This window comes from Clinocottus analis, unplaced genomic scaffold (genome assembly GCF_023055335.1).
Source record: "Clinocottus analis isolate CAN_PGR_092001 unplaced genomic scaffold, fCliAna1.0.p SCAF_2, whole genome shotgun sequence".
NCBI classification, from domain to species: Eukaryota; Metazoa; Chordata; class Actinopteri; order Perciformes; family Cottidae; genus Clinocottus; species Clinocottus analis.
The window spans coordinates 3,205,107-3,276,483 of record NW_027175931.1 but is presented as its reverse complement, the minus strand read 5'-3'; the positions used below and the strand labels follow the sequence as shown (position 1 = coordinate 3,276,483).

At 44.2% G+C, this 71,377-nt stretch overlaps 4 protein-coding genes across 5 annotated transcripts; 2 read left to right on the top strand and 2 right to left on the bottom strand.

The window, feature by feature from the left end:
- Positions 1–14,497: 14,497 nt before the first annotated feature.
- Positions 14,498–17,714, bottom strand: LOC137790750 (histone H3.3A). The gene is made up of 4 exons (XM_068585243.1): positions 17,596–17,714; positions 16,533–16,676; positions 16,129–16,282; positions 14,498–16,033 (listed from the first exon to the last, which is right to left on the bottom strand). Exons 2-4 carry the CDS (start codon positions 16,658–16,660, stop codon positions 15,905–15,907), a joined length of 411 nt encoding a protein of 136 aa, XP_068441344.1. The 5' UTR covers positions 16,661–16,676; positions 17,596–17,714; the 3' UTR covers positions 14,498–15,904.
- Positions 17,715–18,428: 714 nt separating this feature from the next.
- On the bottom strand, positions 18,429–21,556 carry LOC137791001 (histone H3.3A). Its single transcript, XM_068585674.1, has 4 exons — positions 21,411–21,556; positions 20,330–20,473; positions 19,685–19,838; positions 18,429–19,328 (listed from the first exon to the last, which is right to left on the bottom strand). Exons 2-4 carry the CDS (start codon positions 20,455–20,457, stop codon positions 19,200–19,202), a joined length of 411 nt encoding a protein of 136 aa, XP_068441775.1. The 5' UTR covers positions 20,458–20,473; positions 21,411–21,556; the 3' UTR covers positions 18,429–19,199.
- Positions 21,557–22,101: 545 nt separating this feature from the next.
- nop53 (NOP53 ribosome biogenesis factor) lies at positions 22,102–29,465 on the top strand. Of its 2 annotated transcripts, none has more exons than XM_068585832.1 (12): positions 22,102–22,328; positions 22,763–22,839; positions 22,995–23,100; positions 23,536–23,738; positions 24,188–24,243; positions 24,370–24,465; positions 24,595–24,696; positions 24,800–24,958; positions 25,304–25,479; positions 26,507–26,573; positions 26,971–27,047; positions 27,167–28,665. In XM_068585832.1, exons 1-12 carry the CDS (start codon positions 22,123–22,125, stop codon positions 27,225–27,227), a joined length of 1,386 nt encoding a protein of 461 aa, XP_068441933.1. In that variant the 5' UTR covers positions 22,102–22,122; the 3' UTR covers positions 27,228–28,665. The 2 variants fall into 2 exon arrangements, with proteins under 2 accessions (XP_068441933.1, XP_068441932.1); XM_068585831.1 differs by having other exon boundaries at positions 22,118–22,328; positions 22,998–23,100; positions 27,167–29,465.
- A 920-nt stretch (positions 29,466–30,385) lies between these two features.
- LOC137790576 (gap junction delta-2 protein) lies at positions 30,386–59,050 on the top strand. Its single transcript, XM_068584950.1, has 2 exons — positions 30,386–31,491; positions 51,882–59,050. Exons 1-2 carry the CDS (start codon positions 31,421–31,423, stop codon positions 52,732–52,734), a joined length of 924 nt encoding a protein of 307 aa, XP_068441051.1. The 5' UTR covers positions 30,386–31,420; the 3' UTR covers positions 52,735–59,050.
- The last annotated feature ends 12,327 nt before the right edge of the window (positions 59,051–71,377 follow it).

Genomic DNA, 71,377 nt, shown 5'->3' with positions numbered 1-71,377 from the left:
GGAGTGACTGCAGTACAAACCCGTTGCCTTTGAGCATGGTTGAAATCATTAGAATGGCTCGTGCATTGTTAGTTTTTAATAGGATCACTTCCAGACAATTTGTGCAACAATGGTGGCATTGTGGCTGTCGAGTAACCCCCCCCCTCTCTCTCTCACACACACACACACACACACACACACACACACACACACACACACACACACACCACTCCATCTCACAGTGTTTGCATGAGGAGACCGCCCCACAGAAGGAGAAGGGACTTTTCCTTTGCACAGAGAGTTTTTTTCGGGTGCCTCTCTCGACCCCCCCGACCTGTAAAAGATGTGATGGGTACCGCTTTATGTGTTTGATGTATCGTTTGATTTTTTTTTTTTTGTATTAGACTTAAACAATATGTTTCTTTAAAAAAAAAAAAAAAAAAAGTATAATTGTGAATTCGTAAACAGTAAAAATTGTGGTAATTTGTTTTTGAAGTTGATATTATTATCAGTATTATTGCTATCATCATTAATATTATGTCTTCAGCCGACATGGGCGTTGCTAATATACATTTCCCGTTGTTCTTTTGTAAATATTAAAACTTGAAAATGCAATCATGTCGCCCAACAGAATCTCTCTTCTTCTTAATTTCTAGAAAACTGCCAACTTTTTCATTTGTTTTCTGTTTATATTTGTTCTGGTTTCTTCTTTTTCTTCTTCTTCTTCTTTTTCAAACTCAGGGGTTCATCCAATAAAAGTAGCAGTATTAGGACACAATGCTGTTTATGCTTCTTAATCACTTACTGTTTTCATTTTTTTCTTTTTCTTTTGCATTACTATAATTTTCTCTGCTTATTTTTTCTGACACAAATTATTTTGTACATTTCATTTGTCTCCTGTGTTTCGACCGGTCTCACGACTACCAATGCTAGATGATGTTTCTGAGACATTAAAAACGACTTCATTAAAACTCTTCTGTGAGTCGCTGGATCCGATGCTTTAATCACTGAATCGTGTGTGTGTGTGCGCGTGTGTGTGTGTGTGTGTGTGTGTGTGTGTGTGTGTGTGTGTGTGTGTGTGAGAGCGTTGAACCAAGGTAGAGACACACACACACAATGCGTGTCATCCTTCTCTCCGGGGGGTAAACGTCTGACGTCCAGGGAGGGAAGATTGGGACTCGGTTTTCTGAGAGCGACCCGCTAATCCAGACAAGAGGTTGAGTGGGCGCGAGGCGGAGAGGACAGGAAACAGATTAGAACTAACAATAATACTATCCTCCCAAAAACTGAAGTACCAGATTATTTTGGATTTAATGTTACTGTGCGTTCCTGCCGCCGGCGGGCCAGAGGGTCATCACCCCGGGAGGCTGTGAGGAGTGCACTGGATGAAAGGTTTCAGGGGTTTATAGTCGCGGGAACGCACAATATCTTGAACACAATACACCTCGGAGAAGACAATGTGTGTTGATCATGATGAATGGTCCGACCCGCCACACAATACACTTGATTTCTCTCACTTGGTCATGTTGCAGTGTCATGGCCGGTACAGGTAATATGTCACAAAATGCCATCTGTTGGTTTTGTGTACAAACGGAGGGCCACCAATCGTCTGTGTGTTTGTTTTCCTGTCGCTCAGGATGAGAATATATCTGCTCATGAAAGTCAATTCAGATCTTTTTTTTTCGTGGTGGACACACAAAAATGAAATGCGTCAACGTCAGAGGAAGTGATGTAGTTTTTAATATTCAAAAAGATGACTTTTGGTGTGTAAAGGGAGAACAAACAGGACTTTTATCCAATGAGGAAACACCATTTGGGTTTATGGTCGTGGTTTTGTTGCTGAAACCAAAGTTCAGTTGTTTTAAACACAACGTGATGTTTTTATAAAACATATCAAAGTGGTTTTGTTGCCTTGAACTTTTCCTCGAAATAGATAGATGGATGGATGGATGGATAGAAAGATAGATAGATAGATAGATAGATAGATAGATAGATAGATAGATGAATAGATGGATGTATGATAGATGGATGGATAGATGGATGGATGGATGATAGATGGATGGATAGATGGATGGATGGATGGATGGATGGATGGATGGATGGACCCCTCCTGTTCTGCAGACGGTGTGCTCCTGTAATCCCGGCAGCAGCATATGGACTCTGAAGCAGAGACACAGATACACTCAGGACTTAGAAATATGATTCATTTCTTTCCTCTCTCTCTAATCCCCACAAACAAGCTGGTGTCCAGGCTGCTGGAGGAGTAATCATGCTGCAGGCTGCTGCAGGGCCCACCGCCTCCCTCCCTCTCTCCCTCCTTTCCTCCCTCCCTCCGTCCCTTCCTCCCTCCTTTCCTCCCTTCCTGCCTTCCTCCCTTCCTCCCTTCCTCCTCCCTCCTGCCTGCAGTCCAGTTGCCTCTTAATCGATTCCTAATCCCAACGCCGCCGAGCATGCACGCGCCGACCACACGCCCAAACACACACACACACACCCGCACACGCACACAAATATGAACGGATACGTTCACAATCATCAGACGCACAATGCAAACTGACCCACACATGCTAACAGTCTCCAGCAAAAGAAAACAAAGATTGTTTTTTTTTAATGTTTAAATGAAATGAAAAAAATAAATAAATCCACGATGAAACAAAGTTCAGATTATTTCAGAGTGAGGAACATTGTGTGCTGTTGTATGAGCAGTTTTTAAATGTTTGTGTAATTCCATTGGGCTCACTAATTTATTTAAACTTACTTGTTTTACTAAACATATTTTACTATAATTACAGTTCTATTTAACGCCTGTGTCAGTATTACTTTTTATACACTTAATATGTTTATTTATTGTCTTTTCTTCTTCTGTCGTAATCTTTGCTCAATCTGTGGAACAAGAATATCCTTCGGGATTAATAAAGATCAATTTTTTATCTTCTTCACGACTTTATCAGAATCAGAATTGTACATTGAACATACGAGGAATGTGACTTGGTGAAAGGTGCATAACAATGAAAAATAGACATATAAATATAATAAAAACAATAAACATATGCAATAATAGAGATGCATAGTAAATAACAAACATCACATGACATTAACAACACAAAAAATAGTGTGAGTTCTAGAGGAAAGCGTGAGTTTTATTCAAGTTCATTGTCACCCCTTAAAGCGGCGTGTTAAAAATTGCCTCGTGTAATGTCACTTGAGTCGGTGTCGGTCGGGGCTGAAGTCCACACCTTTGGGAGGCGAGGCGTTGGCGACCTCACCGACACCCGAGGCCCGCTTCTCCTTCCAGCGTCGAGACTGGAAGCTAGGCCTTTAGCCGCTAAACTAGCGTAGCATGCTGGAAAATGTGAGCAGAACTGTTGAGTTGCATTGTGGGAAACGTGTGGGGTGAAAAAAAGACGATATCTCTCGTTTCTGCCGCATCAAATTTTGATACAAAATAAAGAATGATATCGTTATCGGAGTGCAACGCTAAACAAATGGAGTTTCATCTTTTAACACATTAATAATGTGAAGATATTCCACATAATCACATAAATTCAGAGCCCAAATTTTGTGGGAATGAAACAGAATACACAGTGTGTGATACCGAGTGTGAAACTATATAATTACACATAAAGGTTGACGTCTGTGACCTGCTATAATAATAATAATGGAGATATCAGTCATTCCACAGTAAAATAATCCAGCAATGAATTAAATAAAAGGTTGTTTCAGAACAAGTCTCATTAGCTTCCGCTACCTTTCATCCCAACACTATTCACATTTAAAGTTGTCCTTATAAATTTGTTGCATTCGCCAAATGACATGCAAATTGCTCATACATTTGAAAAAGGAAAAGATGTAATCATTTGCACAAGTCATTAAAACAGATTTGCGATGGCGCAGTAATGCTGCTAAATCACAGAGTAAGTAGGTGTGAGTGATCTGCAGCTCGTAGTGTAACAGGATCAGTGTTACAGTATGAATGGATCAACCAGCCACTGTCAACCTCAGCATACACTTCTGCTGAGGGGTTTACCGCAGATTACAACTTAACGCCTAGTTAACGTCACTAATAGTAAGAGTCGGAGTTTCAGACCCGCAGATTAATGATATGCTGGGACTAAAAACAGTCATCCGGATTACGGGAGGGGAGTTTGGCGACGGAATATTAAACACAAACGTGGCGGCGATACGAGCATCGAGAAGCTGCACTCGTCACCTTTGAGCTGCCCGAGGGGGCGTTGAATGCCTTGCTCGAGGGCTCCGAGATGCTGGAGGAAGAGCGAGGTGGTGTGTGTCCTCTGCACATTTTCACGCCATTATCTGGCTTGTGCTTCCTTCTTGCCACCTTCCCTTGTCGGCCCTCGTGCCACCTTCCCTCCTCCGCCCCATTCCTTCATGCCACCTTCCCTCCTTGGCCCTCGTGCCTCTTTCCCACCTCGGCCCCATTCCTTCATGCCACCTTCCCTCCTTGGCCCTCGTGCCACCTTCCCGCCTCCGCCCCATTCCTTCATGCCACCTTCTCTCCTCAGCCCCATTCCTTCATGCCACCTTCCCTCCTCGACCCCATTCCTTCATGCCACCTTCTCTCCTCGGCCTCATCCTTCATGCCACCTTCTCTCCTCTGCCCCATTCCTTCATGCCACCTTCTCTCCTCGGCCTCATCCTTCATGCCACCTTCTCTCCTCAGCCCCATTCCTTCATGCCACCTTCTCTCCTCGGCCCCATTCCTTCATGCCACCTTCCCTCCTCAGCCCTCGTGTCAACTTCCCTCCTCGGCCCCCTTCCTTCGTGCCACCTCTCCTACTGTGCCCCCTTTCCTCCCTCTGCTCCACCTCTCCTTGCAGTTTGTTATTCTTGCTGATCTAATTTAGAGAATGTCCCAAATCCTCTTAGCGTCCCGCTCCCTCAGCGCAACACTAAGTGAATTAGACAGGATTACAGTGTCCCTCTTCCTCCTTCTCGTCCTCCTCCTCCTCCTCTTCTTCTTCTCCGTGCCGCTCCGTCCTCATCATCCCTGCTTCCCCTATCTCTCCGCTCGCATGTCCATCTTTCTCTGGACATTTCTCTTTTCATCGGCAGGATTAAAAGCCTTCTCCCTCTCCAGATGACAAATTGGTTCCAATGTTCCCCCGGTGACAGATGCTCTCGCAGGCCCAGTGCATCATGGGACATAAAGTATCATTAATTAAACTCTGACCCCACGTAAATATAAATAGAAGAAGAAGAAGAAAAAACCCTGTCCTGACGCAGATGAAGTCCACCAAACATCAGTTACAGCTCGTACAGCGAGAGGAAAGTAAAAGAGAAACTGTCGTTCTACTTCCTCCTCTCACAATAAATAATAATAATGTACTAAATAATGATATTAGCTTCTCCACTGACGAGAGCCACGTCTCCTTGTTGTGTCTCAGGGGCCCCACTCACAAGGGTCACACTCCCTCACTCACTCATCATGCGCAATATATGATGTATTTTGTGCAATAGGTGATATATTTTGTGCATTATGTGATATATTTGGTGCATTATATGATGTATTTGGTGCATTATATGATGTATTTGGTGCATTATGTGATATATTTTGTGCATTATGTGATATATTTAGTGTAATATGTAATATATTTGGTGCGATATATGATATATTTTGTGCACGGTGTGATATATTTTGTGCAAAATGTGCTATATATTTGTATGGGCATATACCTAGCCCATGTATTACTGTTATTTAACCATTTTTAAATATAACTTGTTTAACTTTTTGTACATATACCGTCTATATATGTATAGTGTGTTTTCATATTTTATATTTTGTTCCCTTTCTTATTTCACGGTGTGGTTATATTTCCTCGTACATAAATTGGGTCTGGACTGTTGGTACAAACGGCTCCAACGGCAAAATAAAACCCTTGAACCTCGAACCTTGATCTCCAGACCCGCCTGTTCACCGGGTCAGAGACGCGGCGGCGTGATCCAACTCTTCTTTTAACCTTTTCCACCCCGTCGGACCGCCGGGTTTCACCGTCTGTGATTCACACACACACACACACACACACACACACACACACACACACACACACACACACACACGCACACACACACACACACACACACAGAAGATGCAATGGAAGGGTTTGGAGGTAGAGATGTGATGGAAAGATGCAGAAGACCTGAGAATAATCCTGAAGGGCTGCAGAGCCAGAACAAAACATCCATAATCCTTTTTTTCCATTTTGGAAACGACTGACTGGATAATTGAGCTCTTCAGGCCTAAAAACAGACGGTTACCCAACCAAATTGAAACAAATTCATCGAGCACTCTGGTTATTCTAACATAGTTGTTTCACGGGAAATTAGAAGAACTATCTGGACAAAATGGAAGTAAAATAGATGAAGAGATGGGAACGTTTGTCTGTTTTCTAATTTAAACCCAACAGAGAAAAACATAAACACATTTCTCTCACATTTAGTGTGTAAAAGACTTTATTCTAAAACTTTTTCAATGTCGCAACTCTTACCTTTATCGTACTTCACATGTCGTACTGACTCTTCTGCTTGTAGGCAACGCCTGCGTTTAACAAAGTCACATTTATTTTGAACAACAGCAACAATTCGTGGAGGATGAGAAATAGTCCTCATTTCATTCAAAGTACATGCATGAGGGCCAGCAGGTGCTTTTCTATATTTGTTATCGTAATGTCATGTTAATTCTGCGTGGCACAGTAAAGCCTCCATGCGATTGTGTGCAACAACATGAAAAAAACAAAGCGTTGCTCTTTACATTTACACGTATAAGTACATAAACTCAACAGAGGACCGGACCACAGAGCTGCTGAACTCTGACCTCCACATTAATGCCCAAGTTCATCTTCTGCTCAATGATTTCACCGATGTTTTACTCTCACATTGCTGCACTTTGTCCAACACACTTCACTGCGTTCAGACCTTTGCATTATTCAATCCCCCTCTTAGTGTATAAACCTGCATATCTTCATCAACCCTCTTCTCTGCCTCCGTGCTCCTCTTCTTCCTTTGTCCCAATCTCTCCCATCCCTCTTTTCTTTTTTCTCATCCTCTCTTCATAAGGGCCATCTGAACCCCCAACGCTCCCCACCTCCTCCTCCTCCTCTTCTTCCTCCTCCTCCTCCCGCATCCACTCCCTCACTTTCAGTAATTCCAGCGTTGCCTCTCTCGCTCGCCCTAATCCAGCTCTGACCTCAATCCCGTGATGTAACGGATCATGTGATGTGGAGAGAGAGAGAGAGAGAGAGAGAGAGAGAGAGAGAGAGAGAGAGAGAGAGAGAGAGAGAGAGAGAGAGAGAACAGGGGACGTAAAGTGGGGAAACATGGTCTAATCCCCGATGCTGGAGCCAGCGACCAATCACAAACTGATGGGGCAGGAGGTCAGGGGGGCCTCCATTAACTTACAAAATATTAGTCAGACACACACTGGTGCACTCACACACAGACACACACAGACACACATACCAGCACACAGTTCTGGAAACAACAAGTCAACATGTTTGTTTCATCTCTGTGTATTTACATGCCAGTTTGTCTGCGCGCTGCCAACAACAAACGCACAAACCGGCCTGTTTGTGACGGACGGGCAGCTTCACGCATAAATACTTACTGTGAGTCAATATATACATCAATGTCTATGCCTTTTGTTGTAGGAAATCACTTCATATATGTATATATTTGTACCTAAAGCAAAGGCATTACAGCTGAAGTCTGCTGCACGTCTCGCATAATTTGTAAATCTTACTATAGATTTACATAAAAGGGCCGTTAAAACACAGAGGCCATATGGCTGATAGTCTAAATATCATATATAAATACATATATAGACCTACAGTATGTACTGTATATTCTAAAACCTGAGTAACTCTGATATGAAAGCAAATTTCACTGTTTTTTCCATCATTTTGTAATAAATGAGCTTCGGTAAAATAAAAGAATAAATCAACAAGAAATAGATTATGAATTAATGTGAAATATGTTCCTGGTTTTCCTCATGTAGCAGGATATTCCTTCCATTCTTTAATCAGTCTTGTATTTTGACTTTTGTGACTTTTTTTTAACCGAGAATAAGAAAAAAAATGTCATTCTCATATTTTAGGTTTTTATTTTGCCTTGTTTTTTGCCTTCTCCACCAACATTCAATCCAACACATGTTGGAAGGTGTTTGTGTAGCATTCAGTTGTGTTTTTGCTTGAACTCTGAGTGTTTTATGTGACAACACAACTGGTCACAGCAGAGATGGAGATGAAGCTCACAGGGACTCACACGTTCTCCTCGATCCCTCCTCTTGTTTCTGGAAGCAGTGTGACTGGAGAAGCACACACACACACACACACACACACACACACACACACACACTGTGATTTGCGTTCACATTCCCCGGTGAAGGGAGAAAGTTCTGGGACATTAAATCTGGTCCAGTACGATTACACAAGATTTGAAACCTGCAGCTCACATACAGAAAAAAGGACTTCATTGTGAAGTCGGAGGCATTTAAACCTCTGAAAAAAACTGAATGAATTCATCAATAAGGGAAAAGACGAAGAGGTTATCATGGGAATTATTTATTTATTATTTATTCACTCGGATATCAAAGAAAATCAAATACATTTTAGACAAATTCTTTTTATACGTCTTGAATCAGAATCAGCTTTATTGGCCATGCATACAAATAATTAAACAGATGAAGAGAAATAAACGAAAAACAAAGAGAACTGAGTAGAACAAAGGAAATAAAACATGCTATAATACTATGTACACATACACATATAAATATGTATACAAAAGTATATATATATATATATATATATATATTTATATATATATATATATATATATATATATATATATGTATATATATATATATATATATATATATATATATATATATATATATATATATATATATATATATGAACATAAAACACAACAACAATGTCAATGAAATGGAGATAAAAGTGCAATGCTGCTTGAATAAATGTGGAAGGATTGTCACAGGATACTTTGGTTTTCCAGTTTATTCAAAGGTTTTTGTAAAATAATCATTATGAAGAATAAGATGAGATCAGATAAGATGAGATAGAACTTTCATAATCCTGAAGGAAATGATTGTGCTAGAGTTTCACTAAAGATTAAAACAGAAGAGAAGAAATCAAATAGAATATAAATGTAAAATATTAACAATAAAATAGAAATTATTGAGTGAAAATGAATAACACGGACCATTAATAAAATAGAATAGCAACATGAGAACGGTAAATAAAAAAAATCTATTCAAAATTTCAACTAAAATAGAAAAAGTAAAATACAACTAAAAACGTTTATACAAAGTGTGTAAGAAGTGATGCTTAACACAAGTGTCTGAAGTAGGAAAGAGAGAGATATTGTCAAAACACAAAACTCCATGTTTGTCACTGTCGAACGTAACTTGATGTCATCTTTGTGAAATGTTGAAGCTTTTTTGTGTTGAGACTTTTGTTTTCACAGCTGGGTTTTATGTTCAGATAAATGATAGAGTCTGAGCTGAGACTCCACTGAAGCCGGTTTAGCAACTCATTTACCCTGAGTTACGTTGTTGAGCTGAGCTGAGTTGTTGAGTTGAGTTGAGTTGTTGAGTTGAGATAAGTTGTTGAGTTGACACAAGTTGTTGAGTTGAGTTGATTAGAGTGGAGTGACAGCGAGCAGTATCTCTACATTTCTGTGCTGACATTTATTTCCTGGTTTCATAACGTTCAGTCTGAAAGTCCTCGTCTCTTGTGTCTCGTCTTACTTCCTGCCTCTTGGTTGTGATCGTCTGCCTCGCCCTCATGACTTTCAGCCGTTGCTCGTCACACAGCAATCACCTGTTTTTCATCCCTGAGTTCTATTTGTCTTTTGTCATCTATTATCATCTATTATCTATTAAGATCAATTATTTATCGGCCACCAGTCGGCTTGTTTCCGGACCTCATCTCGTTCCAACACCCCGAACTAAAAACATAAACTTGAATCATTTTCTTTTTGTAATGAACGCATCATAATGTGCGAGTCGCGTGTGCTAGCCACGCGCGTAGCTTGGCGCGTTTTAGCAACTTTGAGCTCGTTGTTTTTGTGTTTTTACCCACTGCACGTAACCGAGCCGCTGGCGTGTCACGGCTCTCGGCGTTACCGATGACACGTACGCGGGTCACACACAGTCGGTGCCGTCTCCTTTTCTGCAGTGCGGCTGTCTGAACCCGGCCGTGTTGCTAGGTGACTAGCAGGTTGCGCTCACGGCTAAACATGTTTAATCCCTGGGAGCGATGCCCAGCGAGTCGCTCCACCCTTTTACCCCCCCCCCCCCCCCTTCCCCACCCTCCTCGACATGTCTCTTTGTGCACCACTGGTACACTACATTAATCTCATCTAGTCTGAACCCCTTGACCCTCCCAACATACCCACAACCCCCCACACCCACCGGGGCCGTCCTGTTTACAGCCAGACGTCCCACCTGCTGGTCCTGCTGGTGATTGGCCAGGTGTGTGTCCTTTTTTTAAAATCAGTCACACGACTTTGTCCTGTTCTTTGAATTCCTGCAAGGAGGGACTTTCGAAAAGCTCCTTGTGTGTGTTGTTTCTGTGGAGGAACACGTGTTTTTGAGCCGCGATGTATGTTTGAAGGCTAACCCGGAAGTTAGCGTCACACTGGTTTCCTCGGCGTGAAGCCAATGGGATTTTTCCGCTGGCTTTTTGGATTATTGCAGAAAATAAGCTCCGTGGTAAACACAAGTTTTATAATTCGGAGGTGTTTGGTTCAGCAAGATCATTTTCGCAATATCAACATCCCTTTTTATGATTTAATTTTTAAACGTGAATGCAAATCGCCAAATAATAATAAAAAGAAGCTAATGTTCGGCTGTAAAGGAATAACATGACGGCTCCACGAGCGCGAGACTGTAAATCGTCTCTTTTGTAGAATATTGTGTCTCTCTCCTTCAGTACTGATGGAGAGCAGGCATCAATAGACAGAGAGATACGGCTTATTATCGTCTTGCTTTTCGTCGTTGTTAATATAACTTCACTACCCTATTTCCCTACTTGTAGCAGAAGTGAAGGGAGAGAGACGCACGCCACAAACAGCTGCTACAGCAACGAAAGCAGATGTTTCTACGTGCTTTCCCCCCAGATGATTTTGGAGAATCATTCTATTTTTTCTAAATAATTAAAGTGTATTCTTGATTTTAAATTAATCATGTAATGGACTTTTATTTTATTGCCACGTTTACCCGTCACTGTGATGGTTCCCAGTCCAATCAGGCTCCTTAGATCCATCCTATAGAACAGCCGCCACTAGTCCAGTGGACTCTGGTGTGAGAGCTCATCCTCAATATGAGAGACTACTTCCTGTGAAGGGTCAAAGATTCCACTGTGATGTCACACAGGTACAATGTGTCATATAGATTCTAGAACCCCACTGTGATGTCACACGGATACAATGTGTCATATAGATTCTAGAACCCCGCTGTGATGTCACACAGGTACAATGTGTCATATAGATTCTAGAACCCCGCTGTGATGTCACACACACACAAACACACATTCTATTCCATTTTATTCTAAACAAACCTTTTACAAATCCTGAGACACAGACCGGCCTCAGCTCTCATAAACAAGATTGGTACTAATGGCGTGGCAAATTGTAATGACCTTTGACCCTGCTGTAGTTTAATCTAAACTCATTTGGAAGTATTTGGATGACACTAGTGCGTCTTAATGATATTCCCCTTTTGAGACAACAAAAAGTGACAACAAAACGCCTTTTGACGAAAAAATGTGCGCAACGCATTCACATTTACATGATTCAGCCTGCGACCCGTTTCCACTCTCAGGCTGTTCGGGAGGTGGAGGACACACCGAGGCCTTTATGCGCCTCAGGAAATATCATGTAGATTTACAGAGCAGTGTGAAAAAATGGCCTCTAGCTCTAAAGTGTCTCCATCTATCTCCGCTTCACTGCTCCAACTTCACTCGTGTACGTTTTTGTGAAAGCTACCTCAGCGACTCCCCCTTCCAGCGGGTTGTGTGTTAACGATGACCCCCCCCCCACACCACACCACACACACACCCTCCCGTAAAGGCCTACTGTACATCTGTCCCTTGTCCTTCTTCCCCTTCTGTCCCTCTCTATTCTATGTCTATAAGCCCCCTCCCTTCCTAAAGACACACACACACACACACACACACACACACACACACACACACACACACACACACACACACACACTGTGCCAGTTGTGTACTAATCAGGGGTTGACCTCTCAACCTGCCCCCCCTCACCTTCCCCCAACACACACACACACACACACACACACACACACACGCGCACACACACCTCTCTCCTCCTCAACATACATACATCCAACCCCCCCCCCCCTCCTCACCCATGGCCCCCCCTCCCCCACTTGTACCAATCCCAGCACTGTGTTAATCTGGTGCTGGTCTGACGGTCAGCACTTTGAGCGGCAGACAGACAGATTGGCTTTAATCCCCTGAGTGCCACAGATGGAGCGCCACTACGCAGACCTTGGGGAAGGCGAACGCACACAGTTGTGGACACACACACACACACACACACACATACTGGAACACACGGACAAACAATTAAGGAAGAAATAACTATGCACCTCCTTTCTTTCGATGTAAGGACGTGTGCACGGTCCGTCGCACGCTCAGCAGTTTGGATATCGTGCTGCTGATGATTCACGTCAACATATTTTCACATGATGCTCCTCAGATGTGAAAACACACTGCGCTGCATGTGTGTCATGAACAAAGCTGCGATGTACAAACATGAAAAAATAGGAAATAAAAATGTTTAGACCTACGCTGGTGATGATGACAGAACCACAGGTCCGTTGTTCCCCTCTCTTGCTCATTTAGAGATCCAACTCCTAATAATTCTATCATCATAATTCAATATTATGAAGTCTTTTAGGAGCAGTAGAAGTCTGGTCACATGGGGCTGTGTACAAATCCAGAAAGAAATTGGGTGTTTGACAGATTTTGTTTTGTAATATCTGAATAAAACGTATGATCATGTAGTTAACTATTTGACTTTTTGATTGATTATTTGATGTAATATTTGGAAAAAGTGTGTTTCTGAATACAAATATAATGAGATTTGATTGAATGAATTCTTACATGGTTGGCGTGTTGTTGGTTTACAACATAAACATTCTCAGATTACATGCAATAAATTAAACATCTTTGAAATTATAACAGCTAGAATACCTGAACTTGGACTTCATGCTGAGCTGGAAAATGAAATGGACGACGTGAAGCTGATGTTTAGTCTTTTAACCGCCACAGGAACCGATAAACTGACTGATTCAATTTGTGGCTCATTAAAATCATTCGACCTGTCAATCAAAGCGACACAAGACTGAACTGTGATTCCTGAAACATTAAACGAGGGAGCAACGCCGCTGCCCCTCAACCTGATGTAGTGTTACACACTGTGTGTGTGTGTGTTTGTGTGTGTGTGTGTTTGTGTGTTCACAACACTGGTGCCCGTGGTGTCCATTCAAAACAACAGGATTAAAGGCTGTTTGATTAGATGTTTGTGTGTTTCATTGTAATGAGTATAGTCAAGGCCACAGTGACAAGGGTGTGTGTGTGTGTGTGTGTGTGTGTGTGTGTGTGTGTGTGTGTGTGTGTGTGTGTTTCATTGTAATGAATATGGTGGAGGGCATGGCTTCATCCTTTTTAATCAAGGAAGTAGAAGGATGAAATGAAACACTGATGAGGGGAATGATGTGCAGCCAGAAAGGGATATTAATTGTAATGCTGCAGTCTCACGTCTGTGTGTGTTCTTGTTCGTGTGTGTGTGTGTGTGTGTGTGTGTGTGTGTGTGTGTGTGTGAGGGAGAAAATGAGCACATACAAATGTTCCAGATAAAACAGAAAAAAGTCGCTTCTGACTGGAATTGTATGATCAGACAAAATGTGTAAAAGCTGTACTTCCGGTTAGTGTTTTAGTTAAATGATATGAATCATAATAGATAACAAAGATGTGGAAAATACAATACTTTTGTTTAAGTTTAAGAAGAAAGGTGACAGCACTTGGCATGAACGTTTTAATAATAATAATAATAATAATAATAATAATAATAATAATAATGTCCTAATTCCCTCCAAGATAAAGTCCAAATGTAATATGAGCAGGAGCTCCATGGATTCCTGAGCATGAAGGCGTTACCAACACACACACACTCACTCACACACACACACACACACACACACACACGGTGTTTTACTGCCATCTAGTGGTGGGAGTGTGCCAGGACTCGCAGTATTAATGAGTAACTTATTGATCCAGGATCATAGTGCCTATGTAATGGTAACCAGAAGGCAATAATATCATTTTTTTTCATCTAGGAAAGGTGGTGTAGTTTTGGAGTATTTTGTTTTTAACCTAAACATATTCAATAGTGCTTCCACCATAAAAAAAAAAATATATATATATTATGATAAAATAAGTGATACAAGTAGAAGTGTGTGTAACATCCATTTATTACCACCTTATATGACAAATCTGGAAATTACAAACATTGTTTAATTGAAACATCATCCTCAACATTTCAAAAAGAAAATCAAATTGAGCAAAAAAAATATTTAAAATTAAGTTACACGGGTGACAAGACGACCTGAGAAACGGTGAACAGACGATCGACTGATTCCGGAGGAAAAATAAAAAGAAGCAAAAGGGGGGACGTGAACAGAAAACACCAGTATTATTTGTCATGTAACACTGTACAATTTCACATTTTAGTCAGTTAGTTTAACAGGTAATAGTAATTTTCACGCCGTTTGAGAGCTTTTGGTTTTGAAGAACATTACAAACCAAGATGAACCTTCGTTATAAAAAGGTTATTTATATTTATTTTAAAAAAGGAAAATGAGCCACTGCTACAAACATATCTGACACTAAACCTGAGTTCTCAAGTTTAGCCTTCAGATAATTAGATAAAACCAATTTGAACACCACAAAAACAGGTGAAGTTAAACTCTTCTGTCGGTTAAAAAAAGAGCAACTACAAGCAGATCAAACTTTGGTGCCAAAACAAGTCAGTAGCGTTACAGGAAATGTTCAAATCTGTTTTTTTGTTTGTTTTCAAACTCTGTCAGTGTTATAATCTGGTTTATCCCCCCGTCTCCACATCATCTACAAATAGTTTGAAGTCAAGAAAAGACAAAAAAACATGAAAGACAGCAATGATCAATATGGTAATCATAAATCAAGTTGTCAAAAGATGCTGATGGATTGTGTACAATATGCTTGTGGTGATCAGAACCAAACACTCATGCAGACCCATACAGGGACAGAAATATACAGCCTCGTCCGTCTTGAAACGAGACCAACACCGTCGTCTCTGCACATTTCTGAGCGATGCTGGCGGAGGATCGAGAGCCGGAGGAGACGACCTGGTAAGTTCTTCTAGCACCCTGCTGCAGAAAAAAAAGGAGACAAAAGTCCCCCAGCAGACACATACCCATCCTCTCCTCCTGGCTGTCCCCTACTAAATCTGCATTGTTCTAGTCCATGTTTTTTTCCTTATTCTATCCCAGAAGTCATCCTCTCCTTCACAGAGTCAGATTAGAGATAGTGCAAACCGGGAGACGTGTGCTTGAGGAGATCTCATCACCAAAAAGTCGGTACATGCACAAAAAGAGAGTACCCTAGAAGTCTGCTGCAGAGAGCACTAAGAAAAACACGACTATACACTTATTCATAATATAATCAGTTTTCATCTACACACTAATAACACAGGGAGGAAAGGGGGGAGGTAAGAGGCCGAGGAACGGAGAGACAGACTGGTGAAGGAAGGGCAGGAAGAGGTGAAAAGGAGAAAAGACAGGAGGAGGAGGAGGAGGAGGAGGAGGAAGAGAAGGAGAGAGCCTTTAAGCGCGCTCCCCGCGGATACGACGCGCCAGCTGGATGTCTTTGGGCATGATGGTGACACGCTTGGCGTGGATGGCGCACAAGTTGGTGTCCTCAAACAGACCCACCAGGTAGGCCTCGCTGGCCTCCTGCGGAGGGAAAAACACATCAATTTTATATAAGTACAGAATCATTCGCGAACATTGTGCGCATAGTGGAGAGTTGTTAAAGTTGTAATGCTGACCTGCAGAGCCCCAATAGCAGCGCTCTGGAAACGCAGGTCGGTCTTGAAGTCCTGGGCGATTTCTCTCACCAGGCGCTGGAAGGGCAGCTTGCGGATCAGCAGCTCGGTGGACTTCTGATAACGACGGATCTCACGCAGAGCCACGGTACCGGGCCTTCACGAGAGAACAAAACATTTCAATCATGTGGGAAACAAAAGTTGATTGTAGAATATATTTGTCATACAAACCACACTTAGGTCTAAATAACTACTACTATCTCGCGGGACTGATAAAGAATTGTCTTATCTTAACTATACAAATACAGACGATTTAGTGAGCTTACAATTCAGGATTTGAGATGTTTTCTGTACTTGTGTCGTGTTTTATATATTTTTGTCCCCACAATTGTAAGGTATCGTCTCACCTGTAGCGATGGGGCTTCTTGACGCCACCAGTGGATGGGGCGCTCTTGCGAGCAGCCTTCGTGGCCAGCTGCTTACGTGGGGCTTTGCCTCCAGTGGACTTACGGGCGGTCTGCTTGGTACGGGCCATGACTGCTAAGGATCACCTGGAGAAGATGTATAATTTAGACATTGGTTTATTGTGCACATTCCATCACAGAGAGTTCTCTTTTCCATCTATTTCAGATTAATTGTGCGTGCTTTACCCTATATACATGAGAAATGCAAATATGTGTTCATTACTTAATTTTGTTGGTTTGATACTCCTCTATTTGAGGTGGCACACATTTCCTAAAAGAGTTATTGTCAGCCCTTTCAAATACGCACATATCAATTCAAGCATTATGCTATACAGTTTTAAAACAGGAAACTTGAATTAAGTTAACTTTTTCGGGAAGTAAACACACAGGATAATCCCCATCGCGCTCGGACCGACAAACGTCACTCAAAGACGAACGACAGCGCTATTGGCTGGGAGACCAACGCGTATCGAAAGAAATACAACGCTCGAGCCAATCAGAGTCGAGAGCCGTCAATGTGGGCGGGATCTACAGCCGCTTTCCACTGTTGCTAGGTCCGCCCACCCAGCTCTGATGATGGCGGCGGTTTGATGCGCAAACGGGATAAAGACCCGGGGTAGAAGAGCGCGGGAGTAGCGCACAAACAACTTCAATTTGACAAAAACCGGCAGTTCCAGTGTTTCGGGAAATAAGAGAACGACACACAAGACACTTCAAGGAACTCATAGAGTCCCAAAGGAAAGCCGAGCGGTCCCGAACGGCTACGTAGGATCGAGCTGAACCGGCGCATAATTTGAAACAGAACTCCCCCCTCCGCTCAACGGCTGCAGAGAAGACTGCGTTTCACCGTCGTTTCGACAACCCGTGTTTGTTTTTTTTTCTCCCTACACACACACGACAAAATAATACTTTTTTTCACAGTTAAACGCGTCTATAAATAAAAAAAACACAACTTAAATTTTCAAAGTCCGTTCCCAAACGCAGTGACGTATTTCGGTTGGCTTACCTTGAGGGGGAAAGTGAGTAGAAGTCGTGAGGAAATGTTTCGCTTGTCTCTATTTTCTTCTTCGTATCCACAATGGGAAGCAGCGTCCAGCGGGAAAATGGCCGCCGCGTCAATCATCTGTCCCATAATGCAACAGCGTTCACAACAATAATATCTGCGGTCACTTTTAGCAGTTTTTGATAGATGCTCGTGGTAATTTCTTTTTATTAATAATAATAAGCGAACAAGTCGATGTTGTATTCATTTATTTAAAACAGACGTGCTCCGGCTATTCTTTTTTGTGGTGAGTTTGAGCATTCAAGTTCAAACCGAAAGTTTGACATTTGACATTAAAGTTATTCTTAAACATTTACAGTTTGTTCAAAGTCTTTCCAAAGCTTTGCAATGCTTCACATTCAAAGCCCGATTAGAAGCGAATGTATTTTATCTTCTTAAAGAAATAAAGAAAACACACAGATGCAAAGTTTTTAAAGATTTGTAATCATGTGACCGGTCATTTTTTCCTATAACTTTTAGATTTGCTTTTTTGTTATTTATTTTGTCTACAGAAAAAGTTGAGTTGTTAGATCTAATTTACAATAAAACAGGGGTTTTATTAAAAGTATGCCCTGAATTAGAAACATTGTATATTGTGCATTTCTATATTTAATATTGCTTTACTTGAAATGCTGCTGTAGTGAAACCATTTATTTCCCCTTGCGAGATTAATAAAGTATCTATATAAAATATCTTTGTTGTTGAAAAGGCACTATATGTTATTGGAAGGATACATAATAATTAAACTATTATTTTGGATAACCTGCTTGCTTGAACAAAAATAGTCATTCAACTCATTCACTCATACGGTTTATTTAACCACAAGAATCCATTTATTATGTTTGTGAATTTCGAGTACAAATATTTTGCTTTTAAAAATGAGTTGAAAACAAATCCAAAACACAGTAGAAAAAGAAAAAAAATAGGTTATCATATAAACCTGAGAGAGGAACAAAAAGTCAAAACATTACCTGGACATAGTAAGTGGCTGAAAATCAAAATATGATCACCATAGGTCTGCTACATATACGCCGCTGATTCTGCCAAAAATGCAGTGTCATCATAGCCCAATGACGTTTTTAATTGACAACCAGAATCAAACTTTTGTATTTTCATACATTTAACACTAACAGTAGAAATACACCATTATTGTAAAAAGAAAAATCACTACTTTTACAACAAATTTCTATTTAAAATAAAACTCAAAAGACCCAGTATATCAATGTAAATGTCCATCTTAAGATGAAAATGTCTGAACCGTTTTGAAATTTCCTATGTTCATCTCAAATCACACACTATTCTTGGCTTGCAAAAACACCTTATGCATGGAGACAACAAGTATACCTGTGAGCTAGAAGTGAGGAGTGTAACTGATTTAAAAGGTCAAACATACATGAAGATATCTCTAAGGAAACCCTGCTACTAGTAGCACCAAAGGAGACATGATCACACATTTTACGGTTATTACAATCATACGATATATATATAGGACCTCAAACCAAACTACTAAGTATAGAGGGAGGACAGGGGTGTAAAGAGTGGCGACGGGACGATGAAGGAAAAACAGTTTAAGCGCGCTCCCCGCGGATACGACGCGCCAGCTGGATGTCTTTGGGCATGATGGTGACACGTTTGGCGTGGATGGCGCACAAGTTGGTGTCCTCAAACAGACCCACCAGGTAGGCCTCGCTGGCCTCCTGCACAGGGAAAAACAGAATGCACACGATGTCAGCAGAGTAGAAATGATCGATTGGTCACTTTTGGCTTTTGGAAACTTTATCATATTTAGTTTTAACATTTTTGGGAAGACCTGGCCATCAATTCCTGCAGAATTGTATGAAAACAATATGCATTGTTTGTATGTACTGAGTATATATGTACAGTAAAGTGTTCAATTGAACTGCTAATATGAATATAGGCATTTTCCCTCTTCTGATTTGTCTGTGTGTCAATGTACTCTTATCTTAGAAACGTTACAATATTATATTTGAGTACAGAATCATTCGCCAACATTGTGCGCATAGTGGAGAGTTGTTAAAGTTGTAATGCTGACCTGCAGAGCCCCGATGGCGGCGCTCTGGAAACGCAGGTCGGTCTTGAAGTCCTGGGCGATTTCTCTCACCAGGCGCTGGAAGGGCAGCTTGCGGATCAGCAGCTCGGTGGACTTCTGATAACGACGGATCTCACGCAGAGCCACGGTACCGGGCCTGAGGAGGGAAGAGGGTACATATGTAACGTTTTGAGACAGGAGCATCTCAATCGACCTACTTTTGCACACGTCTTCGTTCTTGGATTTCAACACAACACATTACTCTGAATTGTATGCACTATTTTCATCTTCACCTTCCACCACTGCATACTGTTGGTGAGGCAATTGAATGAATGATCAGTCTTTTTCTACATATAGGAGTCTGAGAGAAACCACAGGAGGATAGACTATCAGCTCCACTCAGATGTTTTTACCAGTGTTTTCTACATAACAGTCCAAAAACACAATAAACATAGCCTGCGGTGTTTTGTGATCAAGTTTGTGATGTAAAAGGCCATGAAGTAAAAGTATGAGCTTTAGTGCGTCCCGCTGGACTTCTTTGGGGCTGCAGCGAAACCACTGAGTCCATCTGTCAGTCAGGTGAGTTTGACAAAGTGGAATAAAGGTGTAGCATCCTTTGTGTTGTTAATCTGTCCGTCACAAACTCACCTGTAACGATGGGGCTTCTTGACGCCACCAGTTGACGGGGCGCTCTTGCGAGCAGCCTTCGTGGCCAGCTGCTTACGTGGGGCTTTGCCTCCAGTGGACTTACGGGCGGTCTGCTTGGTACGGGCCATGGCTGATGAGGATCACCTGGGGGGACAAAGTGAAAAGGGGACAATGATGCAGCTTTAGGGGGCACGTGTGAATCCGAACAGCTTAAGGGTTCAAGGTGATGAGAATCAAAATGTACTTTTCAAGTTGTATTTTCATTCATATAAAACTTTACGTCAACATGGCAAACTTTCGTCTTCAGTTAGAGTGGGCTACGAAAAACATAAATCAGGAGCCTCATTTCTTTTTTTATTATTATAGCTTATGTAATGACTGTCGTAGAAAGGACAGTGAAGACGTCGAATCAGAGCGGAGCTCTTTATCCTGTAAACCAATCACACTCTGTAAACAAGCACGAGAGGCGGGATGTGGCAAACCGTTCGACCAATCGCGGCACGAGAATGGCCCAATAGACCCCGCCCCTTGCGCAACGAACGAGGGTTTGCTCGTTTCTTCACGGCGGGCTCCCCGGTGGGGCGCGAGTCTTGATTTTTTATTCAGAATGAGCTATTTCGAAGGAAAAGCAGGCGACCCCGCCCGCGCCGGCTGCCCGCCGTCACGAAACGAGCGCGTCCGAAAGATGATGGCTGGCTGCTGGCGAGAAGAATGCAAACGGGAAGGGAAAAAAAATCGTTGTAGCAAACGAAGAGGGTGATGATAAAAACGACGGAAGAGTATAAAAACCACGGCTTGAAAGTGGAATATACTTTTTGAAGACGACACTAGACATGTCAGGGGATCCATTGATAAACAATATTTTGTCAGATGACCCCTCACTTTAGGCGCATTTCCGAGTCAAATTTGACCAGATCACAAGTGCTTTTTAGGTCCCCGACTCCCCGAGCAGGCACATAACAGCTCGCGCTGCTCTGCGATTTTTCTTTTTCGCCAAAAATAAACGAGAAAACACGTCCATCCGATAACCAACGCGACATTAAATGATAGATCGGAGTTTTATTGAAATGGTGATACTTACCTTTGGAAACTTAGTGACAGATTGCGCCTCAAAAAAGGGAACGTGTTCTTGAGTCTCTAAAGCGTTGTTCTCGCTATAAAACGAAGGGACGAAAAAAAGGAAAAAGAACATAGGAGAGCAACAGGAGACACGTTTCCCATGATGCACTTGGGACAAACATATTACATACATGCAGCAACATGACAAACAATTGCATGGGTACACTAACAATGTCATGTTTTTTTTTCTTCCAAGTCCTAATAATTTACATTTTTGTTCATTTAGGTAATTAATATATATATATTTTATTTTGTATTACATTTTTTTCAGGAAAGAAAAAAGTAACGAGAGCACAATTAGCGTCCGACGAAGAATAACAAGTGAGTGATATTTGGTGTTTCAGACTTTTAATACTATATTGACAATTTGTATTATATAATTTAAATAAGGAATATACACAATTATAATTTCAAACCAATACGCTTCGTTCTGAGTATCACGCAGTACGTGATTAATACCCTCACTTTGTTGTAAATTAAATTACGATCATAGCCTTATAAAATATGACACAGTGGAGAAAAAAAACAAACAAGTTTTACTAAAACTTTTATTTACATGGGCAGTTTATGCAGCAGTGGCGCTGTCCGTCCTGCAGGCGGCGCTGTCTGCGTCCCTCGAGCGCGTTCAGCACAAGAGAAGAAGAAACGTGTTTCTCTTCCACTGGTCTTCCAACATGGCGCCGTCCAGGAAGCTGAGACGCGTGGTGAACTCACAGCCGGGTTTTCTGAAATTAAAGTCCACTTCGGGCGACGCCGGTTTGCCCAGTAACCGGAGAAAACGTCTGAACAAGAATAAAAAGAAGAGCTGGAACAAACACAGTGACATAAATGACGTAGACGAGTATTTACAGGACATCAGACACCAGGAGAGGACCACGGGGTGAGTTGTTGGCTAACCTAGATATATTGTGAGGAACGACGAACTGTGTGGTACCTTAACACTTTACGTGAAACTACAACTTTTAAAATAAATGTCCACTTTTCAAATTATCTCATGTGACGGACATTTAGTGGATGTTTTCTGTCATTGGCTCGTTATACGTCGTCGTCTCTCCAACATACGGGTCTCTACCTCCACGTTGCCTGTAGTTAAACAACGGTTGTTTTTTTGTCCCAAAAAGTGTAGTTATTGTCGCAAAGTTTATTGAACTAGAGCTAAACCTGTGAACAAGTGCCATATGCACATGTTTTACATGATTTCCTCAATTGGTGAAATTCATTTTGAGTAAAAAATAATTTAAAGGAAAAATATTTGCTGACTTTATTGTCAACATCCATAATGTGACGTGATTTTTAAAAAAAAATGTATTTCAGGGGTCTGCTGTCTGAGAAGTCGGATGAGAGTTTGTTCTTTTTGGATGCTGGACCACCAAAGAAAGTTCCACAGTTAGGTAATTATACATTTACACTAAAGAGAATAAATGTCCATGGGCCTGACATTGGGTCATGCGTTACCCAGAGTTGAAGCTGACCAGTCTGACACTTTTTTGTTGTTGTTGTGGTGTGTGTGTTTTTACATGTGTTCAATTTGTATTTCCCTGTGAAGTAGCGCAACCCGTCGAAGAGGAGAAGACAGGGAGAAGGAAGGCGTCGCGTCCTCTGAGGATAGACCTGATCCTGCAGCATGACTCCCTCGTTCCACCACCTAAAGAGTAAATATCTATCACAGCTTTCTGCATTTTAGTCATGTATTATATACACAAACTGACTTGGGGTAAGAAGTCTGTTAGTAAAGGATCATGTTGGAGCAACTTCATATCTTTTGAATGCAGATTTCTTTCTTTTCTTAAAAAAGGTGAAATAAAAAAATCAGCCTTGCATTTGTTTATTTTAATGTTTGAGGGCTGTATGTGTCCTGTGATGATCTCATCCTTGCGCTCCCAGTATTTCCTTCATGGGAATGTGAAGTCAACACAAAGGAGCTCAGGAAACTGTTGTGTAAATAGTGTCCTGGGATCTGAGGATATAAAATAATGAAGCACATCTTCAAATACGCGACATCGAGTCACACAGGCTTGGTTTCACGTGGATTCTCCATCATGTTACCCGTGTCACCATCTCTCATGTCTCCTGCCTCCCTCTTCCAGCGTACTGGCCTACCAGCGACCTAATGCCAAGAAACTCCGTCGCATCGCTCAGAAAGGCGAAAAGCTGGCGGCCAGAGGCGTCGTGACGAAGAGGCAGAAACGGATGCTGTACACACCGCAAGTCAAGGGGACGGCCAAGAAGGCAGAGACGGAGGCCAACAACAACCCGAAAAGAGAATTCTACGACATATGGGAACACGATGGTGAGTTATGTGTGTGAGTTGTGTGTGTGTGCATGCATCCAGTGATGATCACATCCTTGCGCTCCCAGTATTTCCTTCATGGGAATGTGAAGACCAACATAGAGCTCTGGTGGCTGTTGTGTGAACGGTCATCTGGGATCTGAGGATGCTCACAAAGAAGTAAAGAGTTTCAGATTCAAATGTGAAAAGGGGATGAATAGAATCTTACTCATATACAATTATTGTATTAATAAGAACATGTTAAAGTGTGCAAAGCTATGTGCATCTATTACAAGTGAGTTTTAAATGCCAAATCTTTCTGGTGGTAGTATTAACCGAACAATGGATCATAGATTTGCAGCCACGTCAATTGAGGGTGTGGACTTCTGCAGCTGTTTTATCTGTCAAGACCTGATAATCTGTCAATTAAATGATCATATTTCAAACCAATTTCTCTTTTTTAATTTTAGCCAAAAATGCATCTGACTCCTGGTATCTTCAACAGACGGGAAAGAGCCGTGTGAAGGTGAGAACTAACGTTTGTTTTTGTGACTTAAAAAGGTGCAACGTCTGTAAACGGCAAGCTGATATTTCATATTGAATGCATGTTTTATTAAATGACTAATGTGGCTGCATCCTTGTTTTGCCAAAGCGTCCAGAGCGGTTGAATGAGAAGCCGTCAGTGGTTCCTGCGGTGGAGGTGATCGCTGCAGGAGGATCCTACAACCCAGATTTCTTCTCCCATCAGGTAAGTCTGAACTCTACAGCGTGCAGACTTACACAAGCAGTTAATGTATGCACGTTATTAAAGTGACCAAAAGCTTGTTGGTGTGTTTTTATCTTGTTGTAATGACCCTCCTCCCTCGCTCCAACTCAGGCCTTGCTGCAGGTTGCCCACGATGTGGAGGTCAAGAAAAAAAAGGAGGAAGACAAAATAGTGAAACGGCTGGCTGTCAACAAAGAACACTACCCAACAGAGGTACAGAGGACGGCTCCAGCTCAACCATCGTCAGTTTATGAACTTTATTTAGACGTTTAGATGTTCTGATTTGATCTAACGTGCGCGTGTTTGTTTGCGGCAGGAGACCATCTTCCAAGAGGAAGTGGAAGGCCTTGTGGAAGAGGAGAATGAAGACGACGACGATGCAAATGAGGAAGAGGGTGGGGCAGTCGGAAACATCGTGGTGGCAGCGAAGAAGACGGAGAAACAGAGGAGGAAAGAGAGGGTGGAAAAAATAAAGGTGCTGCAAACAATTTAAACTTACTTCACGAATGTCTGAGATCAGAAGTTTTTACGACACAAGTAATGACACTATTTTATTGGTCTCATTTTGCAGTAAGCCGGCATGCTTTTCTGACCCACAATTCTCTGCGCAATAATTATTTATAAGCAAAGGGGCTAAAGTTCAAGATGGGTAGTTAAAATAAAGAACTTGGTCCCAATTGACTGCATGCAACAGTTTGTACTGTTTAAGGGGCTGCACTATGTATTAAAAGCATGCAATTTAGAAAGCAGTCAGTAGCCATATTGTCATTGCGCCTTCTGACAATCCACCTTATCGTTTCTCTTCCCTTCTCCGTCCCAGGAGCAACGGCGATTCGCCAACAGAGAGAAGACTGACAAGCAGCAGCAGCTCTTCCAGCTGCGCTCCATAAAGTCCTCCATCAAGCAGCTGGAGCAGGACGCCGAGGCCAATCACGAAAAACGCAAGGCAGACCAGGAGGCCCAGAAAGCTCTACCCAGACGTCTCGGCAAACTCAAGTACACAACTCTTGTGCTCTTATTTCATGTGTTAAAGGGCCACTCTGGGATTTTAAGGGTTGCAGTTTCATGAAGTCGAGGAACTCACAAGACGGATTATTTAAAAGAAATGGTCAAACTCGATTGCGCAGAGTCTAAGCGATCCTAGCTTTTATAATGCAACTCTCTTGCACACTTTAAGACATTCACTGCGTCATAAACGCACACTTTTGTACAGACGCCAAATGGTTGCTGTTTAAAAATATTGAGCCTGCAGGTGTGAACTCCTCCATAAGCGCCACTAGAGGTCATCGTACTACGACCCATGGAGACTGGAGTGATTTCTGTGTGTAGTTTGTGTGTGCATGCGTCCAGTGATGATCACATCCTTGCGCTCCCAGTATTTCCTTCATGGGAATGTGAAGACCAACATGGAGCTCTGGTGGCCGTTGTGTGAACGGTCATCTGGGATCTGAGGATGCTCACAAAGAAGTAAAGAGTTTAAGATTCAAATGTGAAAAGGGGATGAATAGATTACTTGTTGTATCAATAAGATACATGATGTACCGGTGTGAAACATACATTTTTTTTATTGTCATAATACAACATAATGCATACTTTAAGACCTTCCCTGCCTCTAAAATGGCCACTTTTTTCAGATGCCAAAAACTTCCAGTTTAAAAATGTTCAGTCTCAAGATCAAATTTAAGAAAACCCTCGGTCCACAAGAACCCAACTCCAGGTGTGAACTCGCCACTAGAGGTCGTCACATGACAGGCTGAACTTACTGTAGACGTGGTTCAAGTAATCTGATCAGAGCCCAAAACTAATTGAAGTTTCTTGTTCCTCTGGTTTTAAATGTCAAAATGATGCAACTTTGTGAGGAAAAAGTTGCATCATGAGTTTGCATATCAGTTTTTATTTAAAGTGTTTTATCAGCAAACTAAATATATTCTGGTATCAATGCTGAATGACAAGAGACCTCTGATGATCCCTCTGAAACCGGTTGTCACCATGCGGGTCCTTTTTTTTAAATTTATTTTTGCAGATTCGAGGCTCAGGACATGGAGGTCCAGCTCAGCGACGAGCTCGCCGGCTCCCTGCGACAGCTCAAGGTACGTCACCCGTTTGTTTGCTCGTCCACTGTGACCTCCGCCAGCGAGGACGCGCCGCTCTTTATCTGTAATGAGTTTTTGGTTCATTTTTAGCGGCTCGCCGTTATCTTCAGCACCCTGTATTGTCTTATTTTAAGCCTTATCCTAGTCTTTAATACTGCGACGACCCACTTTTCCCCCCACAGCGGTCATTACAGTTTCATGTGGAAAATTCCTCTTTTATCTCCCGTCATTACGTCTGCGAATAATACTTTTTTTTTTTTTTAAATCGGCCTTTTGCGGCATGAATGGGATTTTATAATTTGGTTGGGAATTGGGGCGCCGAGTCAGAAGTGTCACATTTTTGTCTCACGTGGATTTTGTGTCGTCCCTCCTCTGCAACGCCGGCGCGCTGCAGCCAGAGGGCAGCGTCCTCAAGGACCGCTTCAAGAGTCTGCAGAAGAGGAACCTGATCGAACCAAGAGACCGAGCCAAGTAAGGAGACCGCCGCCTCGCTCTTACGTAAACGCCTCCTCCAAGGCCGGATTCATACAGATGTGTATTGGTTGTAATACCGTGCCTTTCCCCCCCTCCGCGTCTCCCCCGCCTCTTAGGTTCAAGAGGAGACTGAAGGTGAAGTACCAGGAGAAGAGGGCTTTCAGAGAGATCACTTAAGGCCGACCCCAGAAGGAGCCAAACGCCAGAAGCCGGGGAGCATTTTAAGGACACAAAGCGCATCGTAATGGAAACCGTGTACATACAACTGAATGACAAAAACAACGAGACTGAAATGAAAACGGATGTTTCCTGTTCTGGTGCAAGTTTGATATTTCATATTTGTCTGTGTGTTATGTAATATAAACTCTTATCGGGAAAAGTTTTTTTTCGGAGGGTTTTATAGTTTTGGGCTGAGGCCGAGTGTCACTGTGTCAATGCGCCGCTCGTACGCGAGTAGAGACTTAATGTCAGAGGTCAGCAGGGATGTCGGGTCAGGTTTTAGGATTAACGCAACTCAGTTATATTGATTTGTCTCGAAAAATATCAGAAAGCCCCATAAATTTGGCTCAGAGGGTTTAACAGTCTGCAAAGATTACGACGTCCTCTGTCCTTGAACCCTCGCGTCAGAAAGAGGAAAAACACTTTTATGGGGGTATAAAACACATGTCATGTGTACAAGTACTCCATAGGCGACACATGAACGGATACATATGAGTAATGGATCTCGTAGCACCAATAATTGCAGTATTGTGGACTAATAACCCACAAAGGTGTTCAGATTTAAATATAGACAGTTTTTGGTGCATCAAAACTTACATCTTACGGTATTTGCTCTAGTTTCTGTGCATCTTCTTTAGTTTCCCAGTAATTATAAAGTGAAAAGACGACAAATTTCTAAAACAAATGCTCATTTTGAAACTATAATTAGATTACTTCATTAAGTGGAGTTTAATGGAAGTAGATTAATGATTTTTTTTCCTTCATTATCTTCGATGTAGAACCGGACAGATTGGCTTGAGGAAGTTGGCATGTGATAATTGATTCTACCCCGCTGGCTTAAAACCATAATTGCCTTTAGTGTCCTGCTGGTGTGAACACACACACACACACACACACTTGCACACACACTTACGGGGTGTCTGGAGCTAAGCCAAAGCTTCTTATCCGTTAATCAGTGTGAAATTGTAATCTTTTACCTGAAGCCCCCTCACACACTTGGCCGCCTCCCTCTGTCGGTTCCCCTCCTTCAACCGTTTCCATAAGACCAAACGCAGCGACCCCTCGACCGCCTCCCTTTCAGCGGCTTATCAATGTTGCCATGCCAACGTCCCGCGGACGAATCAACCTGCGGTCTCGTGAAGCCGCGGTTCGTCCCGAAGGAGCCGCCGCCATTACCTTTCTACTTCGAGGATTTAGCGCGGGGCGGCGAGCAGATGACTCCTCTACACACACTGAAATATTAAACTATTGTGTTGAATCTCCTGGACTCATAGTCACTGAAAGACCCGGCTTTAATGAGGAGGCCTTGAATAAAATGTTTATTTTGTTGTCAGTTTTAACATCAATGCGCCTTCTTATGTCTCGACTGACATGAAGACGACTTCTCTGGATCGACATCGATTCCTCGTCTTCATCTTTAGCTTTATGAGTAAATCTGTGGGACAAAAGATGAAGCAACAGCCTTTCTGTCAACTTTGTAGCTGACAACATTCTCACGATGACAATGCAAACGGATACCAAGTTTTTGATCCTCTGTATGACTGAATATTCAAGGGGATGGAGTTGGTTTTTAGATATTGGGTCATAAGTGATCGTATATCTTGAGCTGATGACTAAATATAAAGACCAAATTTCACATTTCATCCAGAGGAAACATGAACGTTTGCACCAACATTTTCCCTCTATGAGCACAAGAATCAGCTTCCTCACCACCAGGCATCGTGGTTCATCCTCTGGGGACCAGGCATGTCTCATGGGAGGACTGAACATTCAGGAATAATACAGGTGTGATGTGTTTTTAACGGTTTAGAGGAACATTTGAGTGGTTTCCTGTCGGTGGATTGCAGCCAGATTGTTTTTTCTCCCTTTTTCTTTACTCTCGTGTGCGACGCGGTGCTGCCAGATTGTCTTGGCACGGGGTGGGACAGATTACGTGTGTGTGGTTGCTCCTTACCTCCTTAAGAATAGATTACTACTTCTCTGTTCTGGGGATCCGGGAGTGACAAGAGGAAGCCACCGAAACACTCAACGGCTTGTAGTGGAGTATTGTCATGTGATCATCTGGATTGTTTGCTGCAAAGTGACACAAAACATTCAATATTAACGCTAATAATGTCCCATATGTCCTCTCCTTTTAGCTTAACTACCATTATAAAAGCAGCAATAGGGGATAAATCCAGTAGAGAACTGCAGAGTCAAGGGATATGAGAAATAAAGGAAGCTTTTATTTTTTTGGTGACGTTTTGCTCCTTAAGTGTTTGCTGATATTCATAAATATATACAATGTTGATCCCTAAATGACAAGAATCCCAATACTTTTGGAAGCTTTACCTCCTTTTCCAAGAATATATAATGTAATATATGTGGAGTAGGACTAAAACAGTCCAGTGGAAAGGCTCCGTTGGTGATATTGAGAACATAAGCAAGCAAGACTTAACATAAATATCTAAAAGTTGTTAAAATCAAATCGAGTATCAAACCGTCGACAGCTGACCGGATGTCAGCAGCGTTTCAACAAACGTCTTCGGGGAAGATTACCGACTCTTTTTGGCTTTAATTGGAATTCCCAAATATATCTGAATCCAACTGGACTTGTAATCAGTCTGTAGATCCTCAAGTGGAACCAGCACTGACCCCAAAAGACCCACTTGCATGATTACTGCGCGCGCGTGTGTGTGTGTGTGTGTGTGTGTGTGTGTGTGTGTGTGTGTGTGTGTGAGTGAGAGAGAGAGCGAGAGAGATGGAAATGGAATTAGTGACATTCATCAAGATTTAGAGTAATTTGGTCGATGGGTTGGATGCACTCTCTCTCTCTCTCACACACACACACACTCTCACACACACACACAGACCCTTTGCATGGCACTGGCTTTAATGTTTGGATGTGTGTGTGTGTGTGTTTGTGTGTAAAGATGCACTCAAATGATATAAAAACATAGATGGAAGACCCACAGTCGTGTGTGTGGTGGAGCAGTGAGAGATGAAGAGGAGGAAGAGGAGGGGGTATAAACACAGTGATGGAGAGTGAGTGAGAGGGGTGGGGGGGAGGAGGAGGAGCAGCAGTGAGATGATTCCTCTCTAATCCTCTAGACACACGCTCGGTCTGGCTGCTACTGGCTCAGAGAGAGAGAGAGAGGGGGAGAGAGAGAGAGGCAGGTGGAGGGCGCAAACGGAGAGAGAGAGAGAGAGAGAGACAGAGAGAGAGAGAGAGAGAAACCAAGTGGGGAAAACAAGATGAAGGGAAGGGAGAAGAGGAGAGCTGCCTCTCGTAAAGCACGCTGACAGAAAACACCGAGAAAGAGAGAGAGAGAGAGAGAGAGGAAGGGACGAGGAGGACCGGAGAAGCCAACGAGTCTCGCACGGAGACGGAGGAAGAGGAGGAAGAGTGCGACGCTTCAGTCCAGCGCTGCCTGAACCAAACCAGGAGAGGAGCGCAACAGAGAGGAGGAAAGAAGGGAAACAATAGCTGGAAAGAGAGGACCGACAGGAGGGGAGGAGGAGGAAGAGGAGGAGAGACATGAAGAGGATGGAGGAGCGGAGCGCGAGCGGCGGCGCAGAGCCGCGGTTCCTCCGGCGCGCGTGAGCGCGTGGACCTGGAGCTGCTCCCAAGTTACTACGAGATGCTGTCAGAGTGTGTGAGGGCGGAGTGATGGGCGGCGCGGCGCAGTAGGTGCGAGGCTCCGTGTGTGTGTGTGTGTGTGTGTGTGTGTGTGTGTGTGCGCGTGTGTGTGTGCGCGTGTGTGGGTGTGTGTGTGTGTGTGTGTGTGCCGGACCAGGTCTGCGCGTGAGAACACATATGACGGACCCGCTGTTTTAGGAAGTAAATGGGGGGGTGGGGGTGTGGGTGGGGGCGGGGCTTCGGGGTGCACCCGCAGGGGAAGCAGGATGGAGAGTGTCACATGTTTACAAAAAAAAACAACCCTCTCAGGTGCATTTAGGGGCGCGCGAATGAACTGAGCGCGTGGAAAAGTTGCTTCTTTTTTTTTTTTTTTGCAACTCGTGTCGACCCAACAAGTGGATTTGAAGACTCAACAAACTCTACGGGACTCTTAGCGGGTGCACTTGCCCCTCCAAGCCCCAAACACTCCACCACCCACCTCCACCCCTCTTCCTGACCCGTTCCCAGTGGACGCCCCCGGACTCCCGCCGTCATGGGGGAGTGGACCATCCTGGAGCGCCTCCTGGAGGCCGCCGTGCAGCAGCACTCGACTATGATCGGAAGGTGAGTTCTCTCCACAGTGTGTGACTGCTTGTCGTGTGTGTGTGCATTCATCCACACACAGGATGCCAGTGCATGAAGAATATGACCCCCTTTCTTCCTTCCTTCCTTCCTTCCCTCCTTCCCTCCTCGCTCTGCAGTCCTTTAATCCCTCTGAGGACTCAGAGGCTTTTGGACGGGCAGAGGATCCAGCGTTCATTCATGTTCCACTGCTGATGCTCTCTCTCTCTCTCTCTCTCTCTCTCTCTCTCTCTCTCTCTCTCTCTCTCTCTCTCTCTCTCTCTCTCTCTCTCTCTCTCTCTCTCTCCATCAAGTCCAAACTCAGTTGCTGTTACACAAGCGTGCACCCCCCCTCCTCTATTCTCTCTCATCTTCAAGTATGAAGTCATTCCTAAAAAAAAAAAAGGAGAAGCCACGTCTGCAGGGTCACGGCTGTTAGGATGTTTACATCATGTTTGCATCTTCCCGCCTTTTTTTGGGCCCCATCAGCTCCGTGCACGGGCACTCGTATTAATCTCCACTTGCACTATCTGCACTTTCTAGGCCGCTGTTTACTATTTTTTGTCTTTTATATGTATCTTTTGTCCATGCATGTGCAAATGTTCATGGCCATTAAAGCTGATTCTGACCTGGAGGACGCACACGCGTGGGTTTTAAGGGTTTTCCTGGGACACGTTGGGGAAAAACCTTTAGGTTCAGCGTGAGTTCATTGGAGAGCGTCTGAATTAGCAGTTTAAACCCCCCCCCACACACACACACACACACACTCCCGCCACCCCTGAAGCCGACTGACTCAGCCTGGGCCAGTGGTATACTCTTGAATTATTGAGTGAATAAATGTCAGCGCAGTTCACCAAGTAAGCGACGTGGAGAGAGACATGGCAGAGGATGAGTCGTCTCGTTGCGCTGACTCCATGAGTGTTGATGTTGCACAAACTGAAGTGATGATTTGGGAAGTTCTTGTTCTTTCGCTGGTCTAACGGTTTAATTGGAGTCGTGAGCTTTTGGTGTTAAATGCTGAACGGTTGGCTCAGCATCCCGCCCCTTTATCCACGAGACACTAGCAGTGACTACATAGAGGAGCAGTGGTGTCGCTCATCGGCCGGAGTCGTCATCCTCGGGCTGCAGGGTCCCGGGAGAGAGCGCGAAAAAAAAAGAGACAGAAAAGAGGAGGTTGAGAAATGAAATCCCCGAAGGAAATCGAGGAAAAGAGAGAGAGAGAGAGAGTTTGCAAAGTAGAGGCGCACACAGTGCAAGATGTGAGAGACTGGAAGCATGATGACGAGAGGATAGGGGGGGTTAGTCACAGACACATGGCCTCGGTCTCTGCAGGGCGTTGGGAGGAAGCCAAGAGGAATGTCTGGTCACGAGATGGTGCTGCGTGTCACGACCCGCGTGGGCATCAGGACGCCAGCGGGCAAAAAAAAGAAAGAAAACAACTCAGATCATGTCTTTTCGAGGAGAGGGAGCATCCCTGTGCGCTCTCTTATACTTTTGTTTTACGTCACTGTGTCAGTGAATCAGTGAACTGAGGTTGTGGGTTGCAGCGGTTGACGCACAATAGCGCTAACACATTTCTAGTTATTATAGTCGGTAGTTAACGTGTCAATCCTTATGAATTCAGTCCTCGTTGGTTTATAATTTCTATTCCAGCGAGAACAATGGACGTGTGCCTTTTGACTTCGAAGGTCTGGATTCCTTTTGTTGCACACGCGAGTGTCAGAATTGTGTGCATTGTTCCAGTAATTGGGAGTATAAACAATGGAGGAAAACTGTGCACCCCGGCATTCATAATATATTCAAATATTGCAACACTTTTCATCAGTGTTGGGCCACGAGATCAATCCTCATCTCGGAGATTGCCTTCATTCAAATCTCGGTTTTCCACGGCTGTAACCCGACACATCGACTAACCGTCCGGGGCCGGCGGTCCGTTCCTCGATGGAAGTCGTACAGACTTTGAAAAAGAGTGCGTTTGTGGTTTCCAAAGTGTACATTTGACACGTTTCCCGCCCGAAGACGTCGCAACGTCATCCAGTTGAAAGTCCCGCCAAAACTTGACGCAGACAAACCAACTTGTGAAGCTGCTTTGAGAGATTTAAACTATAAATATACTATATTATCTAGTGTGTTACGTCCAGGCCGTGCGGTGATGTTTCATATCTCGTTCCTCACCTTCCTCTGAGTGCGTGGTTTTGTTTGCTTTGCTAACAACAGGAGCTCCAAGTACAAACCTCGCTAATCGCTGCGTGGACAACAGTCGTGTCGATGACAGGATGCCAGGTCCAACAAAGAGGATGTTCTTCATGCTAATTATCTAAATGTCGTTAAAGGAAGCTCTCCTGATGGCTTTGTATTTGTAGTTGAACACTCTGTATCTGTGGTGTCGTGACAGCCCGTAACCTTAAAGTGCCCTTTTCTTTCTTTCTTTCTTTCTTTTTTTTACTGTAACTGGCTTTTTTACAGCTTTAAACTTTAAATCTGGGACATCACCGCTGCTGACATGAATATTTTTGTTGTTGCCATAAACTCACGTTAATACTCCCTCAATCCTCGAACCTATTGGTCTCTTGCTGCATGCGATCCCATTGGTCGGCGCAGGTGAGGAGGAAGCAGACGGGTCTCTGTCCCCGGGGCGTCGTGCGCCCTGCGGGGCCCGAGTGCATTCGTCATGAACATGAGTCACACGCACACACACACACACACACACGCACACACACACACACACACACACACACATTAGGGGAATATATCACTTGTTGCTCGTGTATAAGATCACAAACAGAGATCCCCTTCTACCGTCAGAGTGTGTGTGCGTGTGCATAAATAACCAGACTGTGTGTGAACCGTGAAGGTCTGTGTACCTTGTTGGGGGGGTTTCTGTCCCGTCTGCGAGTGTGTGTGTACTCACCTGCTGCCTGTGATTAATTCCTGCCATTACGGCCGGTGCGGTGCGAGCACATGGAGTCGGTCCGATCTGATGGACTGTTCTGCTCCACCTGACTACTGTCAACACACCTCCGGGCCCCCTCGAGTGGGAGCGGCCGTTGGCCAGAGTGTGACGGCTGAACCTGCAGGTGCGTCCTCCTCCTATCGACACCTGGATCTCCAGTAATGGATCTGGGGAAGTGGAGCCTGACAGAAGAGAGACAGAGCACCTGATGAGAGAGTCTTTAGGCGGGGTTTGCAGCCGCTGGAATGTCCATGGACGTAATTAGCAGTCCAAGTATTGATTCTGGCGATGCCTTTTCTATAAGAGGATGATACAAGTTAAAGGAGGATTCACAGCTCCTTTAACGTACAGCTGAGTGAGAACTATGAACTGGATCTCTCTCGCTCTCTCGCTCTCCAAGTGGCTCTTAAAATATCTTAATATCCAAAAAGCAGTTGACCCCCCTTTTTCCAGAACTTACATTTGGGGAAAAACTATCACTAAAACCCTTTCAGACCGTTCCCATTGACACAATACTATAGCAGTAATAGGTCCTGCTGGTCCTTAAAGCATTTTTTCTTCTGAAAGGGACTCATTAAATCCTAAGAGACTTCTATACAACCAGAGGAGTCGCCCCCTGGTGGTCAGGAGAGAGAATGCACGCTTTGCTTCCCACCACTGAGTTGTATGCACGAAAAAGCGCCAGAAATGCTTTGAAGCACTGCAGGAGCTTTTTATATATATATATATATATATATATATATATATATATATATATATATATATATATATATATATACAGTCCTTGCAGCTGTGGTTCACCACGGTGTTCTTGTATCTCAGCATGCCTTTTGCCCGTGCACTTCACATGTGCACTTCACATGTGCACTTCACATGTGCACTTGACAGGAGTGTGTGTAGGTGTGTTTGTGATAAGCTCTGCTCCTCTTGACTCGCTCAGCGGGACTCCTCAGCTCGGGTCAAATGAGCGTTGCCACTCGTTACCCATCAGCTCGTCTCACGCCTGTGTGTGTGTGTGTGTGTGTGTGTGTGTGTGTGCTTGTGCCACACGCACTCTTTCAGCCCAGCACACGCAGCCTATATCCATATTCCTTAAGCAGTGTGTGTCTGTGTGTTTGTCGACGGGTTACAGCTCCGTCGCCGCATGACCTTTGGATCATCGTGCCTTTTTTTTCTCTCTCGGCGCTGCCCCCCCCCCCCCTCCTACCCTCGCCCCCCTCGCCGAACGCTCGCAGACGCCCACGGAGGTGATGGATGATTTTGTTTGTGCAAAGTGAGGCTTATCTGGCGTGCTATATGTTACTGTGGAGAGGAAAGCGAGAAAGGGGGCCGTGCGTGATATCGCAGCAGAATCCCCAGAGAGGGTGTCGGAAAAAAAGACGCCTACAGGAGGCCGAGCGAGACCTCTGACATCCATTCGTCCCCTCCGTGTCTCTGCTTTCACACATGCAACGACCCACCGGGAGGCCGGCGGCTGCGAGAAACCGAGTGATTAAAATGACCTCTCGTATTCCACGGGGAGGCCGCGAATGGCGAGGAAGATGCACGGCACTGCTGCTGCGTCTCAGAATTGTATATTTGTACAAAATGCACAGCGTCCCTCAAGCTGATAAAAGCTGATTTTTTTATTTGGTGCCACGATCGCAGCGTCAAAGACGAGATGGTTGGAGTTCATGTCAGCACTGATGGTGATGGTGGGATTGATCTACTCCCAGCTGTGCTGCTGGAGAGATACATAGACACACTGGATATGAGCCCGGCAGCCTTTTCATGACTGGAGTACTACAAGCGGCCTCCATAGGGACCGCCGGGGATGCAGAGTTGTAGCTGGGGGGAGGGGGGGGGGGGGGGAGAGCGCAAGCGCATGTAATTATGCAGCTTCTGTTCTCATTTCTTTCTGCTTACACCTCATATACATACGCTCCTTCCCTCTCCAATCGCCTCCCTGTTTCCTTCAGCTGGCGTATTCCCTTCTTTCTTGATCCTCATCCGCGAAGGTCACCGGGTGACGTGGTGTCATCCACTCTTATTGGATGTTTATGTGTGTGTGGTCATCAGCCACTCGGTGGAGATAAGCCTGCATCCTCATCCCGCGTTAACGGAGCAGAAAGACAATAATACGGATGACGATAGAGAAGAGAGAGAGAGGGATGAATGGATAAAGATAGAGAGATTAGGGCACAGGCGGAGGGGTCCGAGTTCAGACAGGTTTCACCTTGAAGGGCCTCGGGGAGAAAGCGTCTCTGGTGACTCAGCGAGGCTTACAGGTTTAGTGTTATCACCTCGCTGGAGGACAGAGCAGGTCAGCATCGGACCTGGAGGGGAAGTTTAACCCGGACGTTACCTCACGCGCACAAACACGCCAGAGCAACCATGAAAAACAAAATAAACAACAACATCTGAGCCAGTCCTTTAGTCCTTGAGTCATTTAGTTCTTTAGTGTGTGCTCATGTCATCAATATAGAATTGAAAGTGACCCTTGAAGAGATAGTGGGAAAAGCGGGAATCGATTATTTCAGTTTTTTGTGTTTTTTTTAACCTTTATTTAACCAGGTAAAATCAAAAGAACCAATTCTCATTTGCAAGGATGACCTGGCCAAGAGGCAGCGTCACAGTATATATATATATATATATATATATATATATATATATATATATATATATATATATATATATATATATATATATATATATATATATATATATATATATATATATATATATACACATTAATTTAATTAATTTAATATATATTAATTAATTTAATATAAAGGCAGTAGCACAGTATATATATATATATATATATATATATATATATATATATATATATATATATATATATATATATATACTGTGCTACTGCCTTTATATTAAATTAATTAATACATATTAAATTAATAAATATATTAAATATATTAAATTAAATATATTAAATTAATAAATTAAATTAATATATATTAATATTAATATTAATATTAATATATATATATATATATATATATATATATATATATATATATATACTGTGCTACAGTATATATATATAAGTCTAAAAACAACAACGCAGTACATTAAAAAACACTATGTACAAAAAAAGGCGTATTACTGGATGGAAGAGAGAGAGAAGTGAGAGCTGGTCAACAAGTCGACTGTGACTCGTTGCAGCTTTTGTTCGAACGTGTTGAGAAGTGAGGGATGTTCAGTCGAGCGTGTTTTGTAAAGAGTTCCAGTCTTTGTGCAGAGGGTTTGAGATCGCCTCCACTCGGCTCCCGTCCACTTCAGTCAAGTGGAAGTCGAGTTGAAAGCTTGAAGACTCGGTCCCTGACGGTGCATTCGAGGTCCTGTGATCACTTCTGACATCCAGGCGGTGAAAACCTCCCGCCGAGACCTCCAGAGCGCCGTCAGATAATCAATACTTGAACACGCGCCGACATGAAAAGCACGTCTGCACTGGAGACGATCTCGGCGAGAAGACTTTCATACCTCGTTTGACGTGTGGAGAGTGTTGCAGGCCGGCTTTATTGGAAGGTCAGGGCCTAATAAGGCAGGTGATTTAACACCAAGTCGTGTAACCGTGAATTCTTCATGGGAACACAGTTTCTCTTCGGATGAATCTTCTTTGATCAACGGCAACACGACGGCAAAGAACCCGACTTTGGTTCTCATGTTAGACTCTTGACTTGTAGCTCAGCTTCTCAGACAACGACAGACAGGAACCGAACCCAGCTTCAGGCAACAGGAGGACATGAATAAGTAAACACGATACTAACCTCGACTCATCTTTACATCGTGGAGCAGAAACTGTGGATTTCATGATAAAGAAATGTAAAGCTGCGGAGGCTGCGGACTCTCTCACAACTACATCAAACATGAGGGATAAAAGACAAACGGACAACTTTGATCTGTGTTTGGTGCAAAGCCGCGTTTGAAGTTGGGTCTATATTTGTGTGAGCTCGTGGTTGTGAGATCATTGTCTTATTTATAATAAAAAAAACTTGCTTTAATCACTTGTGACTAACAGCATTTCAGTGTTAGTGACAGCGTTTGAGTTTTGTGTGTTTGTCTGCTGACGTGATACAATCGCCGTCTCTCTCTCTCTCTCTCTCTCTCTCTCTCTCTCTCTCTCTCTCTCTCTCTCTCTCTCTCTCTCTCCTCTTTTGCCTCCTCCTTCCATCTCTTTGTTTGTTTGAAGATGACAAAGAAGCGATGATTTATCCTCCTCATCACCGCCCGCCTCAACTCCCATCATCACCGGTGGCATCTTCACACTTTGTGACTCTCTGTGGTCTCTAATGAACACGCTGAGATTCTTCTCTTTTTGTGTGTGTGTGTGAGTGTGTGTGTGTGTGTGAGTGTGAGTGTGTGTGTGTGTGTGTGTGAGTGTGCATCAGCTTGTGCACAGTGTGATTGACTCAACGTGAGTAACAGAAAATCGTGATTGCACAGTCACACCTTGCTGCAGCACACGCCGCCTCTGCCAGGACCAACATGCTAAAAGGAGACATCTGATTCATTGCCCCCCTCACACACACACACAGACACACACACACACACACATACACACACACACACACACACATACACAACCTTAACCAGATGGTCTTCCAAACATTTGCGTAAGCAAACTTGCAGCGTGGTTAATATATTTAGTCATTACTCAGGGGCAGAAACATAAACAGTGTGTACCCCGTGCACCGGAAAACACACACACACACACACGCACACGCACACACACATACACACACACACACACACACACATTCTGCCAAAGCTGTGACAGCACTCGTCTCTGCATATGAGCAACCAGATAGAGTGTGACAATGCATTCGCACCTCACCACACACACGCACACACACACGCGCGCGCACACACACACACACACACACACACACACACACACACACACACACACACACACACACACACACACACACACACGACCCCATTCACAGATCGTCTAATTAAGCAGTGAATTCAAGCTGCTGAGTGCGTTTGGCTCTCGGCAGTCTGCTGCCTTCACACGTTCCTCTGAGCCAATGAGCAGCGAGTGTCTCGGTGGACGGAGGCGGAGCTAACAACCAGCAGAGAGACGGCAGCAGCCCGACCTGCACTGGTACTTACTGGGGGGAAGCTGCACCGCCCATCAGACACCACCAAGTGTCACGTGACGCCGGGTCCCTGTCATGCCGGACAGATGAAGGAGCCTCAGGTAGAAATACTGAAGCTCTACTGTACGTCAGTGTCCTCATTTTAATGAGTGAACGGGAGAGGTGCTGGGAAGTGACCTTTTTCCAACGAAGATTGCTTCACAAGAAGCTTGACAGTTTGTCGATAGCTAATAAAAAAGCTACTTTATTAACTTTGTTCAAGCCCTGAAAAGGATTATTTGGGTTTTAACCTCCTGTTGAGCCAGCTAATTTGGCCTTCTTTGTAATCCCAAATAGTGCTTTCATCAGTGAACTATGTGTCGCGTGAGCTGACATTTCGCTTTAATCCGCGTGTTTACCTGTACGCAACCCAAATCTTGCTCAAACGTGATTGGTCGATCCTCCTCGGACTACGACCGGAAACCAGAACGCCCCGATGCCAACACCTTCTTCTACTCCTGCATTCATCTGCAGGTGTCTGTTCATAGAGATTCCCTCTTTTTTTCCAGTCTTTGTGCTAAGCTAAGCTAACCGTCTCCTCCTGGTTGAAAGCCCTGAAGTTTCACGTGTTAAGAATTAAGATGTGTCACATCGTCTGTGTCGTTATTTCCCATCTGAATAAAATGATGCGTTAGATTTTCCACGGATCGGCCAGGACTAAACCCCGTTTCATCAGACATGTATTTAATCACATTAAATCCACACGTCGATGCACCTCACAGATCCAATCACCCACCTAAAGAAACTAATACCAATCCTATCCTGTCCCTGGAGAAGAAATTAATAAAACACGAGATGTTTACTGATATTTTTAAAAAGTCGCAAATGGAAAAGCTAGAAATGAATACTTCCATATGTACATTTCATTATCATACGAGTATCCACTGTCAGTGCTGGAAGAAATACTCTTTTACTACAACCAGTGTGAAAAAATAATAATACAGCAACAAGTTCAAATCCGTATTAGAACCAAAACATACTGAAAAGTAAAAGTATTGATTCTGCAGAACGGCCCGTTCTCAGAATAATATTCATTATGTCACTGGATTATAATTACTCATGCAATATTATGTGAATCACTAATGGTGCAACGCAACTTTAATCCACAATAAAACACCATCGTTTATCAGTTTATTGATATTTTTGTATTCATAATCTCAATCTGGAAACACTTGAGTCGTACTCGAGTGACATTCCACCTGGATGCTCCATGCAGAAAATGCAATGTGTGTATTTTTGCAGATTTAAAACACATAATGATAAATTTAAGAGCATTCTTTCTTTTCCTTTTCTCTTTGGGATGGTCCCTGTCGTGTGCTGAGAGTCACGGAGGCTGAGCCAGAGCTGCTGATTTGGGTTGGAGTTTGGCACGAGGGTGGAGGGAGGGAGGAGGGGAGGGGTGGAGGGGAGAGGAGAAGGGTTGGGGGGAGGGGGGTTGGCAGACACGTGGCGGCCCGAGCTCGGGATTGTCCAAAACCCACCGCTTTAATCCGGATTACGCCCATCATTTCTCTCCCGCTCCTTCTCTCGTTCAGTATTCCCATCCGTTGACCCCCACCCTTCCTCCCTCCCTCCCTCCCTCCATCTCTTGCTCCCTCCCTCCTTTCTCGCCCACGCATTCGCTTCCCCCCCTCCTCCTCCTCCTCCTCAGCCCTCCATCACAACCGACCACCCAAAAAAAAAACAACGGGTGCTGTTGCCATGGTGACCACTCCTGTCACTTATTTTTGATCCGTTCTGAACGATCGCTATATATATATATATATTTTTTTTTTAATTCTTTTATTTTTTATTTTTAGCAAAGTCTATTTTTAAAGCTCCAATTGAACTCCTCACTTTTTTATCGCCTCGTCTGTTGCCAAGGTAACTGCCACCGTTAGTATCGCCATGGAGACCTTTGCGTATTTACGCACACACACACACACACACACACACACACACACACACACACACACACACACACACACACACACACAACCTCTCCCGGGATCAGACCGTGTTGGTCTCAAACTACAAACCACAAAATGTCCTTTTATAGTCACGAGCCAGAGTACAATGGTATTACGACACAAAAATACACAACTATGTGTGTGTGTGTGCGTGTGTGTCTGTGTTTTTGTGTGTATGTGTGTGTGTGTGAGAGAGACACTGTGTTCATTTTTGAATTATTGTCTGCCTCCATGATCTTCATCAATTTATCTCCAGAGCCGTCAGGTCACATCCATCACCACGCTACTTAAATACCTTTGTGTGTGTGTGTGTGTGTGTGTGTGTGTGTGTGTGTGAGAGAGAGAGAGAGAGAGAGAGAGAGAGAGAGAGAGGAATGGAGGGAGGCACAAAGAGATGGATATATAAGTGTACAGTATTAGAATATGCTATTATTAGATTTCCATTTTAGGAGCTTACAGATCCAGGATTACACGCAGAGACGTTACAATAATAGAAGAATATTCTGTCGCCAACCAACTCACCACCGCAGCAGAAGTACACACAGTACATGAACAGTGTACTGCACAGAGAAGATTAATACATGCCTGTTTATCTGTGTACATATGTTCAGTATGCACGGAAACATTTAATGTATGAGGAAATGAATAGATTCATAATAATAAAAGTACATACTTTATGAGTAAAAGTACTGAGATACCAGCTGTTAGCTTAGTTACAGTATCACAAGTAGAAGTACTCGTGAAGGACATGTTATTAAATATGACATTATTACTGTTGCATCCATGCACGTGTGGCGTTTCCCTGTTTCACTGAGCTCTTGCTGATGTTCAGGTCAGTGTTGTCCAACCTCTGGTTCAGGCCCCTTCCAGAGGGTCGCGAGGTTAATCTCAGAGGTCGCGAGGGTTTTTTTTAAACGGTGTAACCGTCAGAAACCGAACAAGCGGACATCTGGGCGTACGTTTGAGGAGCATGAAATGCATATCCTCAAGTAAAGGCACTGAAGGACCTATTTTCACAACATAGACTTATAGAATGGTTCAGATGAAAACGTCTTTTCAAAATAAAGTTCCAAGAACATCATTTTTTGTAGGTATACATACGAATGCGGCCTGTTTTTTCAAGTGAAAAAGTAGCGCAAAGCTATCAAATGAATCACAGTGCCGTAAAATCCCATACATTCCCCTCCGTGTGGCGTCCAGGAGTAAAAGTATTAGCGTGCAAAGTAAAGTAAATGTGCAGGATGTATTTGGCGTGTGTGTGTACATATATACGGCACACACGCCAAATATATCCTGCCAGGATTATTAGGTTTAAAGTGCTGCTTGAATATTCCTTCAGATGAGGAGGGACATCCTGTCCCTGCACTCGGAGGACGCCACCTGCTCAAAGTTCAAAGGCGCGCCGGCTAAACGGCGATAAAACCGCCGCCGCCGGTCGGTATGTGATGCGAATTCATCTTCATCTTCTCCAGAGAGGATGGAACTAACACCCGGCAATGTCAGACACAATCGGCTTTGTGACGCCCTGCAACAGCTGGAAGAGAGTGTGTGTGTGTGTGTGTCTGATTAAAATGTGTGTGTGTGTGTGTGTGCACATGTGCATGGAGAGGTGTCCTCAGTAGTTTCCTTCTCTCGTTGCCTGCATTCCTGGTAAATCTGTGTATATTTTTGATTTTATTGGTCCGAGCGTTTGGGTGCGACGGTGTGTGTGTGTGTGTGTGTGTGTGTGCGCGTGTGTGTGTGTGTGTGTGTGTGTGTGTGTGTGTGTGTGTGCGTGTGTGTGTGTGTGTGTGTGTGTGTGTCGGCGCCTGTAAATGTTTGTTCGGTGGCCACGCGGGATGACGGTCTGTCAACAGGGGAGAGCAGCCCCCTCTCTCCTTCTGTCACTGGCCCGAAGCACTGCAACGTGTGTGTGTGTGTGTGTGTGTGTGTGTGTGTCTGTGTGTGTGTGTGTGTGTCCTGTGTGAGGTCGGATACAGCTCGGTGCCAGACGACCCGCCGTGAACTACGAGCTATTGATAAACCGTGGCAAAGGAACACAGACTGAGAGATGGAGAGAGAGTGAGTGTGTGGGAGAGAGAGAGAGAGAGAGAGAGAGAGAGAGAGAGAGAGAGAGAGAGAGAGAGAGAGAGAGAGAGAAAGAGAGGCATATGTGTCCGTCCGTATTTGATGTGACAGGATGAGATTTGTCACAGCTCCTGGTCGTATTTGGGTTACCACCTGGCATCTGGAAGAGAGAGAGAGAGAGAAAGAGAGAGAGAGAGAGAGAGAGAGAGAGAGAGAGAGAGAGAGAGAGAGGACGGCGACACACTGAGAGGTGGAAGAGGACATGAGGAGAGAGGCAGGATGAAGGTTGGGGGTAAACTAAGAGATGGAGGGACTCAGGAGGGATTTTCCCCTCAAACTCACGGCTGACACCGACGAGCAAAACATTCACCGCAAATCCCAAACGTGACGGCGAGCGGGGCGATGGACCCGCGCGACCCGGTCAGGAGGCGGCGCCGGAACGAAGATTAAAAAAAGAAGAAGAAAACGTCTTGAAACGTACACATGCTGGTGGAGAAGAAACACATGTGCTGTATTTGTTATCAGGAGTTTGATGAGAAGATCAATCTCATATCGCGCCTTTGAATATAACCTGGAGCCGGGAGGAGGGGGCGGGCGTTAGCTTAGCACAACGACATGGAAGCAGCGGGAAAATGCGAGCTACATGGGTACATGGGTCTTATTTAACAAACACATGAAAAACGGTAACTTGTGTATTTCTCAAAAGCCGATCTTTTTTTTTTTTTTTAAATCTTGTGACGTTTGTCTGTCATTGTATATCCAGCAGAGGGTGTTTTTAATTTTTTTTTTTTGTTGTTTCATTAAAGCACACTTTTTTTTCGGAGCTTTTGCACTTGTATTAACCTCTATTCATGAGGATTACCATGTTGCAGTTCATTCAATTCACAAATCTAAGTTCACTGAACTAGGACACAGATTTACACAACAAGGGACATTAAGTCAAGTTCAAAGAACAAATTATATAAGTTCACTTAACTTAGAATTTAAAGGCAGCCCTTTAACTCATTATTTTAAATTAAAACAACATCGATTTTACAGTGCACCTTTCACAATAAAAGCCTAAAGCGAGTATTTTGTATTTTTGTGTCGGTTTTCTGTTGGTGTGTTAAAGACATTCACAGAGATGAATTCACCATTCATGTTTTGTATTTCATAATATTGTCCTGCTAGCATAGCATGCTAACTAGCTTAATGTTTACAGGTATTAAGATATGATTAAATTCTAGTTTGACCGTCAGGAGCTACAAAAAGTAGACAGCGTACAAGTTTACCCTTTCTACTCTGTTTCGTCTTTATGTGGTGATGGATCAGATAATTGAAGTTCAGCAATGGGATGTGGATGTAAGTACTTTCTGAAAGTTGGATATATTTATTTTATGCCTGAACTGAACTAGCCTTACATTAGATTACCCAAAACTAGCATTTTCCACGTTTTACATTGTTTCACATCGCCGCTACAATCCCACCGTGCCGACAGTTGAATGTGCTAATCTCTGCAGAGAAAACGCCTGGTTCCAGACCTCTCCACTCGCGGCCGGATTCATTCGGCTAAGTGATTGTCGTGCAGATCAGAGGTGGTGAAACAGACGCCAGAGGCTGACTGGTGAACCTCTCTGGGGGAACAGGTGGCGCTCAATCTATAGAAGGAATCAGTAGTAGATGTACGGAGCAGCGGCAGCATGGAGGCGGAGGGAAGGAGGGGGGCTTTGCGGAGAAAAGGGAGAGCTTAACAGTGAAGGAGCAGGTATTGACGGAGGCTAAAGGTGAGGCTTTGTGACAGGATTAGCAGGTCAGCCATAACATAACACCGGACTGTCCGGGGCAGTTAGCAAACACAACGCTAAGAGCTTTCAGCTGTCTGTCCGACTGGATTCATCTCAAAAACAAACATTTTAAAACACAAATTATTGGCAATTTTGTCCCAGCCAGAAAATCAATTTTGAGACTCGGCATCCATTTAACCTTTTGGAAACCGTGCGCGAAAAGCCTCCCGCACCCATTTTAAGTCCCAGCATGCCCCATGAAATACGTAATTTTTCCATTTTTGAACCGAACGACACAGTTTTTTGACTGACACTCCTTCCTTACAGGCCAAGACTTTGTTTTATTAGGATTTATGTTGCATTATCTGATTCTTTAGGCTCTAATCTTTTCAAAAAGGTGTCTTATTGATTTTTGGGGAATCTGGCCCATCTCATGCTGGATGTTAATAGTTGAAAATATCTTTTAAAAGTGATTTTTTTTTCAGATATACATATTCGATATGTATAGATATTTTTCCCAAGACTTTGCTGAACAAATACATACAATAAACACAAATATTGTACATAATTTGGGGTTCTTACGACAACTCAAACACAGAAAAATGAGGTCTCGAGCCAAAATAATGGTTTCGACAACAGCAGTTAATGGCTTTTCAACAACAGCAGTTTTTCCAGATGTCTTTCTCTCTTTAAAAACGGGGGTTCGATATGTCCTGGTCCTCCTCGCGTCGTGGTCTTCCTCACGTCGCCGTCTTCCTCGCGGCGTTGTCTTCCACGCTGCGGCGTCGCCTCGTTGGCCTTCGCCGCCGCCATTTCTCGTCGTCGCGAACCCTGAAAGTGAACAAGCGAGGCGCCTCAGCGTCGCGCTCTGAGTGGTCAGAAACACGGCGTTCTGCACTTGACTTAGCGCTCTACTCGGCTCACTCCAGCTCCCTCTCGCTTTTTTTTTTTTTTTTCTGCCTCTCGCCTGTTGCCGTGGTAACCAGCAGAGGGGGAGATTGAAGGGAGGGAAGAGGGGGAGAGATGAGAGGAAGGGAAAGAAGAAGAAAAAGGGGGCGTGTGCGTCGGGTGTTTCTGGGTAAAAAAACAAACCACGGCTGCTCTTCCTGCATCCTCCTCTTCCTCCCTCTTATCTTCTCATCTCCTCCACAAACCCTTCGCTCCTCATCGATCCCCGGACCAATAATGTCCTCGTCCTCCGCCTCCTCCTCTTCCTCATCATCCTCCCCAACAGTTTTGCCTCCTTTGTCCACAATTTCCTGGATTTTCTTTGCCTGCTTCTCTTCTCCACCTCGACCGTCGTCACATCTCGATGGAGAACAACACACGATACTAAAAAAGAGCCTCACAACAAGTGTGTACATTTCCCGAGCCGAGTCTTGAAACCTCAGCACACACACACAGACACACAAACACACACACACACTTCCACTTCCATGCAGCTCACCCTCTCCACTTGTCATGTAAATAGCGTTGAAGGTTTCATTAGAAGAGGCTGACATTAAACATAAAGGAAGATCTTCAATAATATCAAAGGAACTGAACTGTGAACGGCATCTTAGTTTCAGTGTGTGTGTGTGTGTGTGTGTGTGTGTGTGTGTGTGTGTGTGTGTGTGTGTGCGTGCACACGGAGAGGAGGCTGCTCGTTATTACTTCTCCTGTCAGTTGCACGAAATGATTATTTTTCACGTCACTGCACACGTTTAAGTTTTGACAATGAACTCCACGTTCGGCAATAAGAGCGTTGACAAATAAATACATTTAAAAAACTCTCCCTCGGCGTCAGAACGACAGCAGGCCGGGGACACACAATTGCTGCTAGAGGAGAGGAGGCGTTTTTCCTTTTTTTTTTGGACTTGTCTTGGCACATTGTTTGTGCATAATCACCAGCGCCTGTGTGATAACACAGTCAACATATTAGTCAAAGGGAACAACAAACACCGTCTGCCGCCAGCGAGCTGAGATGTGTGCCAACGTGTCTGCCAAGTGCTCGTTTGATGCATATGTATACGCAACGTTTTCATCATCAGGGAGCTTCTCTGTTGTTGTTTACGTCTGGATGAATAGATGAAACTTTCATTCTACAAATGATGAGGGAATATCTTTTAAAAGTCCCCCCACTTAAAAATTGGAGAGCCCTCAAAAAAATGCTTGTTTTTGTCTCAACAACAGTCCAAATTGAATTAACAGTGACATTAAACACACCTTGATGAAGCTGCAGCATACATTAAATATTCTTTCTTCCTATGTTGATTAAATGCATTTCACTGATTGATCAGCTCAGCAGTAACACACATATACTGTAAATGTTCATTTCCACAAGAGTGTGCGACTGCAGAGGCCATTAGACGGTGTGTTAGAGGGACCTGGTGCGGCGTTTAAAATGCCTCATCGGACTGTTCGCGGGGAAAGGAGGCTCTTTACAACAAGAAATAAACTACAGACACAATCTGGAGATTATTCCTGTCAGAGAGAGAGAGAGAGAGAGAGAGAGAGAGAAGGAGAGAGAAAAGGGCCACAACAGGAGCCCGGGGACTGCAAATGAAAGAAAGAAAAAAAAAACACAGAAAGATGCTTTAGAGAGGAGAGAAAAACAGGTGGGGGATGCTGTGTGCGGTACGATAATCTAAAGCTATTCGATGGCATTAACATAAAAAAAACTAATGCAGGAATCCTCCCTTGGCCCGGCCACAGATTACAGCAGCGGGTTCGCGTGTGGAAGCTATTATATAATTCATTCTCTATGATGAGATTTTTTTTTCCTCCATTGCTGGTTTTTCCTTTTCCCACTGGCAGGTTCCTCTTTTAATTTAAGGCCGAAAAGTCCGAGCCCACACTTGGTTTATATATATATTTTTTTTTTTTTTTTTTTTGGGTGACTTTATAATCTTTTTATCCCTGTCTGGAACTAACTCGTCTCAAACAGCCATCTTTTTTATTTCTTTCTGTACTGCAGTTTGTTTCCAGCAGCCTCTTCCCTCTGTTTTGTTGTATTTGTGCGAGTGTGCAGGTGTGTGTGTGTGTGTGGCCTTACAGAATACATGTGTGTGTGTGTGTGTGTGTGTGTGTGTGTGTGTGTGTGTGTGTGTGTGTGTGTGTGTGTGTGTGTGTGTGTGTGTGTGCCACACTGGCTCACTCTGGTATTGTGAATTCTCCGCTCGATAAGCTCCTTAATGGAGTCACTACAAGGGCAAAAAGCAGTCCCAGCTTTTTAGCATTCATTGCCCCCCCCCCCCCTCTTCATCTCTCCCCTCCCTTCTGCATGCCAGCTGATCACAGGTGGACAGATTGGCATTACGTCCTGTATTTTTCATTTTGTAGGTCATCCCTGATGTGACTCGCCGTTTTTTTTTTTTTTTCTCGACGAGAGGTGCATGTGAAACCGCACGCCGCCGTCAGACTCTCTGGGAAGGATTAACTCTCTGCCCCCGCGGCTCCACATCTGCGCCGTGATTGGTAGATTACCCTCCACGCGGCCAAATGCCACCTAATGATTATCTGGCAACGTCCGAGGTGCGGTTGGCTCGGGCCTCCTGCTCCGGAGATCCGCTCTGCAGCCTCTGCAGGGTTGTTGTCCGACGCGTCGACGGATCTTCCGATAAGATCTTTTTTTATATAAATGCGGTGGCTGAATTCAAGCGACAGCTCGTCTCTCGTGTTGATTTCGATCGGATGGATCCAGACTTCTCTTGGGCGGGAGGCGCAGGTGAAGTGGAGGGAAGTTGGAGTTTTAAATGCAAAGCTGTGCACCGAGCCGTCAGAGGAGAGAGAGGGTGGTCGGTCTTGCAAGATGCGCAATTGACTGAATCTAAATCATATTTCACTTTATCTTTATCGTTATTCAGCCTCTGGCGTAATAAAAAGACATCATCAAACTGATACTTACTCAAACCAAGCCAATGCTCGACAACAATTTCCCTGTAAAAGTAAATATATGAACGCGTTTGCCCTTGAGATCCAGTGATCTATCAGCGCCTTATGTTGCGATCAGCGTCTACGTTCCATTTACAGATAAAGGAAAGTGTAAAAGCATTTAATCTGTTACAGTGAGGCTATTCTGTCTCCTATGAAGCATTCTCTCTGATCACATTTGCTTTTGATGGATCATAACTACATTTCTAAACACAAGTCAACATACGGAGGAGATCCGGGAGGATGGATGACCCAAATAAACACAGGACTTTCACCCAGGAAACTTGTTGTCGGTGTCTCGTGTGACGCGAAAACTCAACATTGACTTATTCAATAGAACTTTAAAAAAACAACTAAATCTCTGATTACGTTTGCTTTTGACGTTTCACAAATACATTTCTAAATGTAGTCGGCTTAAGTAAACATAAGGAAGGATGGATTGGTCAAATAAACACAGGACTTTCACCCAGGAAGCCGTTGTTAGTGTCCTGTGTGAAGCCAAAAGTCAACATCACTCGAATGTAACTAACACTTGTTTGAATCCAAATCCTGATGTAGTGAAACCCAACCAAGTGCTTTTCTCATTTAAATTTAACCAAGTAATTAAACGGCTTTGTTGTAAAGTAATGGGGCGATTCACATTAAACGTTAACGTTAAATACGTGTTTAAAGCTGCGATCGCAATCTGGTAGAAAACACATTTCCCTCCAAACACAGATGTGAATGTAAGATGTAAAATCGGGGGAACAATGGTGGAACGTTAATGTCCAAAAGGCGCTGAGAGTGAGCTGCATCTCTTTAATCTTAGACGCTCTCCGTCATGCACATTGACATTTTCTCATGAATTAGAGGCTCTTCCTGCAGCGTGTTGCCCATCAGCACGGCCTCCAAAGCCAATTTTTTTTTAAATGTCACCATGTATTGACTTGTTTGCACTTGTATGAAGAAAACCCCCTGCATAAATCTATGATGAATGTAATGAGGTCAGGTTTTGATGGGCTGCAGTAATGGCCTCCACTGCGGGGTTCATATGAAGTAATGACAGCGATTTATCGTGCCGTTATTTATGGGATTACCATTAATATAAATGGGAGTGATTAGCGAGAGTTGATCTAGCGGCATGCGGAGCTCGCGTCTGAGGGATTGAACGACAGCGCGCCGATCAATCAACGGATTATTAGCATGTGTCGAGGGGCTCGTCTGCAGAGTCTGCAGCCTGAGTCCAGACTTTAGTCGCAGATTACAGACAAGAGGCAAGAAGCCTGCGGTCTAAAGTGCTCGCTTGGTCTCAGATCTGAAAAATAAATGAGGAGCTGAGTCGAGTGAGAAAAAATAACAAAGACGGGATGTCTGCAAGGAAGCGAAGGAACCAGACCAAGGATGCAGGGAAGGAGGAGAGACCGGTGGTCCGGCTACCGTGAGGGTCCGACATCGGGAAGTCTGCAGGATATGTCGAGTCAGCGCATTCAAAGCACAATATAGAATGTACTTTATACTCTATATACTGAAATACTCACGAGTCAGCAAACAAGGTGCCACCTGCAGAGAGTAAAGGCTACCTGTGCTGTTATAACGTCGACAGCTGCAAGATCATAAGTGTGTGTGTGTGTGTGTGTGTGTGTGTGTGTGTGTGTGTGTGATTAAGTGTGGTGCTACCTGACAGGGTCTTACGGGTTGAAGGAACATATCCTGGATGCTTATCTCAAGTGGGCCCCAATTGGGTAAAACAAGTCCCCACAAAGGAGGAAAATGAGTATATATGTGTGTGTGTGTGTGTGCAGAAACTGATCACGGCGCCAATCTAAGTGAGTCGAATTTAAGGTTGCCATGGTAACTTTAGCCTAATGACGCAGAGCACACTAAAATTAGACCATATCTCACATCTTTTTTTACCTGTATAAATTATCACATCTCACTCACTCTCATACACACACACACACACACACACACACACACTGCGCTAACAACTGTTCTTCTTCTTCTGGAGTGTTGACTCTGGCTGATAGGAGAGGTTTACAGCGCTCTTCTTCTGTGGTGGTCAGTGACCTAACAGTAAGACAATGTCTCCCTCCATCATCGGCCCGTTATCTTTTTCCTTCTCTCCCGCGTCTCTTGTCTAATTAAGGAGTTCAGCGTCCTTCATGGAGCTCACCGCTGTGATCTCCATCTCTAATCCTTCCTCCCAACCTCGAGTCTGACATGAAACTGAAGCTTCAGTCACGATATCTCTCTGATCTGCTCCGTTTCCTCCGTCCTGTAACTCTTTCTGTTTTGAAGGTGTCACCGGGCCTTGAGGGCTTTTAAACGCTAACAATAGAGCGGAGTATTTTTACACGCAGACATTTTTAACACTGCGCTTTGTTTTATTGTCTATTTTTACTCTTTTTCAAAGCTGGATTCTTGAAGGAACATCTTCCTTCTGCTCATTCGCATTCACCCGCTGCCACTTATCTCTGTTATCCGTCCTTCCTGCTTTGTCACGCTTTCATAAGCTCAGTATCTGTAGATCTAAATCTAAAGGACGTCTCCTCCTTCAAGTGAATCCCTGCGCATCTCCGGCTGTTGACCCCGTTTAACCTCTCTCCCTCTCTTCCTCCTCCAGGATCCTGCTCACAGTAGTGGTGATCTTCCGCATCCTGATCGTGGCCATCGTCGGCGAGACCGTCTACGAGGACGAGCAGACCATGTTCATCTGCAACACCCTGCAGCCCGGCTGCAACCAGGCCTGCTACGACAAGGCCTTCCCCATCTCCCACATCCGGTACTGGGTCTTCCAGATCATACTGGTGTGCACGCCCAGCCTCTGCTTCATCACCTACTCCGTCCACCAGTCGGCCAAGCAGAAAGACCGGCGCTACTCCTTCCTCTACCCCATCATGGAGAGGGACTACGGGGGGAGGGAGGGCGCGCGGAAGATCCGCAACATCAACGGCATCCTGGTGCAACACGGCGGCGGCGACGGCGGCGGCGGGAAGGAGGAACCCGACTGTCTGGAGGTGAAGGAGATCCCCAACGTGCCGCGGGGCCTCAGCCACGGGAAGAGCTCCAAGGTCCGGCGGCAGGAGGGCATCTCCCGCTTCTACATCATCCAGGTGGTGTTCCGCAACGCCCTGGAGATCGGCTTCCTGGCGGGCCAGTACTTCCTGTACGGCTTCAGCGTGCCGGGGATCTTCGAGTGCGACCGCTACCCGTGTCTGAAGGAGGTGGAGTGCTACGTGTCGCGCCCCACGGAGAAGACGGTGTTCCTGGTGTTCATGTTCGCGGTGAGCGGCATCTGCGTGGTGCTCAACCTGGCGGAGCTCAACCACCTGGGCTGGCGCAAGATCAAGGCCGCCATCAGGGGCGTGCAGGCCCGCAGGAAGTCCATCTGCGAGATCAGGAAGAAGGACATGGCGCACCTGTCCCAGCCGCCCAACCTGGGACGCACGCAGTCCAGCGAATCGGCCTACGTCTGACGACGGGGAGGAGAGGAAGAAGAAGAAAGGAGGAAGAGGAGGAGGAGGAGCGGGGTGAATGTGCAAGATGGAGAACTACTTAATTATGATTTTAATTTAATGGAGATGGCGTGGAGATGACCCCTCCTCTGCGATGAGATGGAGGAAGCAGAATGTAAAAAGATTTTTTTTTTTTAAACCTCCGGCTCTTCGACTGAAAGCGTCAAGAAGGAGGAAGAGGAGGAGGAGGAGGAGGGGAAGAGGAAACATTTTTAAAAAGCAGAGAGAGGACACAACATCCTCTTCTGAAAATGAACACGATGAACATGTTTTGGTCCCGTGGGGGGAGAGACGCTCCAACTGCCATTTTATACTTTTGTCTTTTTCTTTTTACTAATTACCTTCTCCTCTGCCCCTCGTTTCTTTTTAAAGTGGGGAATTAAATCCTCAAGGGGCCGGAGAGAGAGAGAGAGAGAGAGAGAGAGAGAGAGAGAGAGAGAGAGAGAGAGAGAGAGAGAGAGGACGAGGGCATGAGAGGAAAACAGACAAAGGGGGCTGTTTTGTATTTTCTATGAAAGACGGCGGCGGCGGCGTTTTGACGCATCCCGTGGTGCTTTTTCCTTTTTTTTTCCTCTGAGAGCGCGTCAGCCTCAACGGAAGAGGGAGGACTCGATGAGTGAGGAGGATGAACGTCACGTAAAGAGGAACGGAAGAAGCGTCAAAAAGCCACGTCAGACTTCAGGGAAACGAAGACGAGAGAGAGAGAGAGAGAGAGAGAGAGAGAGAGAGAGAGGAGGTGTGAAGGCAGACGACGGGCGATGAAGAGAGAGGGACGAGAGACTCTTCTGCCGCTTCCTCTCCTCGCCCGGCGACCCGGCGGCGGCGAGAGGAGCGGCCTCTGATCGAGCGTCTGTTGGAACATCGTCACGAGCCAAAAAAAAAAAACAAGAGAAGGAGACGGACGATGTTTATGTTTTGTCTCTTGGCAAAAGATGATTTTAACACAAACACAGCGAGTACCATAAACACTTTTTCTTTTCTTCTTCTTCCCTCTCTCTCTCTCTCTCTTTGGTTGGCAGCTATGGACCCGGAGGCTGTCAGACGACAGTAATGGCTCTCGCTGCTCTACTTCACACTGTAAACTTTGGAGAGGAACTCATGAACAAAGATGGACACGCAGCGGGTGAACGCCGCTCTCTCCCGAAGCACAAAGCAAACTTTTTCCTCCCCTGCAGCAAGGGAGAGAGAGAGAGAGAGAGAGAGAGAGAGAGAGAGAGAGAGAGAGAGAGAGAGAGAGAGAGAGAGAGAGAGGAGGGGAAGAGGAGAGGAACACATCACTTTATTACGACTTTAAAACAAATTTTATAAAAATATATCCACCATGATGTTATGATTTTTTTTGTGGTTTCTTCAGAGAAAGCGATGGTGCCATCCTTGAGATATTCAATTATTGTGGAAAAGATAACATATAGAGTATATCATGGTAATATTATTTATCCATTTAGAGTATATCCAAATAGATTTATTTATCTCTGCGTGCGGGTCGGTTGGAACATCATGTTGATGTTTGTTTTTGTTTTTCTCCAAATGTATAAAACTGTCTGGCTTTTTTTTTTATTTTCCATTTTGGTTTTTTCGTTTAACGCTTTCCTCACCGATGGAACGGATTCATGGCATGTACGGAGGGGGGGAAGGGACAAGTTTGTGCGCTTTGGTTTTTTGAGCCGTACAGTATTGAGGCCGTGCAGCTGATTTTCTTCTCGTTGCAACTATTGAAGAACTCTTCGTTGCAATTGTTAACGTTGCATTTAAAATATTTAAAACAAACATTTTGTGCGTTTTCTACAAAGAGCCTTTTCTTCGAAATCAGCTGCACGGCTTCGGGCAAACGGCGGCCTGTGAGCCGTGTGAAAAAAGGCATGTTGACATGACGCGATGTTTCTTGAATGATCGAGCCGTGTAGCCGATGAGTAGTGACTCCCTAGGGACAGTTGTGTTTTTTGAATCTCAGTGGTTTTTCCTTTTTTTTTTTGTTGTTGTTGTTGTTGCATTTCCTTCCTGACAGGATTTCAGCATGCATGCCTTGTACGAGAAAAAGAACGTCACGGAAGAAATGAAGACGACAAAGAGAGTGTTGCACCTTGATTAAACGCAGGCGGGTGGGAGAGCAGCCAGACTGAAGGAAGTCGTGCGCGGCGGCCTCCAGGCCACGCCGCCGTGCACGAGTGAGTCATTTGAAAACCGGGGAAGCTTTCACACGTTGAGACCAGACATAGGGACAGCGCGTGGTGGTTTTTACAGGAGAAGAGATTCAGAAATGCGTCATAAACCAGGTGTGAAGACGCTGTCGCAGATCAGGGGTGAGCTTCAGCATCGTATACCGCTGCAAACTGAAAGGCCTTAAGCAGCTCACAGGGCATGAGCTTGACCCGGCCACGTTTGAGAGTTAATGGAGCACGTCTGGGTTCCCTCAGTCCTGTGTTCCCTCAGCTCTACGTTCCCTCAATCCTTTGTTTCTTCTGTCCTATATGTCAGCTTAGGTCTATGTTCCTTAAACCTCAATGTCCCTCAGCCCTAAGTTCCCTAAACCCTATGTTCCTTCAGCCGGATCATTCCCTCAATCCTATGTTACCTCAATCCTGTTTAAACTCTGTCCTATATATTCCCTCAGCTCAATGTTCCCTCAGCTCAATGTTCCCTCAGCTCAATGTTCCCTCAGCCCAATGTTCCCTCAAACCTAATGTTTCCTCAGCCCTATGTTCCCTCAACGTAATGTCCCCTTAGTCCAATATTCCCTCAGTCCCATGTTCCCTAAACCCTAACGTGCGTTCCCTGCTTCTGCTTCGATTAATGATTTCCTACATTTCCCACAATGCCTTGGTGACTCTGCTGAGGGTGAATCAGAGGAACATGAGTTGCATCAGCATCACTCAAACCCCCTCAAGGTTTATCTTTAGTCAACGAGATTACGTTCTGTTGACCAGTGAAATGCACCAGATTGCAGATGTGTCAACATTTTGAGTGCATTGTTTAACCCAACATGAAGCTCCACAGTAGATATATAATATATCCGTTCACTGGTATATCTGTCTTTTGTAGAAGAAGGAACATGTGTGTGTGTCATCGCTCTGCAAATACCTTGACATGACATGACAAAAGGTAATTCTGTGTAAGCAACATAAGCGCACGTGAGCCGGATCTACAGTGGGATTTATCAGCTGACGTATCCGAAGACATACACCCCCCCCCCCCTCTCTGTTTTCACTCCCACTTGTCATAATCTCCGTAATTCTTGCAGGTGCTTATCCCCAGATTTAGACACCTCTGTGGGGACGAATATGCTGAATGGGGGCGCGCTGGAAAGCCTAATAATAGAGGTTTAGCCATGGCTTCCCTCAGTAGCTAGCGCTTCTAGCTGAGGCTTAAACGCTGACCTTGAGCTTAGAATCCAAGCCGATGTCCTGTACGCAGCTCCTGCTGGACGGTCGCTGCAGCAGCGCTGATCTAATCGCCGCAGAGCAGGTCAACGCCGGTGTGTGCGAGGCCGATTTTCATACATGCATTCATTCATTCGAGAGAAAAAACACACACACACAAAAAAACTGCACATCCGGATTAGATTCAGTTGTTATGTCTGGTTTCATTCAGGTCAGAAACACTCGTGTGTACACACACACACACACACACACACACACACACACACACACACACACACGGCGGTGTGTCCTGGTTTTCTTCGGTTTACATTCGTCCGGCGTTCTTTGCGACCCCGGTTCTCCCGACAGTCCGCTGCTCTCCACGGTCGACTTTTTCTATTCGTCAATGTGAAATGAATTATGCAACTTATTTTTTATTTTTTTTGCTTCTCATTTACTTATCTTTTTTGACTTGTGGATTTCATTTTTTGTCGTCTGTTGCTCTATTTTTTTTGTGCAGTGACATATCAAAAAAAGAAAAAAATGAAAGATGTTTTTTTTTTCTATGTAAAAGGAACAAAAAATTTTGGATTGTTTTTTTTTATGTGTAAAATCAAGGGTAGAATGTTGAAATATAAGACTAGCAGAAAAAAATATATGTATATTTCCTCCCTTGCCAAAGTGATATGCAAAATTGAACTCATTTTCAAAGATTTTTCAAATGCATGTGTAATGGCTATAATAAGCATGTTTCTACGTTTTATTCAGCAGAATCTTCAATGAGAGACTTTTTTTTTTTTGGGTCCAAAAACTATGAAGTGAAGCTATTACGTCTTGACGCCAGGTGTGAACATTAATGACTCAGTTCTCCAGACGGTACCGAGCAGACCGACACCAACAGTGACGTTAAAACCTCCCAGGACAGTTCATCCGTCTCAGTTACTCACAAAAGATTTTAAAAACAACTTCCTACAGTAAAATCTTCTACTTTAAGAAGTGCGCACATGAATAAATACCTTTATAATCTGTTGTAAAAAAGATGATTTATAAGCCAATCAGTCAAATGACGTACTGTTAAACACAGGGTACACCGGGGGAATGTCAGCGTACAGGTAGAAGACTGGTGGCGCCCCAAAGGTGTCGGACTCCAGAACATTCCAGGGTTTAGTCCCCAGCACAATGTGTCACTGCCCTTTTCAAGTCACAGCCTCTTTATGTGTTCAAATGTGATGAAATCCTCAGCGGAGCTCCTTTTGGTACTCACACATGACAGCAGACTCAGGAAAAAAAGAAAACAATGCTGATCGTTTTTACACCAATCTTTTCTAGTCAAAATGCTGTTTCTGCATTAAAACACACCCCCCCCCCCCCTCACACACACACACACACTCCCCCTCGACCCTCTTCCCCCCCATTCGTACTGTAAAGCCCCGCCCCCAAAATAAAACGTCTTCAAGCCTGATTATTTACCTGTTGGTGCTATCGAGGTCGGACCCTTTACCAAAAAAAACAACCTGAATTCAGATACATGCCCTTGTCTTCAGCACACTACTGCCCCTCCACACACACACACACACACACACACACACACACACACACACACACACACACCACAGGTCATGTAGCAACGCAGGTCTCCTTAATTAAAACAATATCAAGCTGTTACTCTTGACTGTTACTAACGAATCTGCGAAAAAGCCGACGGCAGGAAGTGATATCGTTTCTTTTTCTTCTCCACTAAACCAACGAGCTGTTTAGTTCTAGCGACGGGATGTGGCTCCTCAGGAAAGCAGCGTGTAGTCGAGCCGCTTCATTCGTCCACGCAGAGCTCACCGGACGAGCGCTTTCACTCTCTTTACACTGCCAGAAAGACGTCTGGAGATCACGTGACGCAGCCGACCCCACGAGGGCCCGATGAGAGCGAGATTTGGAAGCGCCCTCTTCTTACTTATTATTGCAAACTAAAAGCCATAATTGAGAAGCGTGACTCATTGTTTTTGCACTCGTGAGGACAGATTAATCACACAGTGGTCAACGTTGGGCGATGCCTCGTTTCAAAAGAGAAGCGTTTGACGGTTGAATGAGAAAATCAAATGTCGGTTATAAAGCTCCTCTTCACCAGATGTTCAGCATCGAATATAATGCTCCCTCCTCCTCTTCCTCCTCCGCCTCCTCTTCCTCCAGCTAGATTATGACCGTTTCAGGGTCCAGAGGAGGACCTCTCACCCTCTCACTAATCTGTCATGATATCAATCGTGATTACTTTGTCTAATTACGCTGAGTGGCAGATACAGGCAGAGTGGGATTTAAAAGAAAAAACAGCATCCGGATTTGACCAGATAGCCGCCGGTGCATCTCGTGGGGGTCGTGGATGTGAGATCATGTGACCATGAGATCGCTGCAGTTTGTGGCTCTAAAATGCAATGTATTGTTTTTTAAGTGGGGGGAAAAAAAAAGACGAAAATACTTCCCGTCTTCCCACTTCCTGATTCCTGAGACCAGGGTCACCTCTGTGTCAGCTGTGTGAGGAACAAGATGCTACAGATGAGAGAGATAACACACAAAGAAACCCGAACATGGAGTGAGGGAGCAGTCGTTTAGCCAATATTTGGCATCCTGCAGTGCTAAATTACTATTAAGGGATCCGAAAAAAAGGGAAAAATATCTCAATCTCTTCGCCCTTGAAAGGCGTCATTCTTCAGCGCGTTAGCTTCGACTGTGACATCCGCACGGATTGAAAAACAGAAAAAAAACGGCGAAAACACTCGAAACACACTCACGCTTTGTATTCCTCGTCTGCTGCGTCCGGCCGCGGACGCCGCGGCGCGTACCTGACGGACCTGAAGGTTCACTGTATATTTCTGACTGGTGTACTGTATGTAAAGACTGAATAAAACCTTGAATGTTACATAAAGCCTGAACCGGCCTCGTGCCTGATGATTTACGACCAGTAAAGCACGTGTGTGTGCGTGTGTGTGTGTGTGTGTGTCCGTGCATCGTGTGTGTGTTGTGTCCTGTGCAACGTGATACGTGTGTGTCTAGCGAAAAGAAGAAAAAACGTGACTGAGGATGCAGATTTAGGAAATAAAGAAGCCTTGTTTGGTTTGAGTGGGAGCAAACATGCGATTCATATTGATAGAGTTTTATATTTTTATTGAGTTTTATATTTTTATTGAGTTTTATATTTAGTGGCTGAAAACAATATTTGCAGAAAACCCCCACAGCTGGACGGCGTCAGGACATCTCTGAACTCAATAGGTGACACTGAAACCTTTCAGCAGGATTAAAACCTCGAGACCAATGCAGTGATGGGAGGAGGGCAAGAGTGTGTGTGTGTGTGTGTGTGTGTGTGTGTGTGTGTGTCATTAAATGGAGAGTTAATGTGCATGCAGCAAACACAATACTGTAAACGCATGTATGCATCATATCACCGAATTATGGAGCGTGCATGTTGTGTGTGTGTGTGTGTGTCCAACCTCCAACCCCCCCCCCCACACACACACACACACACACTTCCTCAACAAGGTCACATGGTGGCTGCGCTGGACTGGGATTGAAGGCTCGTTGCCACGGCGATAAGCCAGCCGGTAATATCTCTAAGCACAGCCAGGATTAATCTGCCGACAGATGGCCGGCTGCTGAGCGTCACTTCCTGAAACACACACACACACACACACACACACACACACACACAGGATTCATTCACCATCATCATTGTCCAGTTATCCTTTCACATTACCATCTTCACTTTCCATGCACGCAATCACACACACACACACACACACACACACACACACACACACACACACACACGTACACATACATGCACACACACAGGATTCATATTCAGCATCATCATCATCATCATCATTGTTCATTTATCCTTTTACATTACCATCTTCACTTTTTATGCATGCAATCATACACACTCACACACACACACACACAGACACACACACACACATCATCATTTCTCTCGCGCCAGCACCGTAATGGAAGCCGTGGTCATTACAGCCTTCATCGGCGGGCGTGGGGACCGTCCTCTTCCTCTCGCCCTCCCTGCTCTCCTCCGTCAGCGCCACAACACTCATCTGAAACGCAGCCGTCCTCACCGAGAAAAACACAGATCGATACGCCAAGGCGGCTTTTCCAATTCATCAACACATCCTGGAGATAACCGAAGGTCTGGTCCAGAGGGTCCAGAGGGTCCAGAGGGTCTGGGTCTGGGGGTCCTGAGGAGGTCTGGGTCTGGTCCTGGTCCTGAGGGTCTCGTCCACAGGGTTTGGTCCAGGGGGTCTGGTCCTGGTCCAGAGGGTTTGGTCCAGGGGGTCTGGTCCTGGTCCAGAGGGTCTGGTCCTGGTCCTGAGGGGGTCTCGGGGTATACCCAGTCTATACAGTGATGGAGGGACGATTTAGCCAGAGGTGATTTATTATAAAGTCTTGCAGCAATATTCGTGCCTGTAAGAAATAAACTGTGTGTTTCATTTAAGTCTCCTACTCCTCTGTCCTCGCTGGAGTTGGAGGTCTCGAGTCTCCGCGTCACACTTAGTTCCTAAATGTGTGTCACAACCCCAGCAGGTGAACACAAAAGGTGAGCTCAGAGGGGCTTTGCCCACTCGGCAGATCAGGAAACTGACTTCCAGCGTGGAGCCCGAGCCAGCGAGAGGATCTCAAACCGTCAGCAGAGTCTCGGAGCGGAGGGAGACCTGGAGGAGGCCGTCGACTCTGCAGTCCTAATTAGTTTGCCTGAGACTCGTTCTGCGACCGTGTGATCTTAATTAGTCCCTCTTATCCGTTAGTCACCGGCCAGCAAACTGCAGCTGTGTGTGTGTGTGTGTGTGTGTGTGTGTGTGTGTCTGTGTCAGCATTCTATATCCGCTCGTCTCGAAAAGCTTCTGAAGACAAAAAAGTTTTCAGCGACAACTATAACTGTATAAATGTCTTGATTTACTTTAATCATTTTACTTTAAGCTTAAGTTACACGTTACCTCAAACTAGACAAGAAAAAACAATAATTAATAAAACATATAACAGCATGACGATCAACAGACGAGGACCAGAAATGTACAATCACACTATGGATGTCTGATACCAAAACCTTTTGTGACAATTTGAACGATAGCAATGTGGATCATTTCTTAATTGGAAATGTGATTTTTCAAAATAATGGTCTTTTTTTTTTAGAAAACAAGACAATTTGAAGGAAAATCACGCCACAAATCCCCAATCAATAACAAATATGAGCACAAATGTTTCTGTTAATATTTGTAAAAAAGAAAGAAAGAAAGTCCTTTCAGGTAAAATAGTATTTTACAGAATAAGTAGTCAAAGAATAAAACAAATATAATTATATATTAAAAAAATTGGCACAAACATTCTAAAAAAGCTTTGTCGTCATGCAGCCGCCCACGTTTTATAATCAATATCTTCCTGAATCAGTATCCTCGAGTATTGATCCCTCAGTATCAATCAGCTCATCCAGATCTCAGTATTTCACATAATTTTATTCCATTAAAATTGCAGCAATGTTTTGGATTTGCCTGCAACTAATTTTCAAGCAACCGCAAACTCTGCTGAGCTGTTTTATGCAAACACACCCTGCAAAGTACGACGCAACATCAACGCTTTCTTTATCCTTTCACGTTCTTCCTCACAAAAAAAGTGATGTAATGATGTCATGAGATGACATGAGATGCCTCCGCGTTGTTTCTTCCAACACCGTGACAGACTGATTGTTGTTTGACGAACGAAGCTGACAGAGATCTGAAAGAACAGACGGATGGACAAAGAGCTGAAAGGAGCTTATTATCGACTCCTTACGATTGAATCGCCTCGACGCCGCTTCCTACACACCTCCTCAACTCCAATAAGTGATTTTCACCCTGTGACCTTTATGCAAATGCAAGTATATTTGTTCTTTTCTTCAACTCCCCCACTGACTCTCAAAGTGCTGCTGTACGTGATGTGAGAGGACTGTGGGCAAAGTAAGGAGGCGAGGAAGTCATTACCATAAACATGAACCCATATGTGACACAAGCGAGAAAGAGAGGAAGAGGAGGAGAAGAGGACCAGGGAGCGCATGCAAACTGAGCCGAGCAAAGAGTCGGTTTGATGCTGAGCACAGAGGAAGACAAGCAAAGAAGGAGGGAGGAGGCAAAGAAGGAGGGAGGAGGCGAAGAAGGAGGGAGGAGGCAAAGAAGCCTTTTTTTGGTAGAAACACAGGGAGGAAATGAGAGAAGGGAACGGGGCTCAAAGAAAAGAAAGACACAAGAATGGCCTCGAGCAATGTTTTTGCAGGGAAGGGTGAGAGAGAGAGAGAGAGAGAGAGAGAGAGAGAGAGAGAGAGAGAGAGAGAGAGAGAGAGAGAGACGCAAAGACCAAGGATAAAGCCTCGGGCGAGGGATGGGTGAGGAGACAGAGGAGAGAGACAGTGGTGGAAGGAAGTAAGGAAGTAAGGAAGCAAGGGAGGAAAGGAAGAAGATGAAAAAGGAGGACGTTTAAGAGGAGAAGAAATTTTTAAAAAAGTAAGCAAGAGGACGAGGATTGGCAATCAGCGTAACGCGTCCCGAGGAAAATGAAGCATAGGGAAGCGGAGGTTTGAGAGCGCTGCTGCAGCCGCAGAGAGAACATGGGAACATGCTGGCTGTTCTGCCTGGATGCATCTGCTCTGTCTTCAGGGAGAGCAGCTGAGGAGGAGGAGGAAGAAGAGGAGGAAGAGGAGGAAGAGGAGGAGGGGGGGGTTGCTTAAGGATGGAATACAGAGCAGATAAGGGAAAGAGGTTAGGGAGGGTGAGGGAGGGAGTGATTCTTGGGGGTTGAAGAGGGAGAGATTAGGAGCGAGAGGGCGAAGTGCTGCTTCATGGAGGATGATGAACTGGCTGTCAAGTTGGTAAAACAAAAGTGGCCTGCTGAGAGTTAAGAGGGAGAGAGCGGGAGAGACAAATGGATAAAGACTGGGGGGGAAAGAAGCACTATATGATAGTGGAGCTGAGATGGAAAGAAAAAGGGAGAGAAGCAAAAGGGAAAAGGTGAGGAACGGGAGCGGAGAGACAGGAGGCCGAGTCGCATGAGCGGGATGAAGGAAGCAGGACAGGAAGTCACGAGAGGAGAACAATGGAAAGAGAAAAAGAGAGAGAGAGAAGAAGAAGAGGATGAACAAAAAATAAGGAGGAGAGAGGGAATTGTGTCAGAGTGATTGTGAGACGGCGAGGCAGTAGCTCTGGGCAGCGTGAGAGGAAGTGATGCGTACGCTAACAGGAAGGAGCAGATCTCGGCAGCACGCGCCAATCAAACACCAGTCCTCCCAGGCGCCCTCCTTGACCGCCAGCACAGACACACATTCAATACCAGAACACACACACACACACTCACACACTCACACAGACATTATGAAGCATTGTTGGGGATCTGGGAACCAGTTTGCCAGGGCACATTTAAACAGACATCTAACACACACACACACACACTCCTACACACACATACACACACACCTATACACACACACACACACACACACATACCAACAGACACACACACACACACACACACACACACACACACACACACACACAATGGATTGGCAGGAGCATCATATAAACTCACATGAATAGTTCACACACACACACACACACACACACACACACACACACACACACACACACACACACACACACACACACACACACACAGGTCAGTTGGCAGGCCCTCAGTGGCGTGCCTCCATGTCTGGCTAGTTCCTCGAGCAGCACTGAGCCGCGGTCGCTCACATCTATTCTATGTAACACATAACTATTGCATGAGACGAAGCATCGCACAGGAGCTCAAAGTAAAGTGTGGGTCTGATATGTGCGTCACACTAACAGCTGACATGACCATGTACACAACAGTTAACATGAATACTTAGTTATGGTCAGTAAAAAGATCAGAGTTTGTGTTAAAATATTAACATAACAGTAATTTGACAATGTAACATGGTAACGTAACAACGTAACAGCTGGAACTCTGCATATACTGTAACAACGTAACGCAACAATGTAACGCAACAACGTAACGCAACAACGTAACGCAACAACGTAACGCAACAATGTAACGCAACATTGCAATGCAACAATGTAACGCAATGTGGCACAACAATGTAACGCAACCACGTAACGCAACAATGTAACTGAACAAAAGAACGCAACAATGTAACGCAACCACATAATGCAACCACGTAACACAACAAAAGAATGCAACAAAAGAACGTAACAACGTAAGGTAACAACGTAACCCAACAATGCCACGCAACAACGCAACGCAACAATGTACAACAATGTAGTAGTGTAACATTGCAGCATAACAATATAACAGTCATAACAATGGAACATTAAGAATGTAAGGTAACAATGTAACTATTTATACATACAGTATTGATACAATTGTGTTCCAATATTTTTGAGTGATATTAATCTTTCGACACTGATCGTCTCTCGTGTGAATGATCAGCTGTGACTTGAGCTCTGCTCTTTGTGTCACTAGAGATTTATTACACACCTTGCAGCCCGTAGTCCTGAACATAAATGAACTCTTTTCCCCAGATTCATTCCTTGAATCAGTGGTTCAGAAATGAAGATAGCGCCTCAGTGTTACTGTGAGACACAGACACACACCACAGCGTGGAAAAGGTCAACAAAGGGACGCGCAGCGTTATGTCATGTCGGCTGCGCATAAAAACGTTGAGATAATGTCACGCGCAGGTAAACATGAAAAGGCAGTTATGAACATGTGACAGCAAAGTGCTGGAGACCAGAGAAAGAACTGAAGGAAGTTTGTGTTGGCAGCGACCAAATATAATCATTTGTGGAGGAATTCCACTTCCACAAACAGTCGTAAAGATCAGCCGGCGATACACAAGCCCGTTCACCAGGAACCAAGATGTAAACAGGACAGCCTTCCAGCGGCCATGACAGTTCATAAACAGTCCCAGACAGCAGAGTTACTGCACCTCGTGCTGCAACATGGACGCCGTGACCGTAACACTTCATAGATGGACTTTAATAGTCTCTCACAACATTTGCATTCCATACAAAAGTGGGCATTTAGCTAGCTTAAACTAGCTAGCTGAAACTTTCATTTAAACCCTCTTATGTAACCTTCACAGTGTTGTATTGTCTTCAAATGGTTGTGAAAGCGTTGCAGAAATATGGCATATTCAACCTGGCATGCCCTTTGAAGCCGCCTGACTCCAAAGGCCTCCAGCAGGCACTTGCTCTGCATATTGTTTAGCTCATGAATATGAATACGGCCCTGTGATTTAAGAGTGTTTTTTCTAAACTTATTCAGAGAATATATTCCGCGGGTTTTGACTAATTATCACTGTTCAACTTGTTCAAACAAGAGTTTTTCTGTGCAATCATGTTTATTTCCTCCCATTACTCCGTCTGGAGAAAAAGGTTTGTTTTTTAAAAAATTAATTATTGACTGTCTCTGAGGGAGTCCGTCTATTCTTTTGGTCCGCTGCCATGTTCGCTTCACATCTCAGGAGCCCATTGATAAAACGTTTCTAATTTGAGCTTACAATCTAAATCCGTCCCGAGGTAAATGTCACAGGGATGTAAAGAGCAGAGCTGACTTAGAAAAACACAGCGATAATTTCCAAATTAAGAAAAAAAGCCTTTTTTTTTAATAGACTTCCCGCAGTGCCTTTGATGTCTTTTCTCGCCACAGGAGCCTTTGTGTTATTTTCAAAGGGCTGACACGCTGCAATCTTCTCCTGCTATGTTTAGGATTTCCAAATTTAGTCACCAATCAAAAGTTAAAATAAAAAAAAACTAATTCCAGCCTCGCCCCAAACACGGCAACTGATATCTTTTTTTAAGTCATCGCAGTTGTTGGAATGATTGCACGATGAAAATCCAGAATAAAGTCAAAGGGCAGTTTTTTTTTATTTTTTATAAATGAGGCCCCTGTGTTTTCTTACATAATGCCCGGGAACAGGACAGTGGACATTAGACAGGAGCTCTTACCGGGACGCTGGACTGTGTCTGCTAAGTGCTTTCAGAGCGAGACAGTGGCAGGGTGACTTACACTGACATGCACACATATACAAGCACAGCTATATACATCTGTACACGCAAAAAAAAAAACACGTGCGTGCTCCCGCCCCTGTCCCCCTTGAACCCACCCTCCTCCTCCTCTTCCTCTTCTTCCTCCACACGCACACGGACCGCGTAGACACACACCGTTCATCTACATGACACAGTCTCTTTATGTAATGCTCACCAACGCGGATCATTACGGAGGCTGTAAAGCTCCGATCCGTCACTTGGCCCTGCCACTTTGTTGAGGGTGAGGCTGAGGGATGCGAGCGAAAGGAACTAGACCGTGCCAGGAAAGTTGCTCTCATGATGTTAATCACACTGTGCAGTTTTGCATACATTATAACCCAGAGAGAGGACAAATGTAATCCCTCACAGCTGGGACCTTTTTTCTTTTAAGTGCAGCATCCCATCAGACCAATCAGGGTAAGGGTTTAGTGGGGCAATTGTTGCCTTCCCTTGTAGGATATAACAAGAAGCTCACAGGAAACAAGAGGACAGAGAGAGAGGATGCAGTAGACGATGTACGCAGGTCTTTTACTGAGGTAAAAGTACTAATACGACAATGTAAAAGTACTTAATTACACGTTTCAACTAATATTCAAGTATTTTTATCAGGAAAAAGCATCTAGAACTTGTATTTAGTACTAAGATAGCAGCATTTTACTTTGTCTTTAGTGGAGGTTGAGTTAGTTGTAACAGCTTTTTATGAAGGTTGGGAGATTTATTTGTTTCTCAAATGTTTTGCTTGTATGGAAAAAAAATGATTAATACAAACTCAAAAGATTATTTAAATGAGATCATATGGGAGTTTGAGAGGGTGTATCTCTCCATGGTGGCACCAGGTACCAGGTACCACCTGGAATATTAGAAAGGCCTCAAACTAAACCACAGCAATGAATTATCTGCAAAAAATATTTATAAAAAGACAACATTGTTTGCCCACAGCCCATCCCAACTAACATCAGGTATCTGTGCCTTTCAAAAGCGTTAAAAATCACCAGAAAGCATCAGATTCAGAGACTTGATGTCGGATGTGTCACTGACAAGTCACCTAAATTATTCCTGTTTTTTAAAGGACTATTTAGACATTTTGGAAACTATGAATCCCTACAAAACCAGACTGAAGCGGTCTACAGGTTTCTGCCGTCGCTGCAGAAAAACTGATGTTTGTTTGTGATACATATTCCAACCATGTGTTCGTCTCCTAAAAAAAAAATGAAAGGACGTTTCATTCTGCACATTTACAAACGCGGGGACGCTGTCCTTGCCCTCTCGAAGGTTTCCCAGTGAGTCCGCCTGCGTCAGCAGTTAGTCATCCGACTTTGGATGTCTCTATAAGTCAAAGCACCATCAGTAATTCTTCCCCTTCGGGGTGAAGGAAGTGAGATAGGCAGACGGACGGACAGATGAGTCAGCGTGCAGCGGCAGGAGGCTGAATGTCAAGAGGAAGTGGAAGAACATCTGTATTGGGGTTAAACAGAACTCTAAAGGTGAGGCAACTCATCATACACATTATGCCTTTTCATTTCAAAGCGTTTGTCTGATATAAAAGAGAAATGGGGTGCCGCTGGATCAAAAGAACACACTGTGAACACACAGAAAGCATTGCATGGCTTCGGATCAGTGCATACACAGTGTATAAATATGTTTAATATGTAATAAATCACACAACATGTGGCCGGAATAAATGATTGACTTCCACACGCCTCATCCCAGTCTGACTCTCCCCTCAGTCACAAGTGTATGTACACCTTCAGCCTGCACCCACTGCAGCAGATGGTCTGTGTGTGTGTGTGTGTAGATGTGTTATTTTATGCATGGGTGCATGCACGAACATGTGCCGTCATCTGTCTGTGTGTGTGCTACTATCGCCACATGATTATGGCATTTTATCATGTATTTTTTATGCATTTAAATGACATTTTCACATGACATTTCTTCCCCGTCGCACATTATCAACACAGAGGATGTTTGTCGGAGTCAGACGGGTTTATCTTGAAGTCACTGTGCGGTGGATGTGTTAGTGTTTGACACCAGAAGAGATGAGAGGGAGTAAATCGTGTGTGTGGGGTGAGCCGGCGGCCCAAATTCTCCTGACTTATGTTCCTTTTTTTACTTATTTTACTGTACTGAAGCAGAGAGGTCAGGCATGAGGAAACATTAAAGCTGCAATATTCCAACAAAGTCACGAAATGCAATCTATTGGTTTCGTGCTGAGCAACATGAATTGTCCTTTTCTATATTTTTCAAGGCGACGTCACGCTACAAAACAAATATTATAGGTTCAGGCAACAAAACCACTTAGTTGGGTTATGAAACAACGTGACGGTTGAGCTTGAATGAACTGTACAGTTAGGTTCAGGCAACAAAACCAACGTTAGGTTTACAATAAACACCACAAACGAGTCAGATTGCTGCAACCTTTTGGATCTGGTGTTTTGTTGGTCGAGTCCACTTCCCCTACTGCCCGCCATACGCAGTCTTTATCAATATTTAATGTCTCATGACGTGAAAACTGGGTTTAGTTTTCAGCTCGTTATTGAGGTTAAATGACAATGGATAAATAAGATATGTGTATTACTAATAAGAATAATAACTTTTAGTAATGTACCACCTTTAAAAACAGAGTTTACATACTCTAAAGCATATTGGTACATAACGTCAACACTGGTAAACGAAAAAGGACGATTACATAAAGACAATGAATGCAACAAATAACCTAAAAAGAGCAAAAGGAATAGAAAGCAAACAAAAACAGGGGAACAAAAGAACGGCCTGAAAGGACGACATCACTTAAAATCCATTGTAAAGAAATGAGTTTGAATTAAGAAGTGATTGAAAGAAGTTATTGATTCTGAAAGCCTTATCTTCTGTTGGCCTGTTGTTGTTTTGAATGCACGTGCAGGAATAAACATGATGTTTGAGTCATTAAGGTAAATGCCCTTAATGAAATTAAAACATATATTAGTAAAAAAACCTGTTCAGAAACACTCGTGAAGAACAGGACACTGTCCTTTGTATGATCCAAAACATAATAAGATTAGATTCATTTAAAACCTGTATCAAATAATAAGAAAACACAACAAGAACAACCAATAAAATGACCCGCATTGATGTGGCCGACACCAGGAAATTAAAATATCACCTATTGGCACGTTTCTTTTGAGGTCGGGCTTTTAATTTCCTCTACTCGTGTCCATCACGCAGGAAGCTTTCAGAGGAGCCAAACATCATTTACTGTACTTCACCTTTCAGAGTCGAACACGTCTGAGCTGTGAGGAGGAAGAGTGATTCTATTATTATTATTTTTCACAGGAAGGGTGGGTGTCAGAGATGAGGAGGCAATAAAGAAAAGGAAGAGAAGAGCCAGAGGAACAAAGGCCCGGTCACACCAGATGTGAGCCAAATTGCTCAATATGCTTTCGAAATGAGATATTTTCAAAATAAGAGCTCTTCAGTGTAGAACTCAACATCGGACTTGTGACTGTTCTTCTGTATTTATATTTATAATCTTTTTACTGTTGGTTTGTTTTATTTTCCATCCTTTTTGTTGCTGTAATTTTTTTTTGCCGCCGCCGCTCTGCCTGTGTGTTTAGCACAATCTTCTCGCCTCCTCATGCGTTTGGGTGCTTCCCCTGCGCGTCACCTTGACAGTTGGAGGGCCGCGAGATGAGTTAGGAGGAGAAAAAAACTGCGATAAGGAGGGAGGAGTGCGCAAAGAGGACGACGCAATCAAGGAGCGCGTCAACTTTGACCTCCGGTGATCTTCGCAAGGCCAAAGACCCCCTCCACCTTTCATGCAGGATTCAATTACATTTTCAGAAATACATCTTAGAAAACACATTCTCATATATCAAAAAGCACACACTATTTTTCCAGCATGTGCATGAATGAATATGAGAATATCTGCAGTAGAAAGATCAGTTTGAATTCAGCTGAGAACGCAACAAAATGGAGGAAAGAGCACAGAAATAATGCAACTTTATTATATAAGCTGAAAAAAAACAAGGACAGATGGAGGTGACAGAAGATGAAGCACAGGAAGAGGATAACGTTAAGCAGGAAGCCTGACGGCTGCAATATGCGCTCCTTCCGTCGTTCTGGCTCGCATGACGCGGGAACATCATGGCTGAGCATGTATTCAGAGTACGAGGCTCGTTAATTAGCGTTCAACCTCTGCGCTTCGACATGATGAAGTAAGCTGGCGTGGCGCGCGTGGACGGAGCATGCGAGAGGAATGATGAAGAGGCCGAGGAGCTGATAAGAGCTTTTGAAAGGACAATTACTGTTTTAGGCTATTACTCAGAATAAAAAAAACCTGACTTTCGATTGAAATCCGACGAACAGCGATTATGAACGCGCGAGGCGGTGGAATTGATGAAGAGGAGGGCGGGGAGGGGCGGGGTGGACACAGATGATGAAGGTTGAGCCGCATGGATGGATGAATGGGTGCACGGTTGGTTGAAGGGTGAAGGAGGAAAGGAAAGAGGCATTATGGGTAAGTCGGAGGGGGAAAAAAACGAGCAGAGGATGAGGAGCAAAGGGCAACGATGGAACCGCGAAGGGATGAGCGTGAAGGACGAAGGCGGTCGGCTCGATGGAGAGCGTGTGCGCCCTTTTAAAATGTGGATTTACTTTATTTACGCCGCTATCTTTCTTGTCGGCGTCGGTGCCAATCATCTCCCTCGGCCGTCATTCGTAGTCGACGCAGAGTTTGTTTTTGCGTTGTCACAACGCATGAGATCTGGAAACATCAGCTTGATCGAGTGGCGTTCAGCCAGCGGGCACACGGGGAATCAGTGAATCATTATTAAATGACGTTCGCACACTTCCTGAAGAAGTAAAAATGACAAATTGCTCCACTCTCCCTCGCCCCCTACCTCCTGTCTTCTCTGCATTAACCCAACAGGGACACGCCCAGCAGCTTCCTTTTTGCTCAAATGGGCTTATTGATTATCTGATATGAATTGTAAATCACGTCGTTCATGTATTTAGTCGCAGTGTGTGTCTCACATCTCTTCCGAGAGGTTAGCGAATCCCTTCACGGTGAAATGGATTTGAGGAGTTCATTCTGCATTCACGTAATATCAGTAGACATTATTGTGCTTGTAGTCAAACGTATCCTCATTCAAAGCCTCAACGTTTAAAATTCCACTCCTTACATGCACA

What these genes read in the sequence shown, in the direction of transcription:
- LOC137790750 (XM_068585243.1), bottom strand. Translation starts at nt 16,660, where the DNA reads ATGGCCCGTACCAAGCAGACCGCCCGTAAGTCCACTGGAGGCAAAGCC. An exon ending in AAGAAGCCCCATCGCTACAG is followed by an intron (nt 16,283 to 16,532) that starts GTGAGACGATAC and finishes TCTCTCGTGAAG; the next exon opens with GCCCGGTACCGTGGCTCTGC. An exon ending in CTGCTATTGGGGCTCTGCAG is followed by an intron (nt 16,034 to 16,128) that starts GTCAGCATTACA and finishes TTCCCTCCGCAG; the next exon opens with GAGGCCAGCGAGGCCTACCT.
- LOC137791001 (XM_068585674.1), bottom strand. Translation starts at nt 20,457, where the DNA reads ATGGCCCGTACCAAGCAGACCGCCCGTAAGTCCACTGGAGGCAAAGCC. An exon ending in AAGAAGCCCCATCGTTACAG is followed by an intron (nt 19,839 to 20,329) that starts GTGAGTTTGTGA and finishes TTCCCTCCTCAG; the next exon opens with GCCCGGTACCGTGGCTCTGC. An exon ending in CCGCCATCGGGGCTCTGCAG is followed by an intron (nt 19,329 to 19,684) that starts GTCAGCATTACA and finishes TTCCCTGTGCAG; the next exon opens with GAGGCCAGCGAGGCCTACCT.
- nop53 (XM_068585832.1), top strand. Translation starts at nt 22,123, where the DNA reads ATGGCGCCGTCCAGGAAGCTGAGACGCGTGGTGAACTCACAGCCGGGT. An exon ending in CTCGTTCCACCACCTAAAGA is followed by an intron (nt 23,101 to 23,535) that starts GTAAATATCTAT and finishes TCCCTCTTCCAG; the next exon opens with CGTACTGGCCTACCAGCGAC. An exon ending in CGGGAAAGAGCCGTGTGAAG is followed by an intron (nt 24,244 to 24,369) that starts GTGAGAACTAAC and finishes GTTTTGCCAAAG; the next exon opens with CGTCCAGAGCGGTTGAATGA.
- LOC137790576 (XM_068584950.1), top strand. Translation starts at nt 31,421, where the DNA reads ATGGGGGAGTGGACCATCCTGGAGCGCCTCCTGGAGGCCGCCGTGCAG. An exon ending in CACTCGACTATGATCGGAAG is followed by an intron (nt 31,492 to 51,881) that starts GTGAGTTCTCTC and finishes TTCCTCCTCCAG; the next exon opens with GATCCTGCTCACAGTAGTGG.